A 72089-nucleotide genomic window follows, 5' to 3' on the forward strand; every position below is an offset into this window, starting at 1 on the left:
AAAAACAGTGAAAGCTAAAACGAGAGCAAAGGGGTGCCGCCAGCTGGTAGCTAAAGTAACTGACCGTTAGAGTCTGTGTGACTCTATGGTACTGGTCGCTAAGCACCGTGCTGGCGGCCCAACAGACGGTGGTAAGTCTGTGAGGGAGATGATCTGACCGTTTCTATTTGACGGTTCCTAGTCTCAGACCTGTTCTATTTTCAATTTGAAATAAATTTTAAACGTTCTCAGTGTTTCCCGGACGTACAAGGATGTCCGTTCCTACACAGAAGTGAAACTCTCTTGTCTCTTCAAAGAGATGCAGAATGAACTAGACGTGTATTGGAGTCAAGGGAAGGGAGGAGAGAAGCTGACATCAGAGAAAAGTGGAAATTTCATCGTTCTTACCACCTTTGATGCATATCAAAAACGCCAGGTAACGTGTTACATAGGTAACGTGCTACATAGGTAACGTGTTACATAGGTAACGTGTTACATAGGTAACGTGTTACATAGGTAACGTGTTACATAGGTAACGTGTTACATAGGTAACGTGTTACCTAGGTAACGTGTTACATAGGTAACGTGTTACATAGGTAACGTGTTACATAGGTAACGTGTTACATAGGTAACGTGTTACATAGGTAACGTGTTACTATGGTTACCTTCTCGGGATCCTGTGTTATATCCATATCAAACCAGGCACTTTCTTTTCCTTTTATCATGATCATCTTTTCTGTTTCGTTTAGTACGATTCGTGGTCTTTTACTAAATTTGCATGTTTGAAATAATCACGGGTTATTGAGGATTTATGTTCAATGCCCATGATTAGATTGAGATAAAATGGATTTACTAGATTTTGATATTTTCAGAGATCGACCCTGACTATTCCAAAAGAGTTCAACGAGTTTAGCGCGGACTACTTTTGTTCTGTTTATGATATAGACTCTTACAGGTAGGTATTTTTTATTTTACAGGTCTTTTAATCCACCTCTCCCACCTCACTCTCACTCTCACTCTCACTCTCACTCTCACTCTCACTCTCACTCTCACTCTCACTCTCACTCTCACTCTCACTCTCACTCTCACTCTCACTCTCACTCTCACTCTCACTCTCACTCTCACTCTCACTCTCACTCTCACTCTCACTCTCACTCTCACTCTCACTCTCACTCTCACTCTCACTCTCACTCTCACTCTCACTCTCACTCTCACTCTCACTCTCACTCTCACTCTCACTCTCACTCTCACTCTCACTCTCACTCTCACTCTCACTCTCACTCTCACTCTCACTCTCACTCTCACTCTCACTCTCACTCTCACTCTCACTCTCACTCTCACTCTCACTCTCACTCTCACTCTCACTCTCACTCTCACTCTCACTCTCACTCTCACTCTCACTCTCACTCTCACTCTCACTCTCACTCTCACTCTCACTCTTACTTTAAAATCTCCACCTCTCCCACCTCAGGGACACGAAAGTCTCACTGGGTGTATTCCACGTGACCACGACCCCCCAAACAGTCCAAGCTGGAGTTACAGTGACCCTCTCTTGTTCCCTGTCTTCTCTCAGTTACCCTGTCAGAGTACAGTGGAGGAACCCAAATGGTATGGTCTTCGATGAGCTGGCTCAGGGAAACTATGTGGTAATTATAATGTATAATTATACAAATCACGTGTCTAACTATGCATTAATGCATTTTTTTCAGAGCTAAGTTCCCAGTTGTTAGATTAATCTCTTGGTGATAAACTTCAACCTGACAACATTTCACACAGGTGGATGATGATGAACGGGACGAGACCTCCAACACCCAGACCCCAACTCTGGTGATACCCGGCAGTTATAACTCCGGGAGTATCACCTTCACTTGTGTCATCACCCCGGACCCTTGTGTCATTGGGTATACCCAACACGAGAACTATGAACAACCTGGATCAGGAGCAGCAGATGATAGTGCAGCAAATAATGGTGGGGCAGATAGTGGTGCAGAAGATAACGGTGGGGCAGATAGTGGTGCAGAAGATAACGGTGGGGCAGATAGTGGTGCAGAAGATGATGATGGAGCAGATAGTGGTGCAGAAAATAACGGTGGGGCAGATAGTGGTGCAGAAGATAACGGTGGGGCAGATAGTGGTGCAGAAGATAACGGTGGGGCAGATAGTGGTGCAGCAAATAACGGTGGGGCAGATAGTGGTGCAGAAGATAACGGTGGGGCAGATAGTGGTGCAGAAGATGATGATGGAGCAGATGGTGGTGCAGAAGATAACGGTGGGGCAGATAGTGGTGCAGAAGATGATGATGGAGCAGATAGTGGTGCAGAAAATAACGGTGGGGCAGATAGTGGTGCAGAAGATAACGGTGGGGCAGATAGTGGTGCAGAAGATGATGATGGAGCAGATAGTGGTGCAGAAGATAACGGTGGGGCAGATAGTGGTGCAGAAGATGATGGTGGAGTAGATAGTGATGCAGAAGATGATGATGGAGCAGATAATGGTGCAGCAGACCCTGTCAAAGTATGCAACGTAACTGTCGCAGCCGACGGGACCCCCCGAGAAATTGTCCCCGGTGTAGTGGATGTCGTCCTACACGAACTGCTGAACACCGGGACCCAGTGCAGCATTGAAACATTCCGGTCCCTCCGTAAGGAGTCCTTCGACACCCACGAAGGAAACATTCCTAATCCGTGTTTCTCAATCATGGAAGTGGGATCAGGCTCCAAATATTCTGTGTACAGTGGACAGAAGTACGTGTCTCCGGGTAATAATCTGGAGATACACCCTCTGCCGATATTCAAGGCTGCATTTGGTGAAAACACTGTCTACAGGTAACGTTGGCAACTGAAAAAACTGTTCAGCTGTTTCATAGTCTATAATATCACACTTTCAAGACCGTCTGACAACATCACGTTATCAGCAAACTTTCACTTTCACTTTCACCATCCTCTCATCACATGATATAAGTTTATTAATTTCAGGTGCACAGAAACAGGCTGGAACAAGAACCCTCCTGGTTGTGGTTCTGGACAAATGAAAAGGAGTGTCCCCGTCGGAGCATGCACCACTCAAAAGCTGTTCCACCCTGAATATTACAAGGTTTGCTTTGTAACGGCTGTTCCACCCTGAATATTACAAGGTTTGCTTTGTAACGGCTGTTCCACCCTGAATATTACAAGGTTTGCTTTGTAACGGCTGTTCCACCCTGAATATTACAAGGTTTGCTTTGTAACGGCTGTTCCACCCTGAATATTACAAGGTTTGCTTTGTAACGGCTGTTCCACCCTGAATATTACAAGGTTTGCTTTGTAACGGCTGTTCCACCCTGAATATTACAAGGTTTGCTTTGTAACGGCTGTTCCACCCTGAATATTACAAGTTTTACTTTGTGACGGCTGTTCCACCCTGAATATTACAAGGTTTGCTTTGTAACGGCTGTTCCACCCTGAATATTACAAGGTTTGCTTTGTAATGGCTGTTCCACCCTGAATATTACAAGGTTTGCTTTGTAACAGCTGTTCCACCCTGAATATTACAAGGTTTGCTTTGTAACGGCTGTTCCACCCTGAATATTACAAGGTTTGCTTTGTAACGGCTGTTCCACCCTGAATATTACAAGGTTTGCTTTGTAACGGCTGTTCCACCCTGAATATTACAAGGTTTGCTTTGTAACGGCTGTTCCACCCTGAATATTACAAGGTTTACTTTGTAACGGCTGTTCCACCCTGAATATTACAAGGTTTGCTTTGTAACGGCTGTTCCACCCTGAATATTACAAGGTTTGCTTTGTAACGGCTGTTCCACCCTGAATATTACAAGGTTTGCTTTGTAACGGCTGTTCCACCCTGAATATTACAAGTTTTTCTTTGTGACGGCTGTTCCACCTTGAATATTACAAGGTTTGCTTTGTAACGGCTGTTCCACCCTGAATATTACAAGGTTTGCTTTGTAACGGCTGTTCCACCTTGAATATTACAAGGTTTGCTTTGTAACGGCTGTTCCACCCTGAATATTACAAGGTTTGCTTTGTAACGGCTGTTCCACCCTGAATATTACAAGGTTTGCTTTGTAACGGCTGTTCCACCCTGAATATTACAAGGTTTGCTTTGTAACGGCTGTTCCACCCTGAATATTACAAGGTTTGCTTTGTAACGGCTGTTCCACCCTGAATATTACAAGGTTTGCTTTGTAACGGCTGTTCCACCCTGAATATTACAAGGTTTACTTTGTAACGGCTGTTCCACCCTGAATATTACAAGGTTTGCTTTGTAACGGCTGTTCCACCCTGAATATTACAAGGTTTGCTTTGTAACGGCTGTTCCACCCTGAATATTACAAGGTTTGCTTTGTAACGGCTGTTCCACCCTGAATATTACAAGGTTTGCTTTGTAACGGCTGTTCCACCCTGAATATTACAAGGTTTACTTTGTAACGGCTGTTCCACCCTGAATATTACAAGGTTTGCTTTGTAACGGCTGTTCCACCCTGAATATTACAAGGTTTACTTTGTAACGGCTGTTCCACCCTGAATATTACAAGGTTTGCTTTGTAACGGCTGTTCCACCCTGAATATTACAAGGTTTGCTTTGTAACGGCTGTTCCACCCTGAATATTACAAGGTTTGCTTTGTAACGGCTGTTCCACCCTGAATATTACAAGGTTTACTTTGTAACGGCTGTTCCACCCTGAATATTACAAGGTTTGCTTTGTAACGGCTGTTCCACCCTGAATATTACTAGGTTTGCTTTGTAACGGCTGTTCCACCCTGAATATTACAAGGTTTGCTTTGTAACGGCTGTTCCACCCTGAATATTACAAGGTTTGCTTTGTAACGGCTGTTCCACCCTGAATATTACAAGGTTTTCTTTGTAACGGCTGTAAGTCTTAATGCAGATGAAGCTTGTGAGTGAATAGTGACAGTTACCAATGTTTCAAAACTTACCGAGTGGTTCCTTTTGAACGTAGGTATAGAATCACATTAAAGACAAACTTGAGCCTAAAATTCGACGTTAACAAGAAAACTATCGCTTACCTCTTCGCTTACAAAGTCCTTAACTCTTCTCTTACCTGTTGTTCAGGTTGTTTCAGGGTTTGAGGTTCCAGATCCCGATTACTCCCACTCCTCCCACCCTGACGTGTACTTTACACACGTGGAGAAGGACACTGTGGTCGAGTACTCCATCCGGAACTCTGACTGCTACAAGGTTACCGGCCGTTTTTCTGTTAAAAAATATTCTGTTAAAAACTATTTTATACTATAGTATTATCATTATTTTCTCAAAGGTATGTTTTATCAAAGGTATGTTTCACCTTCGAAAATTTACTATGTGAAGATTGATTTGAAAATGATAGGAAAAAAGTAGATTTTAGAAGATAATTTGGTTAAGTGTAAAAAAAGTGTAAAAAAGTGTAAAAAAGTGTAAAATAGTGTAAAATAGTGTGAAAAAAAGATAATTGTACAATTTTTTGTAACATGAAAGTTGTACTGGTTTTCGATAAGGTTCTATATATTCGTTAATTATCAACTTTAAATGTTCAGTTCGAGTTCTCTGAAGACCATATAAAAAAGCACGGTGACGCTAATGGAACTGTTACTAGAACCACCTTCATTACAACATGTGTTGACGGGGTGTTCACTCCAGCCATTATACCTGCTAAAAAAGGTATGTACCTGTGCTTTATGTGCGTCCTAACAAAATGATTAGGTCGAATATTTCTGCTTATTGATAAGGAATGCATCGATAGTACTCAAAACATGTTCACAACACCTGACTGCATTATAGTCGTATATAATAATTAGTTTTAAACTAATTTCACGACTACAATTAAATAATAAATACATCTATTGATGGCGTTACAGAAGGAATTGATTTAATGTAGTTGGCGGAGTCCTAACTCTCCTCACGTCCGTGAATGGAGTTTTCTTTGTATCATATAACCAAATTATCACCCACAGTTTGTTGCAAGTTTCCCACGATTAAGCTGGATGGTGAACCGGAAGCAACTTTCTGTGTACAGGCAGTGGGGGAGACCTCAAAGCTTCATGGCCCGTCTGAGGGGTTGGATATGTTAACCAGACAGAAATACTTCAAAAATGGTAAATTTATATTTTCAATTGATAATAAAGTTATTATTGATGAAATAGCTTGAACTCTTGAATAACTTGGGTTGATGATTTCATATATTAAGACGCTATGACACTACCGGACCACGATGTATGGGGACTTGCCACCCCATGGCAACATATTATCACGATTCATAATCCACTGCTGGGGTAGATTTCACTTTTTTCTATATTCATTCGAGATTTTTTTGATACCACCCAGTAAAAAATCTGTTCGCTAAAATTTGAAATGTAATAGTATAAGCAGTAAAACTACAATTTAAAGGAAATAATGAAACATGATCACACGAGAGAAAATTGCTTTAAATAAAAATAAATCCATCGATCAGGTAAAACTGAACTATTGTCTGTTAATAGTCTTCTAGTTCTTGATTCAGATTTTTTTGTAACGTTGCTAAACAAACTTAACACTAACAAAACTAAAAACAAAGTGAGAGAAGAAAAAGTAAAGACTGAATTTCCTGCAGAGATAGTTGCTATGGTAACTGCAGACCATTTCCTGTAACTATAGTTACCAAGTTGCTGGATTTCTTCCATTACGACATGACGTATCAATAAGATCTTGCTGCTTTTGGTCTGAAAAAGTGAGGTTTTACTTCGGGAGTAAAGAGTGAACTAGGAGTGCACTTGGGGTAAACTAAGGGTGCACTAGGGGTCAAAAAAAGTCAGACGATTGTCAAAAGTCAAATAAAAATCGAATAAGATTCGGCACTCACGATGTACTCTAAAGTAACCTAAAGTAAGAACTCTGAGTACTCTGAGTAGTACTCGGAGTTCTGCTTGAAGTGCCACGTCTTCTGGAGCTGCCACAAGCAGTTCCGCCGCCCATAGTAGGGGTGGCTAAAAGGGGTTAAGGAAATAATTATTATAAATATTATAATCCCCAATTACTCCTAGTTTGTACTGGAATACAAAAAATACATAAAAAATTGAGGTTAAATGAAGCTCCCACAGAAAAATGTTTCACCATTGTGAAAAACTGCCAAATATTTTAGAGTTTGAAGATATCATGATCCAGATAATTACAGTGTGTCACGATGATCTTTTTAAGCCTTGCCTAGTGTGTCATGTTATAAACCTGTTTTCTTCTTCATAATCATAAAATCATTATTATTATTAAAAAATCTAAATACTTGGTGAAGGTGTATTAGAAGTTGAATAAGGAGGTGTAGTGGTAGGACAGGGTTTTTTATTGCATTTCTTAGTCTTCACTGCCTTCTTTTTACAATCCTTGCCGCCCCATGCGGGTGCGGGTTTGTCACATACTCTAGTGCTGGATCTGATTCCACCACCACATTCCTTCGAACATGCCGACCACTTACCCCACTTTCCGTACTTGCCGTTTACTGAGGTTAAATGAGGTTAAACGAGGTTGAATAATGTTAAATGAGGTTAAATGATGTTGACTGAGGTTAAATGAGGTTAAATGATGTTGACTGAGGTTAAATGAGGTTGAATGATGTTGAATGAGGTTAAATGAGGTTGAATGAGATTAAATGAGGTTGAGCGAGGTTACCACAACTCTGTACTTGTTGCTTTACTTGTAATATCAAAGTTTTAATAATCTAATTAATCAATCAACATTAATCAATCACATTGTCCCATTCGGCAAAAAATTATTTAATCTACTATTCACCCCATTTTGATTTTATATGAGGTTATATTTGAGCTAGAGTTAGGTAAATGCAAATGTTTAAAATGGTTATCCCTAAATAGGGCTTAATATGCATAATGTGAACAAAGAAACCCCGACTTACTGCAACCCCCGATTTACCGCGGCTGTTTCCTTCCCCCAAACTCTACGGTAAATTGGAGGTTTTCTTACTTACAGATTACACTCACCGGGACATTTGTAGTCGCACCCCGCTAGTGCCTTTTCAATTTTAGAACACAGCGTATCTGGTTCACCCTCCCCCTCACCACTGCAGCCTTCTAGTTCTGAGACAAAACCTGAAGCTCATATCAGTCCTTTAATTCATTCTTTTACAACTTTTATGAACGTACGTTAAGATATTTATTCGTTTTGTAACTTACAAAAAGGAATGAGAAATTGTAACGCATGTTTACGAATTCTGTAAAAGGAGAATCAATGAAGTGATGAGCGATTACATGGAACTTCAAGTAGAGATTGAAAATGAGGTTACAATCAGGTTAAAATGAGGTTTAAAATAAAATTAGTTCATGATCACCTGCTTTTAAGCACTTTTTATGCTTCCTGACGAGCTTGTTGAATTTTCCACCACTGCATTGTACCTTTGCAGTGCTCACAAAACTGAACAGCGTCACAACAATCACCGCAGTAAAAAGGATAAATTTACCCATGTTTTTCACGGAAAGTCAAAAACTAAAAGAAATAAATGAAACTTGAACTCTCCTCAATAAAATAAGATTCAACTATTAATAGGCTTTACTTATAATTCGTGCAATAAACCTCCTGTGATTGAGTGCGCTGCTCATTTTTCTGTGAGACGTGCGACAATTATTGCATCAACCGCGCTTTCAGTATATATTATCGTTAGCCTCGGATTTTGCAGTGCATTAATAATATATATTATTATTAATACCTAAATCACATACGCAATATTACATTTCCAGATTAAACAAGGAATTAATAACAATTATAGTTGTGGACACAACAAGAAAATTGAGAATAATCTTGTGCGAGGGTAGGGACCCAGATGTCGTTTCTAACCCAAATAAACTTTAAGGAGGCTTCTCATCAGTAGCCGCACCTCCTTACTCGGTTTCTGAACTGGAATTCTATGGGCTTCCAGACGGCCAGACCGAGTATTACCATCCCATCCTTCTAGAGTTCATCACAAGTAGCACCCACCTTGAAGATCTTTGACACCCAGACACACCCCATTGGCGAACAAACTTTGGATATAATCTTACATGCTCCCGAAGGAATCCCTGGTTTATGGTCTTTCTCATCGTCACCAGCACTTTCACTAGGTCACCAGCTCTTTCACTGAAGTCATCAGCCCTTTCACTGAAGTCATCAGATGTGACTCTGATCAACGGTATAGTTGTGGACACAACAAGAAAATTGAGAATAATCTTGTGCGAGGGTAGGGACCCAGATGTCGTTTCTAACCCAAATAAACTTTAAGGAGGCTTCTCATCAGTAGCCGCACCTCCTTACTCGGTTTCTGAACTGGAATTCTATGGGCTTCCAGACGGCCAGACCGAGTATTACCATCCCATCCTTCTAGAGTTCATCACAAGTAGCACCCACCTTGAAGATCTTTGACACCCAGACACACCCCATTGGCGAACAAACTTTGGATATAATCTTACATGCTCCCGAAGGAATCCCTGGTTTATGGTCTTTCTCATCGTCACCAGCACTTTCACTAGGTCACCAGCTCTTTCACTGAAGTCATCAGCCCTTTCACTGAAGTCATCAGATGTGACTCTGATCAACGGTATAGTTGTGGACACAACAAGAAAATTGAGAATAATCTTGTGCGAGGGTAGGGACCCAGATGTCGTTTCTAACCCAAATAAACTTTAAGGAGGCTTCTCATCAGTAGCCGCACCTCCTTACTCGGTTTCTGAACTGGAATTCTATGGGCTTCCAGACGGCCAGACCGAGTATTACCATCCCATCCTTCGAGAGATGATCAATTATGATCATCTCACAATTCACACGTGAAGTTTAGATAACCTCTTGAAACGGTGTCTCTTGGAGCATCGCTTCTACTGGCGTAGCTTGAACAACATACCCAATTCTGCAAATAACTAATCTCAAAGTCTAGACTCAACTATGCATATGAGGTAGAATGTTCCAGAACGTCTACAACTCAGTCGGAGAAACGCCCATTCTCTCGTCTTTGGCCGTTAAGTGGCTCTTGAGTGGCTGTTCTTAAGCCGTTAAGTGGCTCTTGAGTGGCTGTTCTATGGCTGTTAAGTGGCTATTGAGTGGTTGTTCTATGGCCGTTAAGTGGCTATTGAGTGGCTGTTCTTTAGCCGTTGAGTTGCCGTTGAATTGCCGTTGAGTGGCCGTTTCTTTTTTCTGCAGATTACTAATCTCCAAGTCCACACCGTCCAGTAAAAAAGGGCAAACAAATTATTGAAACGGATAACATGCAAACAACAAAGAGAGACAACACAATTAAACTTTAATTTCAGGGAGACACGTGCACTTTGATAAGCGGTGTCCGTGTTTCTCAGTCACGTGGGATAATGTCACGTGTCACGAGGGGAAGATTCTATCCACCACTTGGGACATCCCGGTGGAGTTCCGGCCACAAGATCCGGACAGACTCGTTAATATTACTGGACGTGAGCAGTTGGTGCTGGAGAGTGAGTTTAAGTTGGAGAAGTGTAAGTGTTTTCACAATTAAAGTTAAACCGCCGTATGGCGGTCGTGCGATGCCGCAAGCGCGAGAGGGCTCTGGTTAGAGCAAAGTTTACATGCCATGTAGAGTTTTTATATATGACATTCACAGCAGGCTGCTTAGGAAAAAGTTGAACACAAGGAAATATTTCGTTCCTTGAAGATTAAGTTCACAATTGAGTCAACCTGATTATCTATAACTTGTCTACTGATTATCTATAACTTGTCTACTGATTATCTATAACTTGTCTACAGTTTGCTGCAAGATTCCCCAGAACCAAGCGGATGAAGGATTCCCTATAAACGACGTCTCCTCTGTACGGTATCTGTACCGCGGCAAAACCGTCACCTACACGTGTACTGGACACTGCTACAGGTGACCTCTACCCACGATATCAGACCAACCGCACTCTTCGTCGGCATCATTTGAAACTTAATATCCCAACTATTACAACTTTAGTGTTAACAAAGATTTTATCAGCTGATCAGCTACGGGTTCTTAACTTCTGACAAAGTCCACCTCCACATTTAACTATAACACTGAGTTATTAAAAATACGTTTGTTAACCATAAAAACGCGCTCTCAGGATAAAACAGAAGTTAAGAAAAGCCACCTGCTCGGTGGAGACTCCAGTGTTGGAGTCCCCGAAATGTGAACCTGACCCGACCTGTTGTACAGAGCTAGAGGAGAGGAACCCTTTCGTTAAAGAGTTGGGAAATATCACTTGGCCAAAAACTGCCAATGGTTTGTTGACTTTATGCCACTGATATGACAAGCGTAGAGCGATTTTGATTCAACAGTTCGTGAGGATCGTAAATGTTCAAGGTCGCTTTCTCCTCATATAGTGATTTTATTATTCTTTCGTGAACCCCAACAATCCAAAACGTGATAAAACACGTTTTCGATGTAAACACAAGGAAACATTTTATCCGGCAGGTAAGAAGCACGAATTGAAAGTCGGTGACATGACGATTACACGGCGGTGTTACTACTCCGAGTGGGACCTCATTAGGTACAAGGATGTCGTAACTAATGACCTGGCTTTACAGTGGAAAATAAACGTGAGTTGAATTGAGCAGACGATTCAGAAGAAATGATTGCTGAAAATGTAACAAACTTTAAAAGGAAATATATTCATATATGAACTCCTGTAATTTTTAGTTCCGGTAAGCCGTAAGATCATACTAACGATACCTTTTTCGATCTCAGGGAACTGATGAAATTTGTGGCAACAAGCTACCTGGAAGTGACTTCACTTACTCTTCTAAACCTGAAACAGATGAAACACAAGGAAATGAAGACGATAACGGAAACGAAGCAGATGGAGATGCAGCAGATGGAGATGTAGCAGATGACGATGCATCAAATGACGATGCATTAAATGACGATGCAGGAAATGACGATGCAGCGGATGACGATGCAGGAAATGACGATGCATTAAATGACGATGCATCAAATGACGATGCAGCAGATGACAATGCAGCAGACGATGCAGGAAATGACGATGCAGCAAATGACGATGCAGGAAATGACGATGCAGGAAATGACGATGCATCAAATGACGATGCAGCAGATGACGATGCAGGAAATGACAATGTAGCAGATGACGATGTAGGAACTGACGATGCAGGGAATGACGATGTAGCAGATGACGATGCAGCAAATGACGATGCAGGAAATGACGATGCAGCAGATGACGATGCAGGAAATGACGATGCATTAAATGACGATGCATCAAATGACGATGCAGCAGATGACAATGCAGCAGACGATGCAGGAAATGACGATGCAGCAGATGACGATGCAGGAAATGACGATGCAGGAAATGACGATGCATCAAATGACGATGCAGCAGATGACGATGCAGGAAATGACGATGCATCAAATGAAGTTGCATCAGATGACGATGCAGCAGATGACGATACAGCAGATGACGATACAGCAGATGACGATACAGTAGATGACGATACATCAAACGGAGATGCAGGAAATGGAGATGCAGTAAATGGAGATGTAGTAAATGATGTAGTAAATGGAGATGCAGTAAATGATGCAGCAAATGGAGGGATTCAAGATGATGTGAATGGAAATGAAGCGAGTGGAAATGGTGGGATTGGGAAAAGGAAAAGGAGCGTTTCAAAAAGAGACTCTGCAGATAACTCAGAAAACACTGACAACTCGGGATCAGTTGATTCAAAGGAAGACGCTGAGGACACCGAGGACACTGAAGACACTGAGGACACCGAGAACACGATGTGTATTCCTGCTGAAAATACCACGAACGCTTTACTGGTTAGATCTTGTTCTGAAGAAACACTTTACTCAATTTTGCATTTCTTACTTATTGTCTGTCCGAGTTCCGTTTACTTTGAAAGTAACTTAGCAACTGATCATATAAAAGTTATTGATATTAACAACACTGAACACCTCTTCGTCCCTACTAATTATTAGGGCCTAAAAGATGAGAGTTGTGTTACTTTAGAGAATATGTTGAGCGTTAACTTGTCAAAGGAATACACACTAGCTGCTCTGGACAGGCTTCACGAATACAGCTTCAACATCACCGAGAAAACGGTGGGTACTTTTCTTTTCATTTAGAAAATAGCTTAATATTTTTAAGGTGGATAGATCTTGTTGAATTATACTATTTGTTTCTGATTTAATTGGATGAGCTTATGGATTATGATTAATTGGTTGGTTATATAATTATGGACATAGATACAAAAAAAAGATAATTTTCAAGATTCTTGTTCAATTTGATTAAAAGGTAAATTAACTATTAACCAAACTAGTTTTAAGAGATTTACGTTTTTACTAAACTTTCGTAATGAAATAAAACTTAATTTCAGGAGAAACGTACTTGTTACAACGCATTACGTTACGTGCTTTTAGATCCTTGGAACTTTGGTTACGCAGGCAACCTTGATAGTAACTATAGAAACAGGTAAGTCTTCATTTGACTACCTTATCGGACCTTATTTGGACGGACATTACTTGAACGCTGGAGGCCCTAGCGTTTACCTTAATGTCCGTTCAAATAAAGTCCGTTCAATTAATGTCCGTCCAAGTTAAAGTCCGTTGAATTTTTTTCAACAATTTTTCCATTTCGAACTTTTTGTCCAGAATATGACAATTTTTTAATTTCAGTCAATTTCAATAGCTATCATTAAACTAAACTATATCGTTGAATCAATAAAAACAAAGTATTATAAAATTTTAACAATCTGAATTGTAAATATCAGTATCACATTATTGCATGATCACTATCTTGAAGTTGATCTTCGGCTTCTTCTACATCCACATTTTCTCTTACAACTGGTTGTCTGTCCAACTCGTAGTCGTACCGGGCAATGAACGATCCCAACTGCTCTAATAGAGAGATACTTGAATGCCTAAAGTACAGCTTAAGCTTTATCTCTAGCCCCCACTTGGTATAGGCGACCTTCGGTGGCTTATGTCAGCTACGATACCTTCTACCATACCACCCATCTCGATAAAGTAGAAGACATACCGGGATATCTCCCTGCACGAAACTCCATTTGATGAAGATGATATGTGATATTAGATAATGATCATGATGTACACATATTTTAACATATATACTGATTAAAGACTGCTTTTCTTGCTATTACTGTATGTAAATGGATTTAAAAATCATTTGCTAAAATTTTTAAAAAGTTAAAAAAAAGATGAAAAAAATTTGGATTTTTGATGGTTTTGATTGCCTTCTAGCGTTCATATTAATGTCCGTTCATAATTATGTCCGTTCAAATAATGTCCGTCCAAATAAGGTCCGATAAGGTATATGAAACAATGAATAGTCCTTCCTGACATTTGCTGGCTTGTCACCAGCTTACCAGTTTTCCAGCAAGGCCAAGTTAAGTATTTAAAATGAAGGCCTCTTAAAGTCAACTTGTTCCAACTCTTGGCGCAAATTTCAGATCCTTATTAATAGACATCCAATATAGATAACATTACCTTACATGGTAGTGTAACTATGGTAACATTACCTTACATGGTAGTGTTACTATGGTAACATTACCTTATATTATGGTAGTGTTACTATGGTAACATTACCTTATATTATGGTAGTGTTACTATGGTAAAATATCACTATAAATGAATAAATCACCTCCCTCCACACTCCAGATTGATTGTGTCCACTGCCAACATTATCAACACGTGGGTCTCGCTGGTCAGTGAGAATTTCAAGCGAGCCTTCTCTTATGCGGCTATAAAAGTGAAAAAGGAAGCTGCTGCCATGTCATCTTCTGTTCATCTATACGATGGCTGGATGATCGATGTAAGACCTTATATTTCTTCCCTTTTGAAAATAAATTTCAATTTAAAAGTAGGCACTAAGCGTCGGTAGAACTAGAAAATAAATTAATCCTCGAAAAGTTGATTTTTAAATTATCCATTCATCACTGGTTTTTGTTAATGCTAACTAATTCAACGACAAGTGCAGCTTTTTCTGGAGATTAATGTTCTCCTTTTTCTTTATTCTTGCTGATTAGATAATATGAGAATTTAATGTTTTCCCTTGCTCCTTAATCTTGATACTTTCAGATTAGAGCTAACAACTACGTACAGACCAGCTTCATGTGGACAATGCAGAACCTTCTCTTCCCCTCCACTACGCAGAGTGACATCATCAGGTACGTATTTGATTATTTATACGTATTTTATAAAGTAATTTTGTATCTTACGCTCTTGTTTTTAGGTCTGAATACTGGTGGGGATGTAAACAGTGAGCCATATTATAAGCCAAAATACCACATTTCAGTCCGCTAGCTTGGGTCGATCTGCCGCACAACTCCACCATACCAGGAGAGACACAGTACATCACAGTCAACTTCACTTCATCTGAACCGGTAATTGCTGTTTCACTAATAAGTTAAAAAGCTCAATCTCCGTTTCTATTCTAATTTGTATCCATTAAAGCATTAACCGTGCTATTCGTTCTAAAAGAATTTTTAAAAACATTATCAAACTTACATGTCAATCTCTTAAATTGTCTGGATCGAATTTTTTTACATTTAGCAAAAAAATGTGTTTGATTTTTTCAATATTTAGTTGAACAAAATGCGCCATTATGCATGCGGAGTCTTCCACTTAGGAAAGTGGAAAAACGGTAAGATGCTGCAGCCAAGAAAGATGCAAAACTAAAATCATTTTAAAAAGATACTAAAATAAAAGGAAACAACCTTAAACGGAGAATAAAAACTTGCTAAAACACTCCTAAACTCTCTCAGTACCGCTAACATTCCGCTTTAAAATGAATAACTTTATAAATAAATAGCTCAAAAAATGCTATCAAGTAGACAAATTAACTTCTTTGTCAGATAGGCTATACTCAATACTTCAATAGCACTAGTAATGCCAAACTGATGAAAGTTTATCCCAGCTTTTTAACCGTTATTAGACAAAATGGATGTTTTTATTGAATGATACAATTTCTTGGATATTCGACTTATATCGCAGAGCTGTTAACAAATTAACAAATTAACAAATTAAACAAGGCTCCCAACAGTGTTGAATAAATTTCTAACAGTATCATTTATTGCACAGAAAAGTTGAATGAGGCAGAGTCACCAGATTGGTCTAGGGGATCGTGTGACCACGTGACTGTAGAACATGACTACCAGAGCGTTATCTGTCAGTGTTCCTCCTGGAAGATGTTCTTAGCTGTTACTCAGGTATATTTAATGTTTTACTCAGGTTTATTTAATTGTTTACTTAGGTATATTTAAACGTTTACTCAGGTCTATTTAATTGTTTACTCAGGTCTATTTAATTGTTTACTCAGGTTTATTTTGAAGTAGAATCATAACTCGATTGTTTTGTGAGTTGTTGTTGAGTTGATGTCCAATTTTTGGTCTTCTTAACTATTACCATTCATAGAGGAAAGAACTAAATCCGCTAGAACTCACATTATTTGTTATTCAGCAGTAATATTAAAGTCACTATTGTGACGGTACATTAGAACTCGACAGAAACAAAGTGTGAAGGTCCTGAACGGAACCGCTCGGTTTCAGTTCCTTGTTTAACACTGCCGTACAGCAAGGACATCCACCGGGTTATATATGACATGAGTAATATGCTTCAGACGAGAAACTACACGAGCGGATTGTGGGGAAACTTTACAGTTGGTACAGCAGCAACCTCCATGCTGTTACACGCTTACGATATTCTGGACATTGGAGCTATGATACCTCTAGCAGTGGTCTTTATACTTCTCGTCAAAGCTAGGTATACTAGGGCTTGCTTTATCAAACACAAGGGTTTTTGTTGTGTGTCCACTCAAAACGCTAGGAACCTTGAACATTTTTAACCTGTTTCGATTTGAGCATTGATCAAAACCTTCTGGCTGACGGGAGGACATTTTACTGGTACATATTAAATATTTATTGGCCTAAAATGTAAATAAAAATAAAAATCAAGCACCTCTCAAATCATATTTTTATTTTAAAATTCATAAGTTTATAACACTTCCATATAAGGTAATGTTACCATAGTAACACTTTACATTTACTCAGTACCCGGAGACAGCCTCTGATGCAGTGCAGGATGCAGATATGTGTGGGTATGGTTGGCAGTCATCTCCTCTCCCTTCTCACCACTTACATGTTACCAGCTAACATCAGCTGTGTTTACATGGTCTATCTCAGTTAGTGTCACTATAAAATTTAAAATCTATTTTTATATTTTGATCATTTTTCGTTTATCAAAGCTCTATTTGGGATTAGAACTGTCAGTACGTCAATCGTGTCTTGTGCCATTTTTAGTGACCTTGTAAGATGGTCATTCAAGAAAAATTCAGTCATAACAGTGAAATTTTGATCGCGGAAACCTGAAATTTAAAAATTTCCTACCGATAGGACATATTCAAAACTTTCATTGCATCAAAGTTTTCTCCGGATATGCTGCTTCCAGCACCTTGATGGTGACTTGTGTCACTCTTACCGACCTCACTGATTGGTCAATGGTCAAAATTCAGTCAAAACCGGAAATGTCAGTCAAGGAGTCGGCAGAAAAGCTTCTCTTCAAAAATCTTCTAAAGCCTTTGATGTTTTATAACTTCATTTCTTCTTTGCAATCGTATATAATTATAATAGTCACCCTGTGGCCTGTATCATATTTATTGCTTGTTTAATTTGTTTTTTTTTGTGTTTAATTTATGATTATTTGTATCTGAGATTCTGTGATTAAATTTATTTTGTTGATCGTAATGTTGTGATATTGCGTAATTTATTGTAAACATAATATATGTTTTAGAATTATGTAATGTAACGTGATGGAAATATTTTAAACGGGCATATCCTGTCCAAACCCAGGATGAACTACATGAAGAATTCGTTGTAACTTTGTTTGAAAAGCATCAATATGCCTGGCCTTTGTTAGTATCGGTTATATATGCTCTGGTTGTTGGTCCTTATAGGTCATCAGCAAGAACACAAGTCTTGATAATATTAATTTAAATTATACCTGAGCACTGATTATCACATAGTTGAAATAACATGTCATTACCTTTGGAGGATCGCAATCCTGATCGTAGTTTAATTTCAGTGGAGATATTTGTACTTGCAACCCTGCTGTGGTTCTCTGTCGAGTTCTTCTGTTTGAGGAACGTGATTCTGGGAATGAAACATCCTGACTTGAAACCCTCCAAAAATTATAGTTACAAGGTTTGTAATATGCATTTTCTGTTCTGTCCTTTTCATTTGCATAGTTTCATGGTCGCTTAACACCAAGATCTCCATAAAAATTGGGAAATTCAAATGAATTATTACGGGACTTTTATTATCCAATAACTCAAAGTTATTGCATCATAACTATCTGATTATCTACTTAATTATGACTAAAATAATATCTCAGATGATACCCGTAGTCTACATAGCTGCTTTCCTAGTCCCGAGTGCATTCATCCTGTACTATAAGCTGACCTCCTCCGCGGTAAAGTTTGTCCAGCCCTTTGACGCCCAAACGTAAGTAAAACTGACAACCACCTTGAGTTTGAGTTTGATTAATACAGTTTTAAATTATGATTTGATTTATGGAGCATTTGAATGGAGATATCTTGGCTAAGTTAGATGTATACACTTTGATCGGTGTGCACGGGTGATGTTGTATTCTTCACATCTAATCAAGTGATATGACTATTTAGTTAATTATGTATTTATCTATTTACATTTAACATAATTATCTTATTATTAGGTGCTGGTTCAACCAGGATCTAGAGATCTTCCTCTTCACGACCCCTGTCTTTGCGTTTATTCTCTTGGGTATCTGCATGTACTTTGTACCTGTGGTAACCTGTTTCATCTCAGACAAAAAATGTGGAGTGAGTGTTCATATTTAGTTTTGAAACCTTACGCCAGTTATAGTTTTAATTGCCGTTTTATCTAAAGTAAAAAAAAAGGCCAGTTAAAAAACAAAATAGTGGCGGCAATTCGGTATTAATGTACTAATAGTATACTAATTAATGTACTAATAGTATACTAATTCAGGGAATGTACTAACACTCCACATTTCAGATTGACGTGATTAGTTCCGGAATAATGTTCCTGAATGTAGTGATTTCCTGGACCCTCAACTCTTTCAGAGCTCATCCATACATCCAGTACACATCTCGAGCTCTTCTAGCAGTCCAGGTGAAATATCATTTTATACATTATAATATTCCTTATCGGACTTTATTTTAACGAACATTAATTAGAGGCTAGACGCTAGACTTAGAGGCCCTACCGTAACGGTACGGACAATGACATCTTAATGTCCGTTTAAATAAAGTTCGATATATATTCAATTTACATATATATTATATACTATATAAGTATGAAGTATGTAGTTATATTTAGTTAAAATTATTAATTGAACTTAATGTTTTTTAGGGCATTTTCAATTTTCCACGTATTATTTTGCCTAATAGATGTGGATACTGGTGGGGAGGTGAAACACATTTGTTTACTTTAATAGTAAGCACATGTTCAGCGGGTTGAGGAGGTGAAACACATTTGTTTACATTTTTAGGGTAAGCACATGTTCAGCGGGTTGAAGAGATGATACACATTTTGTATTATAGAAGGCTTGTAACACTTGTAACGCTTTCTTGTTACCCCCCTTTGAAGGCCCCGAATTATTTTCTGAACGAAAGCTCAAAAATAACCGAGAAATCGACCTTCTTATTAACTCATTTTGATGACTGTTTCTGACCTAAAATTGCACGAAAAATCGATTTAGCTAGGTTTCAGAACCTATAAACACTTCCTTATCCCTCAAAATTGATGTTTTATAGTTGATACGAGCAACAAGCAACATATGTTTTGATCCTTCGGTTCTACTCATGACCTAGGCAGTTAAGCTGAACCCGACAGATCGAGGCAATCCTCACCTTAACTGATCAAACTGGTACTAACACAATTTTCAGATATAAATGTTCTTTGCGATACGTTTATTGCAGCTTTGCAACTTGAGTGAAGACCAGAGTACGAAAACACACAGCAGGTAAGCAACTCACTTTTGGTGACTGTTCCTCACGAACATTCTGATCCTGCAACATATGAACAGCTAGGGAGATCGTCTCCTTAACAAATCGGACAGGTACTATCACAATTTCCAGAGCACAGCATGATAACAAAGTCAAAAGAAACACAACGAAGGTAGGTTACCAACACCACAATATAACAATTATACTAACAACTGAATTAAATTTATTCTGACGACGGGCAGCCCTGATGTGCTCCGTCATCCTCAACGAGCGACCACTTGTAATAGAGGTGTTATGTCATGAGACACCGATCCGTCCAATCACAAACAGGACGAGTCAGCAGATCGATATCGTGTGTTTACTTTCCTTAAATCTTTATTTGACCTTCTGTTCACATTGTTATCTCTACCACATCTCGGCTCGGCAAGGTCCGCGTGCAATATCTGCACCGCGGTAAACACGCCATGATTACGTCATGAACTTGAAATAGTGTGATTGTTGTACTTATATAACCGTGCCCATTGCCCACGTACAATACAAACTGTTGGGGGGGGGGGGGGTTTTAAGATAAACAACCGATCTTGATAGTGTGTTGGTCGCTCCTCCAACTGACTGTGATGCTAACTGTTCAATCAGGAACGGAACATTAACATTGTTTAGTTATAGCATGTTTCGGTTTAGTTGTCCAATTGCGTATTATTAAAAACATTTACTCTAATATGAGGTCGCGATTGTGAACTGAGTGAGATCCAAATGATGAACTGTGCTTTAAGTTTACACCAACTGGAAGCAAAGGAATAATGCATATATCCATGAGTGCTGCTTTGCTTTATTTTGACAGTAAGTGTTTAAAAACAGAATCTAGGACACGACTTCACTGACAAGAACTGTATGTTCCAGGAGGAGGCAGTATACAGGAGGACGAGCATGGTTATACCTGACAGAGTTGAAGTACTAGTTCACCATGGTGCAGTTTTCGACTTCTCACATTTTCAAAAAAGAGTTAGAAATAGATGCAGCTGTTCTAGGGACTGCTTCAAAACTTTTTTCCTAGTATATTGCAACGAAGCTAAATGCAGGTAAATTCAGGTATCGAGATCACAGATAACATCGATATGGAGGTCCTGGCTGGATATCATGGTCAACAAATTCAAGACCCTGGTTGGCGACGATCTACCGTCACTAGCGAAGTGCCAGAAAGCCATGCCCGCATGCTTCGCTTCCCACCCCAACACTAGGATTGTGATTGACTGTACCGAGGTATGATTTGAGTCCATTACCAGAACCGAATGAGCAGCTACAACTTTAGAGCTCAGACAAAATTATGAAAGTCACAGCAACATATTGCATAAGTTGACGCAATATTTCGCTTTGAACGTGACCAGTGAATTGGTGTTCTCTACAGCAGTACAATTACGGCGCGGCGGGGTGCGAATTGTGATGTTCAAAATTATGTTATTGCAGCTGTAGCAATTGAAAATTCCTACAATCCACAGGACCCAATTGAAGCTCCGTCCAACATTGAGTCGGGCGCCAGATGTTACAGCCATTATAAGTGTAAGTTCAGTCGATCATACCTTTCAATAATACTGAACCTGCAACGTAAATTACAGATCTTCTGCTTTCGTACCTCATACAATTTCCCTTGCATAATCGTTCTGTTCCATCTCCAGCTACGCACACAGCCAAGTTACTGATCGGAATTGCGCCCAGTGGGGTAATCACGTATGTCAGCCGCTGCTACCCTGGTGGCACAACCGATAAGGAAATTGTAGTGGATAGTGCCATACTGCAGAAGCTGACTGTTGGTGACAACGTGATGGCTGACAAGGGGTTCCTCATTCACGACATTTTGCCCGAAGGTTAGTTCCAACCGTGCTACACTCGAAATATGAGATTTTTCTGAACGGGCCCCTATAACACTAACAGTTGAAACCAACTTAAATCGTAGTATTTATATTTTTGTATGCGGATTGCGAATCACCCAAATGATGCTCCTCTGGCAAGATAACGTGCTATGACCTATGGTTTCTAATTTCTCGTTAAGGTTTCAGCATATTACGTGTTGAAACGTCACGTAACAGTTGAGTGTATAGTGATGAATCAACGTCCGGTTAGTTAAGAATAAGCGGCATAAAAAGCGAATTAAATTCAGGAGTTACACTAAACATCCCAGCGGGGATGTGGGGCAAGACTCAGTTCACGCCGGAAGAAGTAGCAGCCAGCAGAAAAGTCAGCATCGCCCGCATCCACGTGGAACGCTCAATTGGCTATCTGAAGCGGTACAAGATTTTGGGAAACAAAGTTGTGGCGAAGATGTTGCCTTATCTGAGCGACATCGCATTCGTGTGTGCCCAACTTGTTAATTTGAACCCTGTTTTTTTGAGGGAAGTGGACAGTGATTTTTTTTAAATGACCAGGTCTGCTTAAATAACTAAAAAATTATGTTAATATTCTGTTCATGACTGGACGATAAGTTCCTACAATCCCCCCCCCCCCCCCCCCCAACAGTTTGTATTGTACGTGGGCAATGGGCACGGTTATATAAGTACAACAATCACACTATTTCAAGTTCATGACGTAATCATGGCGTGTTTACCGCGGTGCAGATATTGCACGTGGACCTTGCCGAGCCGAGATGTGGTAGAGATAACAATGTGAACAGAGGGTCAAATAAAGATAAGGAAAGTAAACACACGATATCGATCTGCTGACTCGTCCTGTTTGTGATTGGACGGATCGGTGTCACATGACATAACACCTCTATTACAAGTGGTCGCTCGTTGAGGATGACGGAGCACATCAGGGCTGCCCGTCGTCAGAATAAATTTAATTCAGTTGTTAGTATAATTGTTATATTGTGGTGTTGGTAACCTACCTTCGTTGTGTTTCTTTTGACTTTGTTATGCTCTGGAAATTGTGAAAATTACGCTCTGGAAATTGTGATAGTACCTGCTCTGGAAATTGTGATAGTACCTGTTCGATTTGTTAAGGAGACGATCTCCCTATTCATATCTTTGTTATATATGGTAATTTATTATGTAACTTATTTATGTATATTATTCCTTAGTCTCGTATGACCATAGTTGGTACTACAATAAGTGGGTTTCACTTCTAAGCTACCGTATACTAAATTGTTACAGGATCAGAATGTTCGTGAGGAACAGTCACCAAAAGTGAGTTGCTTACCTGCTGTGTGTTTTCGTACTCTGGTCTTCACTCAAGTTGCAAAGCTGCAATAAACGTATCGCAAAGAACATTTATATCTGAAAATTGTGTTAGTACCAGTTTGATCAGTTAAGGTGAGGATTGCCTCGATCTGTCGGGTTCAGCTTAACTGCCTAGGTCATGAGTAGAACCGAAGGATCAAAACATATGTTGCTTGTTGCTCGTATCAACTATAAAACATCAATTTTGAGGGATAAGGAAGTGTTTATAGGTTCTGAAACCTAGCTAAATCGATTTTTCGTGCAATTTTAGGTCAGAAACAGTCATCAAAATGAGTTAATAAGAAGGTCGATTTCTCGGTTATTTTTGAGCTTTCGTTCAGAAAATAATTCGGGGCCTTCAAAGGGGGGTAACAAGAAAGCGTTACAAGTGTTACAAGCCTTCTATAATACAAAATGTGTATCATCTCTTCAACCCGCTGAACATGTGCTTACCCTAAAAATGTAAACAAATGTGTTTCACCTCCTCAACCCGCTGAACATGTGCTTACTATTAAAGTAAACAAATGTGTTTCACCTCCCCACCAGTATCCACATCTATAATAAGCGTATATTCACATAATACCACCATGATACACTGTTACACAGGGGATTCTGGGACTACTGTGCTACATCTGGCTTACCCCAGACGTCAAAACATCACTTTTCCCTGGGTGCTTCCCAACCGACGATGGAGATGAAGACAACCAAAAGCTCGTTGGTCATGGTTAAACCATCCGATTTCTCAACGATTTAACAATTGAGATTTAGAGATTTGGAGACTTTCCCGAAACTTATTTTGAAGTTGTGAACTTGAATGTGTAATACAGAAATTGATCAAAGTATATATGGTGCAGGTGATCTAATGAATGACTATGAACCTCAACCATATATGCAATGTACATTGTACACGTTTGCATTTAGTGGAAGCTAGCTGTAATTTTGAACTATCTTTCGTTTTTTAGGACTTTTTAAAAATGCGCTGTTATGTAAAACTTTTGAAAGTACTCGAAAATTATCAGAAAAAAAGCTGATGTATATTTGCTTCGAATTAGAACAGTTTATTTTATTTATTTGTGACACTAAACCCGCACATGATTACAGATTATATAGGGCCGCTCATAATTTCGCATGACTACTTTGTCCAATCGCATGCATGCCAATCCAAAGTATGCATACAATTTTCGTTGTAAATGTTTTTCATGTCTGAATGCATTTTTACTTACAGTCGACTGGTTTTCAGAAAAATATATAAAAACTTGATTTCAGCTCGAAAAGGTTTATTAATGTTACGGATGTTTGTCGTAAATTGCAGCAGTGTTAATATTGTTTACAAATTTCGGATTTCGTTTATATTATTATTACTGTTTGATTGAGTTAAAAACGCCTTAAAGTAAAATATTCAAGTTATGACTAATTGACCTTTATTCAAATAGTGTAAAATTCATGATCATGGAAAATTGGGCGTCGATGAATATTGATGCGAACGATTTTTGTAAAAATGCTGGACGCTATCAAGTGAACTTTAGCGCTAGATATCGAATTATTGGTTTTAAAAACCCATCTTCAACATCGGATAAGTGTTCTTTCTGTTTATCATGCCAGAAATATGTGATCTACCGCAATTACGGCTGTGCTCAATTTACATCATGATAACTTTGAAATCTGTTGTCACAATATTACGTTTTATTTGTTGGTTATGCTGTATAACCTATGCACATCTGTGTTTACTCCATAAGTCCATAGTCCATGCTAACAGCCAAAAAGAACAGGGGCATGAGTTGGAGTATTATACTTATGACATTTTTAAGGTGTAGCTCACTAGCTCAGGCTATAACAAAGACTCTATTGCTCGAATCCTATTTTCTGCGAGTGTATATATGATCTGTGTGCTTATAGTTATAAACGTCTGTTACCTCCGAGTCCGCATGACTTTATCCTCAGTTCCAAATCGTGGCTAACTATTATACTGATACATGATACCACGGTAACATGGTCTAAAATACAAAACAATGAAACAAAACTCATTTTATTATAAAAGATGTTTTAGTTTTATGAAATTAATTTGAACAGGAGCTTATACGAATGTTTTTTAAACAACTCCAGAAATTGAAACGAAACTCCTTTTATTGTAAAACTCTATCACGCGACTATCCCACAAACTGTCACACCCTCCAATCTCCTCAACCTCCTCCACCGCCTCCTTCAGCGCCTCATACTCCGGATTATCGAGAATATTCTCCAGAAAATCCAACTTAGACCCGAAATTGCACGTGTTCAAAAGCAGCTGACAAGAGTTAACATTGCAGGTAGAATTAAACCCTGTGACCAGATGAGCGGGTGTAGCCCCACTAATCACCTTCTGAGGGGGGGTCACCTCTCCTGCCAACCTGAAGTTGGTCCCCTCCTTCAGATCATACCTCTCATAGAGAAGCTCCGACATTCCCCGTACGTTTCTTTTACGGATTGTTGGGACTAGCGAGGCGTTTATGTTGATCACCTGGGAGGTGGTCTCCGGACTTAGGGCGCTTGCTAAATCCAGGATGTCCGTTGGGACGATCCGTTTCCCGCTCATTCCTTGGTTCATGGGGCAGTGCGGGGAGCAAGTTGGTCCGTCATGCCTCCTGATTTTTCCGGGAAGTTTGGAGGTAGGCAGGTAGATAAGATCTCTTGCATCTGCCAGCATCACTTTTATAGAACCTGGTCGGGTTACCCCCAGCTTATCAGTGAGTTCTAGAAACTTTTTGGCGGTTTCCACCACTTCCCTGTCGTAGTCGATGAGGTTTATCAGGGCTCCAGTTTCAATGTGAAGGATCACACCTGTTAATGGGAATCCTGCTCCCACAAAAGTGAAGATCTTATCCTTGATGTTCCGGTGCCCAAAGAGTTCCGGGAAACCCGATATAAACTGCTGGATTTCAGCTGATTTAGAGCAAAGCTGGTGTGCTGCTTTTAAGATTGGGTTACAATTCATGATGTCAGAAAAGGAGTGGAAGCTGTTTATATTAGCCGGGTTCTGTTGGATAGCTGGCGTGGAGAGTAACTGGAGCTCACCTTTAACCAACTCTCTGTAGTTTATAAAGTAGGGAAAAGGCAGCTCAGGGTACCGTTCAGGGTGTTTCAGTTTTAGAGAGCGGGGAAGGAAAACCACCAGCGACTCCAATAACTCAGTGCGAGTAACAGGACCATCTCCTTTCTTTTTTTCTGCAGTGCTCAGCACCATACTACGATGTAGATCCTGGTGCTCGTCAGCTATTCTCAGTGCTATTTTCAGTGCTTCTTGTTCCATCGCCTCTTCTGCGTAAATAGCGACACTCCGCAAAGTAGCATGCTCATCCCCTTTTGAAAGTAATGCTGCCATGACACCCTTCATCTTCTGCGGTGAGTAAAATAATTCAACAAGTCCTACCGATCTGTTGAGACTAGTGTTTATTAGTTGGCAAGGAGCCAAGGCGTATTTAGATGACCTGAAAACTGCTCGGTCTTCATCCCAAAACACAGGTTCCGTTCCATTTTTTCCGTCTTCTAGCCAGTTTTGATAAGAGCAGAAATGTTCCCACCTATAGCGAAGTGAGTTGGAGATCGTCACCACTTCCTCGACAATACTTTCAACTGATTTGTCTTGGGCTGGTATTCTTTCCCGGTCTAAAATGAAGGCTGCTACCTCTTTTGGATCCTCTGAAGACTTGATGGTGGGGAGTTTCATAGTCCCTGTCCTTGGAAAATACTTTTAGCGATATGAAACTTATATTACTAATACTATAATTTACTTCTTCACAAGATTAATTACTGTGTAAGTGCTTAACCAATTATGGGCTATGAAGAAATTTATCTTTAAATTACATATATTACCAAATTTCATGCGTACCTGACATAGTTCCTCAACACACGAAACTAAAACAAATCTCACAATAAATCAAAACAACGGAACAATAAGCTCGTAAACGATCAGCTTAAACAACAAACAGTTTTGTATAAACAATATTGATAATTAACACACACCAATCAATTAAACTGTTATGCGATAACAAAGTATTTAATGAGAATAAAAAATAGCCTGTGTCTATGATTGTCTACTGGTACCAAAGCGCGGTATTCCCATTTAGATCATTACCACCACCGTCCTCCACAACTCACAGTGTTGTCCCCGACAAACCCCCCTCATCCCAGAGGTAGGCAAAGCATCTTAATGCTATCCTCTAGTGGGCTTTCTATGCCCAGCCTCTCTAAAAAAAAAATAAAAAAAAAAAATGATTGTCTACTTGTGTCAGCAAAGTGCCGGACCACGTGATCATTTTCCTACTGTTTCATTGGGGTGTGTATAACTGGCCGGTTACAAGATATTCATCTGACCAAAGCGGTAATCTATTTTTGTTGCGAAAGGAGGGGTTATAAGTAAAAAAACGGGTTTCAAAGCTGAATTTGGTGACTTAATGGACAGAATTCAAACTACTAATATCTCAATTATTTTACGATTCAAAAAATCGACTCTCCATCTCTTCTGTCATTGGGTGTGATTGGGTGTGATTGGGTGTGATTGGGTGTGATTGGGTGTGATTGGGTGTGATTGGGTGTGATTGTATGATTATGTTACTATGTTATTGGGCTCTTACTAATTCTATCGCCCAAAAATTATCACGTTGATAAAACAGTCTTTTCCTTACAATTTGGTTCAGAAAGGTGATAAGTGAATGTACTTTAATTCGTATACGTGATCAAGAATTGCAATTACAATGTCTCAATGTTCCACAATATAATATCCAAATAAGTTCAGAATTGCGATTACTAAACTACTGTACTAAAACCAAAAAGGGTAACCTTTCATCCAACAGGCCCACTCTTAAGTATCCCCAGATAGTATAAACAATCTCCCACTCGTTTTAGCAATCTCTAAACATTTCCCAAACTATCCTCCTTGTAACCAAAACAGAGGTGTTAAAATAAACCTTCTGATAATAAAAACAGATGTTAAAATGAACTCTCTGAAATCAATGAATAGTGCTAAAACTGCTAAAACGAGTATATAACAACGTGTTTTGGGTTATTACGGTTTTGCAGCCGAACAAAACGGTTTTACATAATCACTAATCCTAACCAAAACCCCGAAGCTATCCATAATTCTAACCACAACCCTAACCCGAGCCCTATCTAAACAATAGAATTCGTGTTTTTATACCAGCCTGTCACGTGACCAAAATAGTTTTTTTTTCCATAACTCTCCAGAAAGGCATTTTAGATTACGTTCATACCCTTAGGGTCTTTTCACAAAAATATTGGGCAAACGATTTAGTGGAAGCGATGTTACTGCTTTCTTGGACAGCTGGAAGATTATCAAAAAAAAACGTTGAGAAACGAGACTGTAAAATATTTAAATGATTTAAATTTTACAGTGGTACTGTAATTGTAAAATTGTCATATCCTGATAATGGGACCAATCCTAAAGATCTGTGCTTTGTTCTGCAAAATAATTAATCCACATAATTATATTACTGCAGGAAACAAATTTTCGCATAAAATTTCCGTGCTTATTTGAGATAATGGCAATTCGTGACATCAACTCCATTGAAGGCACGATGAAATAATTAGCATTTTTTGAAGTCTACAAATATGTCCTTATATGAACTGTTATCAAGTTATTGAATCGTGTCATACATTGAAATGGCCGGCACAATGTGTACCAGTGTACCTGCTGTGCCGCTGGCACAGGAACAAATTTGAAATTCTTTTTACTCCCCCCTTCATCAGTATCCTTCCTCACTCACTCTAGCATTCAGATCAGGCTTGTCCGCCGTGGCTAAATGGATCGGCGGCGGCGTTTCACTAAAATTACACCGGCGGCGGCGGCGTACGCCGGCGTGAGCCGTGAAATCAAGGCCAACTAAATTGAGGTCTATGAAATATGAATATGATCAGGTACTTAATTTGGGTAATTTAGACTTAACTTCAACAAATGATGTTGGTATATTGTTATGTTATTATCTGCTATCAAATAAAAGTTGAGACAAATTGATACAATTATTTTATTTAAGGTAAAATACATAAACAATAAATTATTGCTGAAATCAATAGATCTCTCAATCTTTTTTGTTGGAAACAAAATCATAGTTTTTAGAACAAAACAGTGTATATTTGAAATTTTTAACATTCGTCCTAGATCGCTGACTAGAAAGAATTAAACCTGCAGCCGACCAGGTTCTTTCAATTTTCGCACTACTGGCAGGTATACAATGCACTTATACTTACTATGTTTGAGAGTATTGGGAAAGTTTTTTGCCTATCGGCCCAAAATCTTTAAAAAATCTGTAAAATTTCTTCTTCAGTCAAACTTATGAGTAGGTAGTTACTGTTAGCTAAAGGTGTGTATCATGTGTGTGTTGCCCCTAGCCGCTAATCGCTATAAGTAACACTGATATCTTCAAATGAAGACAGAATTATTTTGAAGTCAGAAAATGCACGCCGTACGCCGATGTACGCCGGGGTGTATCGGCGGCGTTCGGCGTGGCAAAATCACCCGGCGGCGGCGGCGTTCGGCGGCGGCGGACAAGCCTGATTCAGATCAATAAAATATGATAAAGTATATATATGTATAACTAGACTCATGTTAATGTGTAATAAAATATAAAATACAAAATAGTCTACTGCTTGATCAAAGCTTAACAATTAACTAATATGAAAGAGTAATTATCGTAAATAAAACTATTCCGACGCCACCAAAGAAACAGCTCTCGCCAGCGGTAACACAAACAGAATCGAACAAAATTTCGACATTAAATGATTAAAGTTTTATAAACCATAACTGCGAGTGGGATAATCACACGCGCGACTATAAAACTGTAAAATCTGCACGTACTGGTTGCACATTACAATCTACAGAAAGTCAACAACTGTGAAATTATGCCAATCTCTGAGGAAGGGTAGTGTAAAGTTTTTTAAAATCAAACAAATACACTGGATGCCTGACTATTATATTAATTAAAATAATCTAGGTTAGGTGTCACTCTGTTTTTACTACTGACAATCCAATAACCAGAAGCGTCTAAGAACTTAAGATTAAAATTATCTCGGTATTTTATTTTAAAAATAGTACCCACTCAGGATCTTAGAAAGAACTTTTGTGGAGGATTTAACCCCAGCTGCAATGAACCTGAAATCCAAGGCCGGTTTATATCGGTAAAATGTGCATAAATATGCATAAATGGTACCGAAAGATCACTTACCCTCCTTCCTTTCTCGCATCTAGAACATTGGAAAATAAAACGCTGGATAAAATTTAATTAACCTTCTGAGGGATGAATCTAATTTTTACATAATTGGATATTAGGTAAAGGTGGTTTCATTCATTTATTTCAGAGGTAGTTTTTGCCAAGACTTTTAAAAAATTAAGATAAATTTCAGCTTCAGATTAGATAAAAACATCAGATAAAGATATTCTGGGCCAAATTATAATATAAACCTTAGGAGACATCCTATAATAGAGCCTAATAGAGCATAATAGAGCCTAATAGAGCCTAGAATAAATCTTTCCTTGTTCTTACTTAATTCTTAAATTGAAAATTTTTTAAATGGCTTCAGCCAATCAGCCTCGTTACAAATAAAATTTTGGCCAGCACCATAATCACAAATTATTTGCACGGTTCTTTTCAACGAAACACTAGAACTTGTAAGATTAGCCAACGCAGTTTTGGCTTTTGCCTTAATAATTGCCTAATTATATTCTACGTGGTGTAGTCTCGACCCTAAGTTCTTGATGTTATTTTCTGAAATTGCCTTTTTATGTTGTAGAAACTATTTTACTTTGATATCTTCAGTAGTTTCCTTAACAGGACAGCTATCAGTTATTCCCTAAGTATAGTCTAGAATTGAAAATGTGGGTGTGGGTGTCTTGACAAGACACATGCCTTTCTCATTCACTGAACATGGTTTAATCTGTCTAGTTACTGGGATCAGTATGTAATAAGAAGGATCCCTAAATTATTTACAAACATGTTTTTTTTAAAGAAGAACTTTGACTGTTGGATATAACATCTGTGTAAAACAGAACCGTAATGCATTGCTACACATGAGAGTTAATCACCAGCAGCATGGTTAGCTCAATTCTAATTTTTTATTTTTTCATACTAATTTGGAGGCCATTAAAGTATTTGACCCAGTCAATTTAATTCAGTTGTATATCTTTTACGATTTTGCGGAAAGTCGCGTTAAAGTTGATGCCGTTGTGTCAGTAAAATGATACGGATAAAGTATAAACACATAATATATACAGTATGTACAGTGTTCGATTTGCAAGAAAAACTATGTGGGTAGGACTATTAATAGCTTGCATAAAAGGATGGACGGACACAGGTCCAAATTTTATGAAATCGTTGATGGTAGAGCATTTGATATTACTAGTGATGAGTATAGCCTAGGAGTTCACTTGATTGACCACGGTTTAGGAGTACATACAGATTTTAATGAAACTTTTAGAACTTTTATTTTAGAGAATTGCAGTCCCAGTACACTTGAAATAAAAGAAAATAACTACATACATTTGCTTAATTCTCTTAGACCTTTTGGCCTTAATACTGTCAATCCCTTTGGATTACCTATATTCCATAAACCTTAATATGATCTTTTTACCTTTTTCGGATTCTTAATTTTGTAACGGTTTGAGTTTCACTAACCTTTTAACATTTTTTAGGTTCAATGTCACTGGAGATGACTACAATCGAAATATATTTGGCAAGAATCTGAATGTTTTCAGTGTTGAAAGTTTAGTTTCTTAAATCCTGGAGTAGTCATTCGTGTCCCTGATATTTGGGTTAATTCTAACTCTCCTAATATATACATATTATAAATCGTCTCGCTTTATATATAGTAAGATTCAAAAAATCAGCATTCGATTTAACTTTTTGTAAAATTGCCTGATAGCTGTGCCATGGAATGAGGGGTAAAGTGTAAATCTTATCAAGATACCGGGAAAGCGCCTTTCAGACGGATCTAAGGTTAATGTAACTTGCGCGCTTGCCGTTCTTTTCAAAAGGACAATCTATCAACTAAATTTGGAATCCTCTAGTAGTATAGTTTTCGCTGAAGTATAAGATTTTTTAAGCTCTAGCAAATAGCATTTTGATATGATTTTCAGCCACATGAAAATCATAAAGCCCTCAGCTGCCCTTAAATAAATTTTTTGAAAATTCATTTCGAATTTCGGAGAGAAAAATGAATCTGCAAAATTATTAAAATGAACGAGATATGAAACCGAAAGTTATTGTGAACCTTGCATATATATCATAAATATATATATTATATACGATCAATGGATATATGAGTCATATATTATGTTGAGGAATAGTTATGAAGTTATGATTTTATTAAGAGGGTGGATGATCTAATGGGAGTGTATATGAAACACCCGTTGTTAATACATGTGAACTAGATTATATTACATTCGTTGTTAAAACCTTTATTTTTTATAGTTGCAAATAGATTTGTTTTCCGTTTGTATAGTCGAAAACTTATTTTGGAAGGCCGCCAAAAAATTGTGCGGAAATAGAAATTTTGAGCCACCTACATGTGTGCACTTAGTAATTCATTTTTTGTTTGAAAATTGAATATGATTAGCTGAATTATGTCTAGCCGCGGCTCCACTTGAAATTCGACGCTTCCATTTTTAAATATTTAACAAGTTAATTTGGGATCGCAAACTTAACTGGGCTGGTGTGTAATTTTAAAAATTAAATTCGACAAATTTTTATCTCCAATTTACAAACGTAGATTTGAAATATAATGTGCAATCAGCCCGCTAAGTACTATATACCAGCTACCGCCTACCTTTCACCCGGTACCGTATGCTTTGTAAAAATTAAAGAAACGATTCCGATTCATGGTCATGAAGACCTCCCTGCAGGTATGTCAGGAGATTCATCAGAAACGGAAAATATCCTCCAAAATATCTTGTCAGATCAGAGTCAGGGTCTTGTACCGAGTATAGAACTACAGCTTCAGTCTAGAGGACTTCAACATCTAGATCTAAACGTAAGTTTTTATTCGCAGTTTTTGTAAATCAACAGTTTTTTTTCTCAAAATTTCAAATTTCAAATAGATTTAGAGGACAACGATTTTTAATATTTTGATTACGATTACCGATCATGCTGAAAATTACTATTGTTATCATAAGTTCCACAAAACAACTTGAATTTCTAACTTATACTCCCAAATTTCAGGGGAAACCTTTTCCTATAGCAATAACAGCTGTCCCCACTCCACTGAAAATAGAAGAGTACACTGCCCTGGAAGATATCCAGCCACATTTCAACATTGTCCTGGATAGGCTCTCTAGAGATTTTGACACTATGATGTTCTATCTGACTCCCGTCGCTGAATACGATTCGTTCGTTAAAGGTGCTTTTCTTGATTGTTAGGCTACATATTTTGGTGGAATCATTTTTATCCTCCATTTGAGTAAATTGTTAATTCGTATTCTCGCTGTTCGCTACAAATATGAAATATATTTTTACTGTTATAGTGGAGTGGTCACTTCAAGGTTTATTTATGTCTAGAATATAGATGTAGATTCTGGTGTGAAGGTGAGGCATATTACTTGACATTTGACAGCGATTCTACAAGAGTACAAGGTTTGATTAGTCAATAGTTAAGGCTGATTGGTTAATTGCTGTCACGTGACAACAACTATTCTTCTGTCCTTCACCTCCAGATTGTTAAAGTATTAAACCATCCTAGGACTGCTAGACATCTACAGTTCCTTGCCAGACTCCCACAGTGATAAGATAACTCTGGCTCTGAACAGACACGACTTTATGTACGAGGTGGGCGATATCCAGCCGGGGAAATCTCCTACTTTCAAACTGGTTAGTTATTGAATATTATTAAATAAGTAAAAGTTCTAAACAAGGGATGATTAAAAAACAACGCCCAAGTCTAATCTTTCCCTACAACAAATAACTAAATATCAAAACTTCATTGTGCCACTCTTATTACAAGCTAAATTACAGAGATATTACAGTTACTGAATATAAAATTTTTATTTGGGCCTCATTTGGTCTCATTTAATTACTTTATTCCAGTTTAGTAGTGATTGATGGAAATTTTATCCTTATCAGTAACCAGGTACTGGTAGTGAAAAAAGGTAATTTCAGATTGGGCGGCTTTTTCCGGGTTTCGCGGTAAAGTTTTATAGATAGTTACTATACTATTTAGTATCTTACTATACAGGATGAGGTTATATTCCTGTGTCAAACTTTACTTTATAGAGGGGAATACTAGGTACATCCCATAAATACATAGATATAGAAAACTGCGTTTCTTAGTGTATTTAGTGTATGCTAGTCAAGCTCTAGTCACGAAGCACGAACGGCAGGGCGTACCGAAAGGTAGAAATGAAACGAGTATATTAAAAAGGATAATTAATAAAATGGAAAAGTAATACAAAGTGAACGTCAACAGATAAAACTTCCAAGTGTTCGCTCCAAACGATTGCCGTGAATATAGATCACACTACGTGTCTAGTCACAGAGAATAGTACTCAGTTAAACTGGCTATTGACAATCGGATCCCTTAAAATGATTAAGGGGCAACTAAGAAGTGAGCTCTTCACATCCGGCTCTCCGGGTATACTCTCAAAACTTCGTCACGCCACACTGCGTGACGGCACAACGCATTTGCTTGCACCACGTGACACGCCGTCTCGCCAATGAGCACTCCACTAGCAGTCACGCTGTGGTCGCGAGGACCAACCACAGGCCTGGCTGTAAGTCAGGTGCAAAGTGAGCGGACGGCTCGTTTCAGACAGTTAGTCTGACAGTAGTTCTGCCAGCCAACCGACTTACACTCAAAATGTGTAACTCCCAAATACGAACATATAAAAACATTGGTTATTATATACCCGGAAACACATACTAAATTATACGTCCCGTAAACGTTATACTAAAACTAAGATATCCTAAAAGATATCTCTAAATACCATATTACAACATCTCTACCCAAAAATTTTTTTCGAATATTTTAAAACAATAAAATAATCGCCCTTTTCAAAATTTAAATTTCAATGCTTCCACGCATCAAAAGTCCAAAACTTAAAAATAAGTCAAGTCTCAAAATAAAATACACGGCCCTAACCCTGTGCATTAAATTTAAATCCTCAAAATTCTAAAGTTAAAACTGAACTTGACTTCCACAAATCTTCTAAAACTTTCAAATACTTCCCTTTTGCACCAAGTTGTAGAGTCTTTGGTGTTGAGTCTTCATCATTAGATAGAGATGTATCGGAATCTCTAAACGTCCTTGACAAGCAAACAAAGAAGTCAAAATAAATTCGAAAGTTTCTACGTTTCCGCCACTAAAGCAGCCCTGAGCGAGTCGTGTTGAGAGTAATGATCCTATTATCCCTATCAGTAATGTTCTGAAAGATAACACGTGTTATGCCTAAGTAAGGTACAATACCACTGCTAAGTACTAAGTGGAAAGCTAGCTATGTGAGTAAGACTATACTGTACTGAAACTAGATTCCAAAGTAAGTGTACTTCCCTATCCGGGCATCTCCTCGTCTTCTACTGGTTGAAGAGTTTTATAAGATCCGTAACTAGTCTAACGTTGTATCCTAGACGATCAGGTTGTCTCCGTTCCTCAGGTCTCCTAGTGTTATATCTGCGCTCCTCCCTCGGAGGGCTCTGTCTTCTTAGATCCACAGGAGAAAGCGATCCTGTTGTGTCAATGTCGTGCCCCACTGTATCATATGACATAGAACTGCTATGACCCATCGTTCCTTCACCAACAACCGGACTCGATGATCTTCTAGCGGCCGATCTCTCTCTAGCTGGAGTGAAGAATTCTGCAGAATTATCAACTGTTTCTACACTATCGCCTGAGGGAATGTTATGTGTGAGAGGTGTTACCGTACGAAAACTAGGATTTGTAGAATTCAGATCTAGTTGAGCAGGTCTATTAACAGCCCTAGGAGTTGAACTAAAACTAGGTTGTTTATAAATGCTATCTGCACCATCCTCCTCCATACGAAACTTCTTCGGATGAATCTCTCTTCTCCTTGCTACAACTGGTGCTCTTCTCAGTTGAAAATCTGTCTCCTCTTCACTATCACTATCGGAATAGACTACATCTCGCCTTGATGAGTCCGTCTTTAACTCAGCTTCACTGCTAACAACTTTAGGCAATGTAAAGCTAGTCTCTAGTTTCTCAGAAAACTTGTTCCTGACATATCTCTTTAACTTTCCAATGTTAAACACCTTCTTCTCTCCATCAGGCAAATCTAAACAGTACAAGTGATCATTTATCTTCTTAGAGATCTTATACGGGCCAACCCAACGAGGACCGAACTTGTGCTTTGGACAATTTATCAAAACAAAAGCTTCCTCACCTTCCTCAAAGAATGGTCCCTTAACGTGCTTATCGTGATATCTCTGTGCATAGCAAAAATCACGCTCAGCTTGGACCCTCACCTTCCTGGTGATAAACTTGAGATTCTTGTACAGCTCGTACGCTTCAACATCAAACTCATTCTCCTTCATAGGCTCTAGCTCGAAATCCTTGCGATTCTCAGCTAGCAGGCTTAAAGGTGTGTTTAACTCACGACCAAACACCAATCTGTTGCTAGAATAACCTGTGTGCCGATTCCGCAATGAGTTAAGTACAAAGACTACTCTAGATAACCAAAGATCCCAGTCCTGGTATCGTCCTGGTGGTAAGCTGGTTCTCAGTGCAGTATTCAACCGACGGTTTGCTCTCTCAACTCTTCCAGTACTACGAGAAACGTACGGTTGGCCATGAATGTACTTGCAATCTAGTGCTTGAGCTATGGTCTCGAAATACTTAGCTCTAAAACCCGGATGATTATCAGCCATCATGAATCTAGGCTGGCCAAAACGATCAATCCAAAACCTACGAATCAATGACACGCTCTCCTTAGCTGTCTGGGTCTTAGTAGGAATAGCTACCACATAATTTGACCAACAATCGGTTATAGTCAAAATATACTTGTAACCTCTAGGTGTAGCACCAACCTTCTCAGGAACTATATGATCGAAACAAATTGCTGAGTTAAAGGAGTGGAACAATATGTGCTTGAGAGGTGCCTTATTGTATGCCTGAGGTGGCTTACTTGCTGCACACCTGCAACATGCTGCGATCCATAATTTGAAACATTCGCCCATTTTCGGCCAGTAGAAATGTCGTTTACAGACCTCAAGACAATTTTCTACTCCAGCATGTGCAGTCTCCTGGTTATGCACCATGTCCAGGACAGATTCATGCAAGGATTCGGGGACTATGATCAACTCTCTACTTCCCTCCGGATCCCTCACTTCAGTCCAACGTCTCCTAAGTATCCCGTCCTTGATACTTATAAGATCAAACTGTTTCCAATAACTCAACAGTTCCTGAGGCAGTTTACTAGTCTGAATGGCAACAGGTTTCTCACCCTTGGTAACCCAACTGTAGACCTGGTTTAAAATATCATCATCCTTCTGAGCTTGTTTAATCTGCTCATTGGTAGGATTAAGAAATTTGACCCTTCTCTCTAGTGAGCTTACATCACTAGTAACCGCTGAAACATTTTCCACTGCTTCCACTACTGATGCTTCCTCTGTAGGAATAGGATCAGCCTGGGTAAGATTACAATTGCAATGACGGCTATCAACTTCAGGCGTAATTTGAACAATGCTTACAATACTAGGGTCTTCACTATTTTCATCAAACAAGAACCCCGGAATCATACTGTCCTCAACACTCACCTCATTGCAAGATTCCTCAATCAGATTACTGCAATCATCATCAACCACAGTCTCGCTGCTAACCGATACTTGCATCCTCTTAAACAGTATCGGGTGTTTACATCTATAATGCTCACGTCTCACCCGGTTTACTCCCTCTAACGCAGCATCAAGACTAAAAGTGGAACTATGACCAATGCTCGCAACATTTTCTCGAGATTTACCATAAACCTGATACTTATAACGACTAAGTCCATCACACATCTGGTTACTCTTCCCCGAGATATGCTTCATAGTAAAAGTATAGTTAGCAAGCTCCTGAAGCTTCCTGATAACAGAAGATGACATCTTTGAAAATATTGTCGTAATATTCAAGAGTGGCAGACAATCTGTGATAACAGTGAAGTTTTTAACGCCACGTAAGTAAACCGAGAAATGTTTCAGAGTCTGATATAAAGTCTCAAATTCAATCTGAGTTTGCGGCCATATCCGCTTGTGGTCCGGAACCTTACGAGAAAAGTATGCAATCACCCTCCTCTTTCCTTTGATCCACTGAGTCAAAGTGCCACCAAATGCGTGTTTAGAACCATCTAGAGTCACCTCATAACTATTTTCCGGGTCGCTAACCTCCGGAAAAGCTAGGACAGGACTTGATATCAACATGTCACGTAACCTCTGAAATGCACTCTGGCAATCTTCAGTCCACTCAAACACCTTATTTTTCCGAAGTAAAGCATAAAGGGGACGTGCTATCTCGGAGTATCCCTTGCAGAACTTCTTGGAATAGTTTAACATGCCCAAAACTGACTGCAATTCCGCTCTATTACAGGGAGGTTCTAACTTCTTAATATGCTCTATGCGAGAGTCGTTCATCCTGACTCCTTCCTTAGTTAGAGTAATACCGACATATTCAACCTCCTCACGTAAAAATCTGCACTTACGAGGTGTTAGTTTCAGATTACCCAACTTAAGACGAGCAAAGAGTACTGACAGTATCTGAATGTGAGATTTTACATCACGCGTGAATATCAGTAAATCATCTATGAAGAATGCTAACGCATCTGATATACCCAGACCGTTTATCAACCGCATGACCATTCTAGTAAACGTAGCTGAACTAGATTTCAGGCCCATGACCATTCTAGCAAACTGATACCTCTTCTGATTGTGCATGAACGCCGTGACATGCCTGGATTCCTTGGTATACGGAACCTGGTGAAAAGATTTACTCAAATCCACTGTCGAATACAGATTCTTATCGCCCACTTTGTCTAAAATGTGGTTCAAGTTAGGCAGCTCCATCAAATCATCCTGAAGCTCTAAATTTACCATTCTCAGATCCGCAACTAATCTAGAGCGATCTCCTGATGGCACCAGGAAAAGGGGAGAATTAAAATTAGAGTGGTCAGGGCATTCCTCAACCACACCAGATCTAAGCAAACCTCTAATCTGTCTATCCATTTCCGGCTGCTGCTTAAACGGAATCCTTCTCGATGGAACCCACCTAGGTTTATAGTTATCCTTGAGCTGGAGATGTGCCTCAAAGAAATTACAACAACCTAAATCAAGCTCTCCACTCGAGAAAATGGTTCTATACTCCCACACAGTCTCTCGAAGATCATTCTTGTCTTCCTCGCTTATCTTCAACTCGTCTAACTTCAACTGTTTGAAAAGACTCTCTCTATCCCATTCCTTAACTAGCGGCTCCTCATCAGCTAGCTTGCTCACCTCTGGCACTGAACAATCAGATGATATCGCATTAACCGTTTCACAGGTTATTCTCATCACTCGCTCACCAAACTCTACTGGCTTCATCTTGCCCAGCCAGGTTCTCTTACTTATCTTCACAGGCTTATCTGTAGGATTCATGACTCTAACAGGGACCATGTTGTCCTCAGACCGTATGAGAGAGTGCGCTGTGAATATGCCAGTACCTACAACCGTGTTAATATGAGGTTCTAGCTGGCCATAAACGTCATCACGTTGACTTTTAGGTCGCAACAATTTGCCTTGTATATGAGTGCCCGAGAGAGGTGGTATGATTACTGTTTCATTGCATACTACCTTCATGCAGCGTTTAGTGGGTTTAGGTGGTGTTCTAAAACATGATGAACCCTTATTAGTATACAGCAATCTATCTCTGGCATTAATATTAATCCCCTGATCAAACATCAAATCCATGCCTATCAGAACCTCTGCCTCATGAAATTCAGAAACAACAAAGGTGTGCTCAAAAGATTTTCCGGCAATTATCACTGGAAGCTTAATCTGACCGAAAGTCTTTATGCTATTTCCCGAAAAGGACTTGAGCTTGAGATTACACGACACAACCTTCTCAAACTTATCTATAAATCTGACAAATGATTCAGCAATTATAGAAATAGATGATCCCGTATCCACAAAGAAATTTGCTGATCTACCAGCACAATTTCCTCCAACCAAAATGCAGTTTCCCTTACTGCCACCAATCTCGTTACAATCCTCATAGAAGTTTAAAGGCGCCTGGTTGTTAGGTCTATACGCTCTGTTCCCAATCTGTTGGCCATAACCACTCTGATATAAAGACCCTCTGTCTTGATATCTACTTCTATTACCAGCAAATTTGCTCGGACAGTTTCTCTGAAAATGCCCTCTATTACCACACTCCCAACAACCTTCTAACTGAGAGCGAACGTTACGTGATCCCCGATTATTAGAATTAACCACTTTGCGAGTTGGCTGATAACGTGACCGAACAGACGTGTTTCTACGATCATCATTTCTCATACCACCCCTAAAACTATTGCTAACCAGATTAGGAGTCCATGATCGGCCTGTGCGCTGGTTAACTTCCGAATGGGAAGGAGGACATTCAGGACTGTAACTCTCCTGTCTAGTGCCCGTCATAAAGTGGTCACGTGTTTGTCCAGGTGCTGTAACCCTAGCTCTCTGGCCATCTAATTCAGGATTACTAATGGCGAAAATGGTATCCTGGACCTGAGTGAAACCCCCTGGTTCACCACTCACAGCTAACGTGATACGCTCAGTGTGAATTGCTAGTTTTACTGCCTCTCTATAGGAATGTAACTGGGACTCATAAAGCTTAGTCCTTACAGCTACGTCACGAGCTCCTACAACAAGAACATGCAAGCAACTCTCGTCCCTCTTCGACTCGCAGTCGTATCCGGCTTTAAAAGCAAGCTCATCTATACGTGAAATAAACTGCTGTAGGTTCTCATTTGCTAACTGACGCAATGACATGAGCTCAGTTCTATAGGCCCAAGATTGAGTAGCTGGAAATATCTCCTCTGAGTATCGCTTAATAAGAAGATCAATATTACATCTCTCATCCGGCCTAAGAGAGATTTTCTGCAGTATTTCCCAGGTGGATTCACAACGAATGTACGACAACATATACGTGCTAATATCAGAACCACCGCTATGTCCACACAGAATCAAATGCTCCTTGAACCGCCTGGCAAATATGATGAAATTAGATCCAGTTTCAAAGTAAGGAGGCTTGGGAGGCTTGGCACCCGTCAAATGTGGACCAGCGACTGAACTATTCAATGGGGTTATCATACTGTTGTCAAAATCATCCCCGATGTTCACGTTTCTAAACTTAGTAACTGTGCTAAGTGGTTCTGGCCGTACATTATCAATCTTATTCTGCAGGCATTCTAAAGCTGAATTCAACTCCTTCTCTAAATCGGAAATGTCATGGCTATCTGTACCTAAACCATCTATCTCCTCCATAGTCTTATTTATGTTTGACTCGATAATTGACGTCGCCCACTCCATTTCAGCTGCATAACTATCACACATGCTAAAACGTGAATCTAAATGTAAAAGTGCACTTACAAATAGAGTAGATAAGTACTGGAACAGGCGTACTCTTCACGTTGCTGGAAAATCTTCTAGTCAAGACTTTACTAGATTCTTTACTGGAACTGTAACTTCTACGTCTATCACTCCTGAGTAGATAAGTACGAAAAGTAAGGTTGCTAAACTTACGCAAAACTCACTAACAACCTAGGTAATACTGTACTGAATCTACAAACGGCTGTAAACTGGGTGCTCGTTAAAACGATAGAACTGGAATATACAGGTACCACAAAATGCGTAGCAACACTTACCAATTCTAGTAGGAAGTACTGAAGATCTAAGTCAACCTCCACGTAATTCTTCTGAACTGCGACGTAACCCCGAACTTAGCTTAGCAAATGACAACGTTAGGATCTAATCGAAACTATACTGAATATAGGTGATAATAGAAGGATCACGAGCAAAATAGCAACACTAAAAGTGGCCTCCAGATATAGAAAACTGCGTTTCTTAGTGTATTTAGTGTATGCTAGTCAAGCTCTAGTCACGAAGCACGAACGGCAGGGCGTACCGAAAGGTAGAAATGAAACGAGTATATTAAAAAGGATAATTAATAAAATGGAAAAGTAATACAAAGTGAACGTCAACAGATAAAACTTCCAAGTGTACGCTCCAAACGATTGCCGTGAATATAGATCACACTACGTGTCTAGTCACAGAGAATAGTACTCAGTTAAACTGGCTATTGACAATCGGATCCCTTAAAATGATTAAGGGGCAACTAAGAAGTGAGCTCTTCACATCCGGCTCTCCGGGTATACTCTCAAAACTTCGTCACGCCACACTGCGTGACGGCACAACGCATTTGCTTGCACCACGTGACACGCCGTCTCGCCAATGAGCACTCCACTAGCAGTCACGCTGTGGTCGCGAGGACCAACCACAGGCCTGGCTGTAAGTCAGGTGCAAAGTGAGCGGACGGCTCGTTTCAGACAGTTAGTCTGACAGTAGTTCTGCCAGCCAACCGACTTACACTCAAAATGTGTAACTCCCAAATACGAACATATAAAAACATTGGTTATTATATACCCGGAAATACATACTAAATTATACGTCCCTTAAACGTTATTCTAAAACTAAGATATCCTAAAAGATATCTCTAAATACCATATTACAACATAGATTAAAACTAAATATGTAAATCATAACCCCCACATATGACATAATGATGTGTACTGTGTAGTGCAACAGCACCTGTTGCAAGGTTTCAGCTCTTTCCAGTAACTATACACTTTATCAATTCTTAATACCTACTATTTATTCACATTAGCACGCATTTTGAGTAGTTATATTTTCATCTTTGTTGTTATCGTCTGCTATTCAAATACCCTTTGCAATGATGTATGACATGCCACAATTAGTTCATCATAGCTAAGAATCACAAATCCGGGTGCTTAGGAATAGCAGGATTATATTCATTGTTCTGACGTGTCAAACCCCCCAGGACATCCGCCCCAGGACCCCCCCCCCCCCCCCCTAGTACTCTAGTAATACGATATGTGTAATGTCAGACACAGCTACTGTGAACACGAATCAATAATTTCCGTTAAACTCGTTATCGCGGCTAACTCATGATAGTGATACTAGTGTTGCGGGACTCACAAGACCAGGCAATAATTTCGTACTACGGCCTGCTTTATTCTGAATTTTGCAGTTTGTTATTGCAGTTTGAATCGTGTGTAAGTGTCCATTGTCTGTCAACAGGTGCTCTGAGCTGCTCTAACCATTATGAGCCGTTCTGAGCCGATCTGATCCGTTCTGATCCGTTCTTTCAAAGCTTCTTTTGTAATGTGTCTTTCCTTGCAATAGCCACGGCGAAGTTATTGACTACCAATATTCTGTATTATATATTTTTAGTACCTTTTTAGTTTTTTGTTGATATGAGCGACGTTTTACTTTTATACAACTCATATTTTGAATATACATATTTTTCAAAATTTCATTCTTCATCAGATAATGTCTTCACAGTCAGCATTAGGACTTCGCAAGAAAATCGAACACACAATTGGCAAGCAGATCTTTCAAAAATATTGTCAAAAGAGAACAAAACATTCAGGACCAACGATTGTGCCCCCGATTCCCAACAACAAATTCATCGATAAACTCCCTGAAGGTGTAGTGTTGGAAGGGGCGAACCTTGCAGAAAAGAAGCATCTTGAAGCGTATGAAGCAGAGGTTAAAGTGTATCGCTATTTGGAGGAGGTCAATACGAATAATCTAGTTATCCATCAACTAGATTATACACATGAACAGTATTCTGCTTTTATTCCAGAACATCGTTGTAACAAGACAAAATGCAAGAAAGGCTCAGAGGATCATTTCTGTCACAAAACATTAAGGGAACATGAAGGAGAATGCGATTTTATCGTTATAGGAGATAAATTCGTGGCGGTGATTGAAGTTAAAGGGCTTTCACTCCAAAAGACAGGAGAAGACATGATTAAGTTAGATGGATGTTGTGACAGCACGGTAATGCAAAGGAAAAGGATGAGGGACCTCATCAGATCAATAAACCCCTTAGTGACGGTGTTCGAGTTTACAATGTTTCCGAATATTTCCATGGAAGAGGTGGAAGAGCAATATCTCTCTGATGAGACAATCCTGTTCAGAGAGGATTTAGAAAACTTGGTACTGATTATTTACTGCTGTGAAGCGTTCTTATTCTCACCTGTCACAACGTTGAGTATGAAGACTGCCAGAGAAATGTTATGTTGCAGTCTTTTAGGATTGTGGTGCGTGAACCAAGACAATAAATGGGATTTAGATGAATGTAGCCTCTCCAAATGTGTAAAAGATGTAGATAATAAACTCAAGAGTTCACTTGTAATAAGGAAATTGGTTGAAGAAGCAGAACTTAGCCAGGGCTTAAAAAAGAAAAAAGGAAAAAAGAAGAAGAACTATCCTCAAAATCCCAGGATGGTTCAAGCTCCGGATCTCTTCATAAAATATCTCAAAATAAATTGCCTGACGCAATGCCAGCTGGATGTATTCAGTAGTGATGAGAGATTCCTTTGGGTGGACGGTCCTGCTGGATCAGGCAAGTACTTTTTTATTACTTTTTAAAATTAATCTGTAACCTAAGATATTTTTTACAAAGAGGGTAATAGAAATCATCAAAACGTTGGAACCCCTTGAAAATTAACAATAACGCGGTTCATTGAAAATGGTTTTAAATGTCCTATCGATTAAAAATGATTTACTGACAATATAATAATAATAATATTTAATCTTCACTATCTAATTAGGCAAGACGGTTGTGATGTTAAGTAAGATAATCGACCTTGCTCTGACCACACCACCAGAGGTGAGGATACTTCTGATGTTTACAGGCCATGCTAACAACCCAGCTCCACGTGATGCAATGTTCTTACTGAACAATATCAGACAGGATATAACATGTGTGATGACAAAATGTGGTTGTGAGACATGCTTTGAAGTAATTCATCGCGATGAGGGTGATAAATTGAACAGAACACGCACATTATTATCACAGCAACTATCTGATAACACCAATAAAATCGTATTACTGAATATTGGCACTGGTTTAGCTAAAAGTATAGACAGCTTGATTTCGAGGTTTGATCACGTGTTTGTCGACGATCATCAGTCGCCCGATGAACTTGTCATGATGGAGTATTGTAAATCTATATCATTAGCACATGCAAATTTTATATCTGAGGGACTGCTTCCTATCGTGAAGAACAAAGACACCAACCAAACTAGCATTTGGATATTCTTTGATAAAGCACAATCTTTTTCTGCTAATCATATGCATTTCATGGACGATCATCATCCATTTATAGCTCTTAGGGACGAATTTATAAGCTATTTTGTAAAGTCAGAATTAACAGTTAATCTCAGGAACACATACGAAATATCTACTGTATTATCATTAATCAGAAAAAAACATTTTACTGGGGAATCAGTCTACAGTTTGCCTGGACAAGAGAGAGGACACTATCTTCGGGGACCTAAGCCTACCATTTACGTACTGCAAGACCTTAAAACCACTTCCTGGATTAATATTTTGTTCAGAGAGCTGGAGAATTTAAAAGGATGTGGCAGTTTTCTCAAAAACAAGGATATCGCAGTTCTACACTCTGTGAATATTGATCAAATACGACAAGTTGAGTCTATTATTTGCGATGTAGTGAGGAAGTGGAATACTGCTGCAGATGACAAGATTACAGTGCATACTACAGCTAACTCTGCGTCAGCAGAGTGGCCAGCTGTTATCTGTATTAATTGTACCTTCTGGACATATTATGATGAAAGTCAGGGTGGGAAAAATCACGAAGAGACAACTTATAGTACCTCTATGTCATCACTTTACTCTGCAATCTCGAGAGCCAGAGTATCCTCAACAGTCATCTTCAATAATTACAAACCAAAAACCTGTAAATATACAGATAAACTCTTAAAAGAACTAAAACAGCGTCGTGATGTGTGTAGAATAATTGAGGTTTGACTTTTGATCAGTTTCAATACGGTATAGGTAACAATAACATTGCCAGTATTCAGCCCAAAATGACAAAGATTAGGATAATAAAACAGCTTGTTTTTAGAATATCGAACCCTTGACTCATGATTTGTGATGTGATATGTTGGTTTCTTTTACGATAGTGTAAACGCGATAGCAGCATTATTATTAAGAATCTGTACGCCATTTCTTTATTTAGTTCTGTACTCCACATTCCACCTCACAGAACTTTATCCGGTTAACCTTTTATTTTGTGTAGCTTGCGTTTGCTGTGACTTGACTTTGAGTGTAAAGCGCAACAAATTTGGATGTGTTCGTCTGCTACAGGGACTAAAGGATTTCGCGGTAATTTTGACCAAAAGATTTCGCGGTATATTAAACTATACACAAAATTTTTCCTGGTCTGCTATGCTTGCTATAATATTTGGTGCTGTAATAGTTGCAAATCTGGCTTATGTTATAAGTAGTGTCTCAATATTGAGATTTAGAACTTAATAGCTTGGTGCTTGTCCAACTGGAATGAAGACATGCATTTCATACCTACCCGATCCATTTTTATTAGGACCGTGTTGTCGTTGATATGACATGTTGATATATCAACTGTAGAACAAAACAGGGAGTTGCTAGGTGTTACGTTGGGAGCTATAAATATACATAATTTACATGCCTTTCTGTGTGACTTCAATCTTATTTCAGGTGGAGCTATTAAGGCCAACGTATGCCCACTGACTTTTGGCCCACCCTGTATGAAAAATGAAAATGAATAATTATCCTTACACTCCCTTTCCTAGTTGGTCAGTTGGTCAGTTTTGCTCCGAAAAGTTCGCGAACTGGGGTCTTCGCCTAAAGTTCGGCATTTTTTTTTCAGATTCGAATAACAATAAAAATTATAAATTATTGGGCTCGAAAAAGGCTAAAATTAAAGTTTAACTCAGTTTAGTTTTACGTGTACTTAAGGTTGTATCCGTGGCATGAAGTATGTTGTGAAATGTTTAATATGGGCTTCTTGGAGTATTTTTTTCGCTTAGACCTCAAAAGCTCAAACGAACTTTTGATTAGTTCGCGAACTGCAGTTTGGGTGCGGAAGGCCCGGCAGTATCCAAATAGCCCGACCCCTGTTCGCGAACAACTGTTCGTGAACAGGTGTTCGTGAACAACTGTTCGTGAACAGGTGTTCGTGGACAACTGTTCGTGAACAGGTGTTCGTGATACCAGATCATATGACTGCATAATAACAGTAGACAGTCTTCCTCGCGATGATGTGAACCCCTTGATACTGAATCAAGCAGGGTTCACATCATCGCTGGAACGTTTGGTTCACATTATCTTTTACTTGAACAGTGACAAATTTAAATTTAATCTAAATTTATCACAGATCATAGTAACAGACTGAAGTGTAGCACAGTTCCAGGGGTGTAGGAATGATTTTTTTCATGGGGGGGCCAAATTCAAAATATTTTTTGGCGCTTCGCGCCACACCCTAAATTTTTTGGCGCTTCGCGCCAAACCCTGAATTTCGAGGATTTTTCACGTTTGCCGCGACAAATCGCGATTTTTCAGATTCTGGCCTCACGACAAATCGCCATTTTTTTCAGTTCTCCGCGTCAAATTGCGCATTTTCCTTTAAATCTACGGACCAAATTCTCGTTTTCTATAATTAGTATATGAAACCAATCAGTATCGCATCCACAACCTTTCGAATGTAGGCACGGACTTCAAAAAACCGAAAACAGAAAAATATATTTTCGGCTCAGAATGATCAAGGTAGCATAAAACATGAACTAAAGTAATTTCCAGAAAAACTTTGAAAAATTTTGACTTAGAAAATTTTCGGGCCGAGTCACTCTCGATACGTACCTCTGAAAGCAGAGCTCCCGCTTCCGAGCTCGTATTGCGAAGGGGAGGCCTGCCTTCCGAGATCGCATTACAAAGGCCAAAGGGGAACCCTCGAGTCCAAAATCATATATCGAACTTCGAAAACCGAAAAAAATATTTTTGGCTCATAATGATCAGGGTAGCATGAAACATGAACAAAAGTAGTTTTCAGAAAAACTTTGAAAAATTTTGACTTAGAAAATTTTCGGTCCGAGTCATTCTCGATACGTACCTCTGAAAGCAGAGCTCCCGCTTCTGAGCTCGTAATGCGAAGGGGATGCCTGCCTTCCGAGATCGCATCACAAAGGGGAACCCTCGAGTCCAAAATCATACATCGAACTTCGAAAACCAAAAAAAATATTTTTGGCTCATAATGATCAGGGTAGCATGAAACATAAACAAAAGTAGTTTTCAGAAAAACTTTGAAAAATTTTGACTTAGAAAATTTTTGACTAAATAAATTTTCGGGGAAAAAATTTTTTTTCCCAAAAATTTTTAGAAACCTAAATTAAAAAGTTGGCCCTTTTTGGCCCCTTGCCCAGATTTCATGAGGGGGCGATGGCCCCCCCTGCCCTTCCGCTTCCTACACCCCTGCACAGTTCACCAACCATACTATAAGTTATATCTTGATGCAAGATAGTTATAACTTATAATAACTTATAAGGTATCTTGATGCAAGCAAACTACTTTGGAACTATTATTTAGAACAGCTTTCTTTAACTTGAACATTTACAAATTTTATTTTAATTTAAATTTATCACAGATCATAGTAACAGACTGAAGTGTAGCACAGTTTAACTACACTTAAACTTCGAGACTTAAATATATCTTGAGTAGCTTTATATACAAGTAAGCAGACAAGGAGGAAGGTTGAGACCAAATATGATGAGTCCAGCTGTCCTTATAGTTATAGTACATAGCTGTCCTATTACATAGCTGCTCCACTTCCAGTTTACTAACATTCAGTTCTCTTTAAGTTTAAGTTCTCTGTTTAAGAATTACATAATTGTATCAATTCCGTCCCAACTCAGAGGAAGAAAAAAGAAAAGACAATCGGACGGATTGCATGATCTTGATTAATTTTTGTTTGCTACTTTCCTATTAAAGTCTTAAGTCGTGCATTATAAAAAGTATTGCTTTCATAAAATTATAACGTGGTAGGCACCAAAGTTATTTTAATAAAAGACGTAGGTAATTCAGCAAAACTGAACACGTACCTCCGATCATATTTTGTGATTTGTATTTCGTATGAGCTCTGAAAATTGGTTAAAATCTAATTAACAAAATATGGGTTCCACATATTTTCATAATCTAATATCCGAGCAAGGTACATGTCTTATGAATTCTTGAATGATGTTCCAAATCTTTTCCTAGATTGAAAAACACATACCTTCCCTGTGACGCAAGGCAAATTTCCGTCGATTCATAATTATTGGCTTGTCGCGGCGCCGCGATTTTTGGCCAAAATAATCGCGATTTTCTTTTGTCCTTACTAAGGACAAAAGGAAATCGCGATTATTTTGGCCAATAATCGCGGCGCCAATTGTATAATACAATAATGTATTACCAGTTATAGGAATATTACCACATTTAGGAAACTAATTCAATATAGTGGTAAATTATAGGCTGCAAATCACACCAGGAACATTTGTTCCGTGTTCGTCCCTCACTACATCGGATATTTTTGACCTCTATAAATCTCCTATTCAAAAAGGTGTACAGATGCCTACCCTGCAGACTGTGTGACCATATTAGGGCATCACGTGATCACATCCGACTGATATGCACTAACATGTGCTCGCATATTTCCTATCAGTATATTTTGTCTTTCAATCAACTGTAAGGAACCCACTGGTTGTTTGACAAGCAAATTTTTAATACCATTATTTATCATTTCCTCAAGTTTTACGTTCTCTACTTGATACTGCTTTCAATTACATAGTTTTATCATTTCACTGATAAAAGTATGTCCATCCTGCTTCATCGTTAGAAAATTGTATCGTTTCGAAGCAGTGATCGGTATTACAAAGGTTAAGATTTATAATGTGCAATGTATTTCGTCCACAAAAAGGTCGAATACCGCAGTGATCGATATCAGTTCGAAAGAGCAGATAAAAGAAAATGTTTTTACTACACTGATGAAAGTATGTCCATCCTATAATATTTTTATTTGGTTGTTTCATGGTTACTTGGTTAATCTCACCATTATGCTCACATTGTTTTATAAAACCCGAAATGTTTTTCTATTTTCTTGCTCCGACCTCGCTACTTTAAGAGAATTTATTTTTGGATACACCACATTGGATATTTTTGACCTCTATAAATATTGTATTTTTAAAATTATAAAACTTTTAAAGAACAGTTACCGTTTGGAAAATGTATACTTAACTCACAACTATTATTATATTTATATCAAATAAAAGTTCTAAACAAGGGATAGTTAAAAAACAACACCCAAGTCTAATCTTTCCCTAAAAAACTAATTATCAAAACGTCACTGTAATTTCTGCCAATATTTCTTATCATAAGCTAAATTACGGGGATAATTCAAATCAAAAGTATTACTCATAAACACATAATTACTCTTTGTTTAAAACAATACTCTCAGTCATTAAATATAGACAGTTAACTTTAGCGAAGGCTTCAGCGTCTTCAATTTTGACCATTTAAAAGTTTAAAGACTTCACCGTTTTTAATATAATCAATAATAATAGATGTGGATACTGGCGGGGAGGTGATAATTGCAAGCGAACTTGCAGATGTCAAAGATCGGATAAATAGTTGTCTCTCGGAAATCAAGCATTGGATGGTTGGAAACTTTATGAAACTCAATGAGTCGAAGACAGAACTACTTGTCCTAGGCAAATCAAAAGTTCTTAAAGACTGCAAAATGGAGGTGACGATTCAGTTCGGAAACTCAACTATCACTCCAACTGAATGTAAAGGTGACAGCTGGAAGAGTCTTGGGGTAAAGTTTGATAAGTCTCTTACCATGGAAAGACAAATTAATAGTGTCAAACAGAAATGCAGCTGGACAATGATGAATCTAAGGACGATTGGGCGCTATCTGGATGAAGGAGTGAAACTCATGATGGTAACACAGCTTGTAATATCAAAGCTAGACTACTGTAATTCTCTCTACATGAACCTACCAAAGACACGACTAAACAAGCTAAGATCAACCCTCAATGGTGCCATACGGTTCATCTACAACATCAAAGACCGATCAGAAGACCTACTTCCCTACTACAAGAGAGCACATATCCTTCCTCTTGACCAAAGGATTTTCTTTAAAGTCTTCCTGTTAACATTAAATCATATAAATTTATTTTGAACTTAGTAACAATTTCAAGGAACTAATAGAAATTTAAGATTTCAGTTCTATTCTAATATTCACGTATATTAAACACAATTATATTGTTATGTATCATATGATTTTGTAAACATTGGCCGGCGTACCAAAAACTGGTCCCCCAAACAAACAAACTTATAAAGCTGTGCATGGGATTGCACCGGCCTACATACAGAATCTTGTAGTGATTGAAAACCCATCGAAAATAGCTAGTACAAGATAAAAAGTAGAAGGAGATTGTTACAGACTAAAAAGGAGATTGTTACAGACTAAAAACTACAAATAGTAAAATTGATCAACGTCGATTCACCAACTACGCACCAACTGCGTGGAACTCACTTCCCTGGGAGATACGATCACTACGCAACGTAGACAGTTTCAAAGGTAGCCTTAAACATTATTTATATGACCGTATGTGATTAGTGCTGTTTTTTCTTTGTTCTTATGATTTGTTGGAGGGTGTATCTTTATTTATTAGTGCAAAGTGTATTATTATATTAATAAACCTTCCTATGATTCCTTTAGGCTATAAGTATATTATGTTACTTTTGAAGTGTTTTTCTGGTGGTTTATTGTTAATCGTAGTGTGGTATATATCAATAAATCTTCCTATGATTACTATATGATATATTTAAAGTTTTTATTTTTCCTAAATAGATTTGTTTTTGAGATGATTTAGTTGTTTGCTGCTGGATATTTTCACCTCACCTTTTAGAACCGCTCTGACGGACATGGTTAGTACCTGGTACTTGTGTCAGTTGCTAACCATATGGGCGGTATACATATACTATATCATTTCATTTCATTTCATTTCATGGTGAGTACGTCATGATCGACAAGCTGATGAGGTGATACATATTTTGTATTATAGAAGGCGTGTAACACTTGTAACAAAAGATATATTATATCCGTCTGCTGACTCTTCCTGTTTGTGATTGGACGGATCAGCGTCACGTGACATAACACCTTTATTACAATTGGTCAGGATCACGGTCAGAATCAACGTACCGATCAGAATAAATATAATTCAGTTTTTATTATGATTGTTATACGTCATTGTGTTGGTTACCTACCTTTATTGTATAGAACCTGTTCGAGTTGTTAACAAGACGATCTCCTTGTTCTTTCGTTGCAGAATCAACATGTTCTTTGTTTGAGTAACACAACAATTTTGAGGAATAAGGAAGCGTTATTGGGCTGTAAAACCAACTTAAGGGGGGGGGGGGGGGGGGGGGGGACCGGTGACCGAAATTTTTAGGGGGTCCCGGACCCCAACAGCCAAACGGTGCCCGCGGGGCAGCCACGCCCATATTTGGTCCAAATTAGGCCCAATTTAGCCAAATACCCTGAACATGCCCAAAACCATGTTTTGGGATGCTCTACTTGTAGCTACTAGTCTCCTGAACACACATATTAAGTTTTATCAAAATTGGATAAAAATTGACCGAGTTATGGGATAAAAACCATATGCCCATATTTGGGCATACGCACCAAATTTCATCGATTTTGGCCCATAAATTGATCAAATATCAATATTTTTGAATGAAACCAACTTTATATGGAAGTTAAGCCTATACTACACATTCTCAATGATTATCAGCTCAATATCTACCTAACTGTGGATTCTGTGTTCAAATAATCGCAAAAAATGAACAAATTTGCCTAAATTGGGCCTAATTTGGACCAAATATGGGCGTGGCTGCCCCGCGGGCACTGTTTGGCTGTTGGGGTCCGGGACCCCCTCAAAAGTTCGGTCACCGGTCCTAGTTTGTTGGTCAACTGCTATCTCGAAACCAAGTTTCACAAAAAAATCGATTTCTCTTGCAACGTTGAAGTTGTACAGGTGAGGAACAGTCACCAAAATGAGTTGCTTACCTGCTGTGTTTTGTCGTGCTCTGCTCTTCGCTCAAGTTCGATCAGTTAAGGTGAGGATTGCCTCGATCTTTCGGTTTCAGCCCTAGGTCAAGAGCTGTAGAACCAAAGGATCAAAATATATGTTGCTTGTTGCTCGCATTCTAAACTATAAAACATCGGTTTTGGGGGATAAGGAAGTGTTTATAGGTTCTAAAACATAGCTATATCGATTTTTCGTGAAATTTTAGGTCAGAAACGGTCATCAAAATGAGTTAATAAGAAGGTCGATTTCTCGGTTATTTTTGAGCTTTCGTTCAGAAAATAATTTGGAGCCCTCAAAGGGGGGGGGGGGGGGGGGGGGGGGTGTAACAAGGAGGCGTTACACGTGTTACAAGCCTTCTATAATACAAAATATGTATCACCTCCTCAGCCTGCCGAACATGTACTCACCATAAAAATGTAAACAAACAATTATCACCTCCTCAGCTTGCCGAATATGTACTCACTATTAATTTAAACAAACTATTATCACCTCCCCGCCAGTATCCATATCTATTAATCAATTCAATATTATTAAAACAAGTATTCACTCGTTTTCCTTCCATTCAACTGCCAGCATTATAAACTTTCAGTTCACAGCTGCGCAATCACGCCACTGCAACAAGGTATTTGATAATAGCTTTGGCACGTATATTTGCTTGAGGGCGAGAATAAAATCAAATAAATTATTCCCTTTGAACAACACTTAGCAACATATACTCAGATATGACAGTGAAGTACGGAAGTTTAAACGATGAAGAACCAGAAAATATAAGCACGGAAAAAAGCCTTGATGAGCTAACCCAAGAACTGGGCCTAGGAAAGGCTCACTGTTTTGTTTGGAGCAGCCTCGCCTCCATTATGATGATACAAAATATGGTTTACTTGCTAACAACTGTTCTAATGCCTTATCTGAGCTGTGAATGGGAATTGAGCGGCCCTTTTGAAACTGCTATTGCTTCCTCACTTTCTATTACTTTTTGTCTAGGTGGCATTTTCCTTGGCAATCTCGCTGACAACTATGGACGCAAAAACATTATCGTTATCACTTCGGCAACCCACCTTCTGTGCGGTGTCCTGGCAGCTTTCTCGCCCAACCCAATGGTCTTTCTACTTGTTCGTACACTGCAAGGGATCTGCAACGGTGTGGGTGGCCACGTTTGTTATGTGCTTGCTGTAGAGATTGTCGGTTTTGAGTACAAGGAACTTGCAGTTTTTTTCATGGTATTGAGTTCCCAACTTGGTGGCTTATATCTGTCGTTGATGGCACACTTTCTTCTCAACGAAATAGGCTGGCGTTATTGGTGTGCAGCTCTAATGGTTCCATTGCTACCAGGACTGCATGGATTGTTAGTTGTCCCAGAATCCCCGCGATATCTGTTTGTAAAAGGAAAAACAGAAGAAGGTCTTCTTAGTTTAAAGACCCTGTACAGATGGAACTGCAGATCTTTTCCTGAGTCGTATTCTGGGAAGAATGCAGTGAAGCTCGAAAAAAGAGCGGAAATTTGTGCATTGTTCCGCCACGGCTATGCTAAAACTACAATTTTCGTTACTGCTATGTTTACTCTGAACTCCTTCATTTACTTATCATTTGCAGCTTATTTGCCATTAGATTCTTACAAAAGTCGTGAATCTACTACAAAAGTCGTCGTTGGATTGCCTAAATGTAGTAATAGTCTAAACCAAGAAGCCTTGGTTGGCACGTTAGTAGCATTGTCAGGTGATGTACTCGGAAGCATATTGGCAGGACTTGCTGGAAGAAAAATAGGGAGAATATTAATGTTGAAGAGTCTTGGATTTCTAACCATGTTGACTGCAATCTCGATTTACTTTGACCTGAACTCAATCTTGAAAAACATACTCAACATGATGGTTCGATTGGGTGTTACCGGATTCAGACAAACACTTTTCTACATCGCTGTGGAGGCTTACCCTACAGTTCTGAGAAGTACCTCTTCAGGATTCACCAGCTGTTTTGGAGAGGTTGGGGCGATTTTTGGTAGTTTTACGACGTACAGTATTTACCCTGTTAGTCCCGTGGCGGTTGTTTCTCTGATGGTTTGCTCTGCGGTGGTGCAGTTTGTTTTGGCGATGCTTTGGAATACGGAGACTAAGGACAATGCTTTAACAGACATCAAGGAAGAAGAGTCTGAATGTGGTTTGGAAAATTAAAGCATGGACTTTTAAGTAACAAAATAGTAGAACTATCTAAGTAATTATTTGTGAAAAACTATAGTAATGTTTTGAGTGATAGTTTGAGTGTTCATTTTGGAAGCATGGATTATGAACATACATTTTAATAACAAAAGTTTTATTCAGAACTTGTAGTTTCTGTTTTTTTGGTCAATAGAAAAAGAAGCAAAATATCTATTACCCTGCGCATTTGCGACAAATATTTTGCTAATCAGTCATGCCCAGTAAATCGAAGTTGCTTTCCAAAAACAAATAAAAGAAGTTTTTTAAAAAAGCAAAAAGATTAATTTTAAAATAAATTTAAAAATGTAAAATATTTTCAGGTGGAATTCAACTTGGTGGCAGCAAGTCTGGGAGGATTGTCAGAAGGAGTGTGTGATTACCACAGCACACTGCTCAACCAGTATAACATGGACATTTCAAGATATCATCACAAAGTCAATATCATACAAGGTGAGCTGCAAAGTTGGGATTCAGAACCAGGTTATGAAAATTAGAACGCATCATGAGATTAAAGTTTACATTATAATATCGTAGTTATCATTTATTCCCAGTTACAATGTCTTTTAGGGTACAGCGATGGGCTCCGTTTGGGATACGAATTGTACAGAGAAAAGTACAGCTGCAGCGGAAACTGTGTGGTTGTCATGATCAATCAAACTGACGATACTGATCACCAATTCAACTACTTTGACCAGCAAGTAAATAACTATTAACTAAATATATGATACAGCAGAAGTAAAATTTAACTTTTTTAAATATCCTTACCTTTTACTTTAAAAAACCATGAATTCATTGATTAATATTAATTATATACCTATTAATTTATAGACCCAACAAGTATAACACTAACACTATTTCAGTTGATATTAAACGCATTAGAACGAGCAGCAGTACCCACAAAACGCTACTCCGCTCGGTACTTAGCAGCTCACGGTACTACAAAGAACGGTCAGTCTAACGATATTTCGGTCAAACAAAATTGCAATTTTATGCCATTTATTACAAAACGAATTAGGGCATGATGGCATGATAATTTAATTGCATTGACCTCAGCCCTTATGTATTCGAAATATGTGATGCTAATGAAGAATGAAGATGGGATAATAATCCCGGGTTCTTCCAAGAATTCAGACTTATCAACCTCGTCAGGTATTATTAAATCTAACCTTAAAAAGCACTTGCTATCCCTCCAAAATCGAGATGACCCCAATACATGGTAACTAATTTATATTATATCTCAAATTCTACATCCGGTACGGCTCTGCACACATGATATCTCTCTGCCATGAAGCATGGCTAACCTTTTAAACTATGATTTAAAAACTAAACCTAAACTAAAACTCAACTGGGCTCTTCTGTGTCACCAAACTAAACCAATAAGTAATTTTAGATTGTTATATTTTTCTATATTTGTATAATAAGTGTATTGACGAATAGTGGATGGTTAAGGGGGTTTCAAGCACAGGTCACTCTCAAATCCTAAAGATAAGCAGTGGCCTTCGGCACTTGAAACCTCTTCAAACCTCCCCTGATTTATTTATTATTGATATTGTTTGATTGTGCCGTAAAAATAAATATTTGTTTTACTAAATATTTGTTTTATTAATTCAATATTTAAGGGACTTAAAGCCTTACTCGTAACTATGGTTGTCACTCTTTACTTAATTTAGGTCGGTATATGGTGGAGGGGAAAGAAGTCGCGATGGTTTACTTCAGAACTTTGTACGATCCCAGACATTTTAAGTCTGATGACATATGGAGGCTGAGGCGTGATCTGGAGCTTAGTGCTGCTATAACAGTTAAGCCTGAACAAATGTTTGTGTACTTTTATTTGATATTCAAAATCTTTTCGTTTAGAGCATACGAGTTTACATAAGTATTAATATTAATATAATCTTTTTTAGAACCAAACATCTTTTTTATAACCAAACCAATAATGGCTTTAATATATAATATATATGTTCATCGTGACGTCACGCGCTTAGCAACACAAAACAACGTGACGTCACACGCTTAGCAACACATAACAACGCGCAACCTTAAGGTTCCGTGTGTGCGCCACCAACTGGTAAACACGAAGCTATTCCAAATGGTACTTACTCAGAGAAGTGTGTTAGACCGCTACACTCCATCCTCTGCTGTTACTGATAAGATACTGGAGCTGTTTTGCGAGACACTACACCTTAATCCGGACGTGGAAGGGGACAAGAACGCTCAACTAGGTTTTTATTTATTCATTAACATGTCAGTTAGTTAGCAAGTCCCAGGGCTTATAAGGGGCTCCAAGTATGTTAATCAGTCTTCACTTCTATCAACGAGCAACAAACCTTTTAAACATGATAGGCATAATGTTGATAGGTGAAAATTATCAAATTATTTGTTATATAGTAATGTTAAAAGTATTTAAACATGATAGGCATAGATCACCCGGACGGGTACGTTATGAAGCCCCAGCGAGAAGGAGGAGGACACAACATCTGGGAGGAGGAGATGAGAGAGAAGTTGTTATCTTTATCAGGTGAGAGTAATGGTAAATACTTTACATCTGGGAGGAGGAGATGAGAGAGAAGTTGTTATCTTTATCAGGTGAGAGTAATGGTAAATACTTTACTTTTACCATAGTAGTGAGGAGTATTTATAGTATCCCAATGAAAAAAACACAGTTTTCCATAATCTCTGTGACTTCACCTGATTTATCCGAACTCAGTAATAGATGGAGATAAGGCAAAGAGAATTAACTTTAACTTAAATTCACAGAGATTCTGAAATAGAGATTATTAGTTACATATTAAAACATATATTATAATAATCAGAATTATTAAATCAGGGGATCCTGCACGAGCTCAGTACATTCTTATGAAGAGGATAACAGCCCCGAGGAGGAAGAATAAAATAGTTAGAAGGGGGGTGATGTCAGAAAGGTTCAATACTGTGTCCGAGGTTTGTGTCATGGAATTCATGAATAAAATGGAAAAAATGAAACAAGTTATAATCAAAAAACATTTTTGCACGTGCAAATACGTTTCTTGTATTAAAAGAAGCTATATATGATTAGGTTAATTCAACGACCTTGTATATCAAAAGCGTTGCAGCTTTTTAACAGTTCCCCCGTTTCAGTTTGGATGTTTCTCGGTTTACTGTACTGATGGGGCAGGAATTGTAAAACAAAATAAAACTGTTGGACCCCTCATCAGGACGAAGGTAGCCGGAGAAAACGAGGGTGGTGTCGGTGTAGGGATTGCTGCCATAGATTCCCCTTATTTTGTCTAGATTTACCTTGAATCTTGATGTTGATTATGCATGGGGCATTGACCAATGACCATAATTATAAACTGATAAAAGCATTATCTTATTAAATTTATTTATCATTTATCGATTTTTCATCATTCCTGAAAACATAACTTTAAAAAAACATTTCAAGATTTCAGAATTTTAAGATTTTAAGATTTCAAGATGTTAAACTATGATCTATATGAACAGTTGTATTAATTGTATTAATTCACGGTTCCTAACAAAAATCTATTAAATAAAAATAAATTACATATTTGAAGTTGTGATGCTGGCCTAATACTATTTACACACTTTATTATATCATTATATATTAATAAAATTAAAAACTTCATGTACACTTTGGATCATACTACTAAATTGATCTTTAATTATCAAACATAGAATTTCAGGAAGGGTCTCATTAAATTATGGCACAGTTTTTATTTTTTAAGCCGGCCCACTTTTCGCATTAAATATTTATTTTATTAGATTCAGTTTTTGTTGTCTTTTCTCAAGCGACGAAATGAAGAAGATAAGCTACAGATAACAGGAATGCATTTAGAGTGGCTGATAATGCAGCCGCTTTCTTGCTATCTTCTTTTTCTTCCTCCTCGTTTTTGTTTTCCTCGTCTCCATTCGTACCCCCTGTTTAAATAAATATGTAAGGACAAACATATTATATTATCGAAATTCACGTATTTTAATGCAAAAAGCACACAAAAATTGCCATTCAAAATGACTTATTTGCAAAATTTTCATATGTATCGTTGAATTGAGCGATAGAGGATCACATCGTATTCACCTGTTGACTCCAAATCGACAGTTGGATCATATACCATCTTCTTTTCAAATTTGTCTACTGTGATTGTTATCTGAAATGGAAATGTCTTTGTGCTATAATACTATCGCACTCATCTGTGCCTATTTGAAAAATAATTTGAATAGCTTTATACAAGTAAGCAGACAAGGTGAAGTTCAAGTAGGAATTTCCTCCTTGTCTGCTTAATTGTATAAAGCTATTCAAGATATATCTGTAGTCTCGTAGTTTAAGTGTAGTTAAACTGTGCTACACTTCAGTCTGTTACTATGATCTGTGATGAATTTAAATTAAATTAAAATTTGTAAATGTTCAAGTTAAACTTTAAAGAAATCTGTTCTAAATGATAATTCCAAAGTAGTTTGCTTGCATCAAGATACCTTATAACTATCTTGCATCAAGATATAACTTATATCATGGTAGTTAAAGTTAAACTGTGCTACACTTCAGTCTGTTACTATGATCTGCGATAAATTTAAATTAAATTTAAATTTGTCACTGTTCAAGTAAAAGATAGAGTGAACCAAACTCCTGGAGGAATGTTGAGACCAAATGTGATGAGTACAGCTGTCCTTACATAGCTGCTCCACTTCCAGTTCACTTACATTCAGTTCTCTTTAAGTTTAAGTTCTTTGTTTAAGAATTTCATAATTGTATCAATTCCGTCCCAACTCGATCAGAGGAAGAAAAAAGAAAAGACAGTCGGACGGACAGAATTTCAACCAATAAGTAGGGGGTGCACGATAAAAATAAACTTGCTCGGATTTTCATAATTTTTGTACCATTGTTTTCTAGAGACTGTGAGAATTTTCACAGTACCAAATTTGTCATGCCTTTTCGGAATGATCAGTGAGTTTCGCCTAGATGCTATATTTGATGGTGCGCGGCTTTTAGAGCATAATTAGGTGTAAAAGTCGCGGAGGAACTGAAAATGTATCCAAATAATACGACAAAAATCAACGAATTTGATAAATTTTGATCAAATTACGCGACTTTTACAGCTACTTTTGCTTCTAAAGCCGCGCACCATTAAATATGGCACCTAGGCGACACTCACTGATTTTTCCAAATAGGTATAACAAATTTTGTATTGTGAAAATTCTCACAGTCTCTAGAAATAGGCAGTGCGCCCGGCCATGCAAGACGCGCGCGCTGACCATTGAATGTTTTTTTAGCTCGTATTTCGTATTACAAAGGTTATAAGATCTACAATGTGCCATGTATTTCGTCCACAAAAAGGTCGAATACCGCGGTGATCGATATCAGTTCGAAAGAGCAGATAAAAGAAAATGGTTTTACTACACTTAAAAGTATGTCCATCCTATAACATTTTTATTTGGTTGTCTGGTTACTTGGCTAATCTCACCATTATGCTCACATTGTTTTATGAAACCCGAAATGTTTTTAATTTTCTTGCCTGGACCTCGCTACTTTAAGAGAATTCATTATTTTGGATACACCACATTAGATATTTTTGACCTCTATAAATATTGTATTTTTAAAATTGTAAAACTTTTAAAGAACAGTTACCGTTTTGAAAATGTATACTTAACTCACAACTATTATTATATTTATATCAAATAAAAGTTCTAAACAAGAGATAGTTAAAAAACAACAACCAAGTCTAATCTTTTCCTAAAACAAAGGCTGCCAGACCTTGGGTCAGAAGTGATATGACCACCATATAGGTCATGAAGTAATTAACATACAAGATTGAAGCTTGTGGCGTATAATAAGTGATGTGATCCAAGAATTGAATATAATTGACCTACAAATGAGCTAGATCTGGGGTAGAGTTCATATGACAACTCTGTAAGTTCATTAAAGCTTTCTCAAAATCAATCAGAACAGTACCAGTGTCAGTTGGACAATTGTTGTGGACATTGTTGTGTTCTGCACGAGGGTCTGAAGGTTCCTGTTGGTGGCGAAGGCTATGATCCCACATCTCGGTCAGTCTTCCCATCAAAGAGGATAAATTGTTCGTCTCTTCTCGTAGATGTGCAGCTGGGAGGAAGAACGAATATAAGAGAGGTCTTCGACTCGGTGTGTTGGACATATCCGGAGGCAGAAGCTCTGGCTCGTCGGACGACTTTTCCAAGTGATTCCATATTTGGTAGCGTCTGATTTACTTCTGTTGAAGCATCAGCAAGGACTTCTTCTGGCAGCGCCAAGCAGAAGAAAGAACGGTGTCATCAGATTTCTTCCTGGTGTAGATATATCCGTCAAAATTAAGCACTTGTTGACATCCTCTGAAACCATTGAGGAACTTGGAGAAGGTAGACATGACTGTTGATAGAATGTGATACCTTCTATCTTCCAGTATATATACCTAGGAACACTCGATCGGCTAACTCCCCTTGCATGCCTTTGGTAAGTACGTCTCACATTCCTTGATACGAGAACCCCCCTTTAGCAAGAGCTCCCGTCCCTTATGTGATATACGAGTCGAGCAGTCAGATCACGTTTACTTCTTAATGTACAGCTATGATTTACAGAATTGAGACGTAATGTGAACTCTACCCCAGATCTAGCCCATTTCTGTGTCAATTATATTCAATCCAGGGATCACATCACTAATTATACACCACTAATTGGTGACGTGATCTGACCCCTCTTGGGGGCCGGATCAGTTTTTCTGACCCAAAGTCTCCCAGTGAAAACAAATAACTAATTATCAAAACGTCACTGTAATTTCTGCTTATATTTCTTATCATAAGCTAAATTACGGGGATAATTCACATCAAAAATATTACTCATAAACCCACAATTACTCTTTGTTTAAAACAATACTCTCAGTCATTAAATATAGACAGTTAACTTTAGCGAAGACTTCAGCGTCTTCAATTTTGACCATTTAAAGACTTCACTGTTTTTAATATAATCAATAATAATTAATCAATTCAATATTATTAAAACAAGTATTCACTCGTTTTCCTTCCATTCGACTGCCAGCATTATAAACTTTCAGTTCACAGCTGCGCAATCACGCCACTGCAACAAGGTATTTGATAATAGCTTTGGCACGTATATTTGCTTGAGGGCGAGAATAAAATCAAATAAATTATTCCCTTTGAACAACACTTAGCAACATATACTCAGATATGACAGTGAAGTACGGAAGTTTAAACGATGAAGAACCAGAAAATATAAGCACGGAAAAAAGCCTTGATGAGCTAACCCAAGAACTGGGCCTAGGAAAGGCTCACTGTTTTGTTTGGAGCAGCCTCGCCTCCATTATGATGATACAAAATATGGTTTACTTGCTAACAACTGTTCTAATGCCTTATCTGAGCTGTGAATGGGAATTGAGCGGCCCTTTTGAAACTGCTATTGCTTCCTCACTTTCTATTACTTTTTGTCTAGGTGGCATTTTCCTTGGCAATCTCGCTGACAACTATGGACGCAAAAACATTATCGTTATCACTTCGGCAACCCACCTTCTGTGCGGTGTCCTGGCAGCTTTCTCGCCCAACCCAATGGTCTTTCTACTTGTTCGTACACTGCAAGGGATCTGCAACGGGGTGAGTGGCCACGTTTGTTATGTGCTTGCTGTAGAGATTGTCGGTTTTGAGTACAAGGAACTTGCAGTTTTTTTCATGGTATTGAGTTCCCAACTTGGTGGCTTATATCTGTCGTTGATGGCATACTTTCTTCTCAACGAAATAGGCTGGCGTTATTGGTGTGCAGCTCTAATGGTTCCATTGCTACCAGGACTGCTTGGATTGTTAGTTGTCCCAGAATCCCCGCGATATCTGTTTGTAAAAGGAAGAATAGAAGAAGGTCTTCTTAGTTTAAAGACCCTGTACAGATGGAACTGCAGATCTTTTCCTGAGTCGTATTCTGGGAAGAATGCAGTGAAGCTCGAGAAAAAAGCGGAAATTTGTGCATTGTTCCGTCACGGCTATGCTAAAACTACAATTTTCGTTACTGCTATGTTTACCCTGAACTTCTTCATTTACTTATCATTTGCAGCTTATTTGCCATTAGATTCTTACAAAAGTCGTGAATCTACGACAAAAGTCGTCGTTGGATTGCCTAAATGTAGTAATAGTCTAAACCAAGAAGCCTTGGTTGGCACGTTAGTATCATTGTCAGGTGATGTACTCGGAAGCATATTGGCAGGACTTGCTGGAAGAAAAATAGGGAGAATATTAATGTTGAAGAGTCTTGGATTTCTAACCATGTTGACTGCAATCTCGATTTACTTTGACCTGAACTCAATCTTGAAAAACATACTCAACATGATGGTTCGATTGGGTGTTACCGGATTCAGACAAACACTTTTCTACATCGCTGTGGAGGCTTACCCTACAGTTCTGAGAAGTACCTCTTCAGGATTCACCAGCTGTTTTGGAGAGGTTGGGTCGATTTTTGGTAGTTTTATGACGTACAGTATTTACCCTGTTAGTCCCTTGGCGGTTGTTTCTCTGATGGTTGGCTCTGCGGTGGTGCAGTTTGTTTTGGCGATGCTTTGGAATACGGAGACTAAGGACAATGCTTCATCAGACATCAAGGAAGAAAAGTCTGAGTGTGGTTTGGAAAATTAAAGCATGGACTTTTAAGTGACAAAATAGTAGAACTATCTAAGTAAATATTTGTGAAAAACTATAGTAATGTTTTGAGTGATAGTTTGAGTGTTCATTTCGGAAGCATGGATTATGAACATACATTTTAATGACAAAAGTTTTATTCAGAACTTATAGTTTTTGTTTTCTTGGTCGCAATAAAAAAGAAACAAAATATCTATTACCCTGCGCATTTGCGACAAATATTTTGCTAATCTGTCATGCCCAGTACATCGAAGTTGCTTTCCAAAAACAAATAAAAGAAGTTTTTTAAAAAAGCAAAAAGATTAATTTTAAAATAAATTTAAAAATATAAAATATTTTCAGGTGGAATTCAACTTGGTGGCAGCAAGTCTTGGAGGTTTGTCAGAAGGAGTGTGTGATTACCACAGCACACTGCTCAACCAGTATAACATGGACATTTCAAGATATCATCACAAAGTCAATATCATACAAGGTGAGCTGCAAAGTTGGGATTCAGAACCAGGTTATGAAAATTAGAACGCATCATGAGATTAAAGTTTACATTATAATATCGTAGTTATCATTTATTCCCAGTTACAATGTCTTTTAGGGTACAGCGATGGGCTCCGTTTGGGATACGAATTGTACAGAGAAAAGTACAGCTGCAGCGGAAACTGTGTGGTTGTCATGATCAATCAAACTGACGATACTACTTTGACCAGCAAGTAAATAACTATTAACTAAATATATGATACAGCAGAAGTAAAATTTAACTTTTTTAAATATCCTTACCTTTTACTTTAAAAAACCATGAATTCATTGATTAATATTAATTATATACCTATTAATTTATAGACCCAACAAGTATAACACTAACACTATTTCAGTTGATATTAAACGCATTAGAACGAGCAGCAGTACCCACAAAACGCTACTCCGCTCGGTACTTAGCAGCTCACGGTACTACTAAGAACGGTCAGTCTAACGATATTTCGGTCAAACAAAATTGCAATTTTATGCCATTTATTACAAAACGAATTAGGGCATGATAATTTAATTGGAATGACCTCAGCCCCTATATGTATTCGAAATATGTGATGCTAATGAAGATGGGATAATAATCCCGGGTTCTTCTAAGAATTAAGACTTATCAGCCTCGTCAGGTATTATTAAATCTAACCTTAAAAAGCACTTGCTATCCCTCCAAAATCGAGATGACCCCAATACATGGTAACTAATCTATATTATATCTCAAATTCTACATCCGGTACGGCTCTGCACACATGATATCTCTCTGCCATGAAACATGGCTAACCTTTTAAACTATAATTTAAAAACTAAACCTAAACTAAAACTCAACTGGGCTCTCCTGTGTCACCAAACTAAACCAATAAGTAATTTTAGATTATTATATTTTTTTATATTTGTATAATAAGTGTATTGACGTAGTGGATGGTTGAGGGCCGAGGGGGTTTCAAGCACAGGTCACTCTCAAATCCTAAAGATAAGCAGTGGCCTTCGGCACTTGAAACCTCTTCAAACCTCCCCTGATTTATTTATTATTGATATTGTTTGATTGTGCCGTAAGAATAAATATTTGTTTTATTAAATATTTGTTTTATTAGTTCGATATTTAAGGGACTTAAAGCCTTACTCGTAACTATGGTTGTCACTCTTTAATTAATTTAGATCGGTATATGGTGGAGGGGAAAGAAGTCGCAATGGTTTACTTCAGAACTTTGTACGATCCCAGACATTTTAAGTCTGATGACATATGGAGGCTGAGGCGTGATCTAGAGCTTAGTGCAGCTATAACAGTTAAGCCTGAACAAATGTTTGTGTACTTTTATTTGATATTCAAAATCTTTTCGTTTAGAGCATACGAGATTACATAAGTATTAATATTAATATAATCTTTTTTAGAACCAAACATCTTTTTTAGAACCAAACCAATAATGACTTTAATATATAATATATATGGTCACGCGCTTAGCAACACAAAACAACGTGACGTCACACGCTTAGCAACACATAACAACGCGCAACCTTAAGGTTCCGTGTGTGCGCCACCAACTGGTAAACACGAAGCTATTCCAAATGGTACTTACTCAGAGAAGTGTGTTAGACCGCTACACTCCGTCCTCTGCTGTTACTGATAAGATACTGGAGCTGTTTTGCGAGACACTACACCTTAATATGAACGTGGAAGGGGACAAGAACGCTCAACTAGGTTTTTATTTATTCATTAACTAACATGTCAGTTAGTTAGCAAGTCCCAGGGCTTATAAGGGGCTCCAAGTATGTTAATCAGTCTTCACTTCTATCAACGAGCAATAAACCTTTTTAACATGATAGGCATAGATCACCCGGACGGGTACGTTATGAAGCCCCAGCGAGAAGGAGGAGGACACAACATCTGGGAGGAGGAGATGAGAGAGAAGTTGCTATCTTTATCAGGTGAGAGTAATGGTAAATACTTTACTTTTACTATAGTAGTGAGGAGTATTTATAGTATCCCAATGAAAAAAACACAGTTTTCCATAATCTCTGTGACTTCACCTGATTTATCCGAACTCAGTAATAGATGGAGATAAGGCAAAGAGAATTAACTTTAACTTACATTCACAGAGATTCTGAAATAAAGATTATTAGTTACATATTAAAACATATATTATAATAATCAGAATTATTAAATCAGGGGATCCTGCACGAGCTCAGTACATTCTTATGAAGAGGATAACAGCCCCGAGGAGGAAGAATAAAATAGTGAGAAGGGGGGTGATGTCAGAAAGGTTCAATACTGTGTCCGAGGTTTGTGTCATGGAATCCATGAATAAAATGGGAAAAATGAAACAAGTTATTATCAAAAAACATTTTTGCACGTGCAAATACGTTTTTTGTATTAAAAGAAGCTACCTTATCGGACCTTATTTGGACGGACATTACTTGAACGGACATAATTACGAACGGACATTAATATGAACGCTAGAAGGCGATCAAAACCATCAAAAATCCGAATTTTTTTCATCTTTTTTAAAGGTTTTTTTAATTTTAGCAAATGATTTTTAAATCCATTTTTCATGCAGTAAGGAAGAAAAATACCTTGTTTTTATTGATTCAACGACATAGTTTAGTCTAATGATAGCTATTGAAATTGACTGACATTAAAAAGTCGTCATATGCTGGACAAAAAGTTCTAAATGGAAAAAATTTTTGAAAAAATTTCAACGGACTTTAACTTGGACGGACATTAATTGAACGGACTTTATTTGAACGGACATTAAGGTGAACGCTAGGGCCTCCAGCGTTCAAGTAATGTCCGTCCAAATAAGGTCCGATAAGGTATATATGATTAGGTTAATTCAACGACCTTGTATATCAAAAGCGTTGGAGCTTTTTAACAGTTCCCCCGTTTCAGTTTGGATGTTTCTCGGTTTACTGTACTGATGGGGCAGGAATTGTAAAACAAAATAAAACTGTTGGACCCCTCATCAGGACGAAGGTAGCCGGAGAAAACGAGGGTGGTGTTGGTGTAGGGATTGCTGCCATAGATTCCCCTTACTTTGTGTAGATTTACCTTGAATCTTGATGTTGATTATGCATGGGGCTTTGACCAATGACCATAATAATAAACTGATAAAAGCATTATCTTATTAAATTCATTTATCATTTATCGATTTTTCATCATTCCTGAAAACATAACTTAAAAAATATTTTAAGATTTCAGAATTTTAAGATTTTAATATTTTAAGATGTTAAACTATGATCTATATGAACAGTTGTATTAATTGTATTAATCGGTTCCTAACAAAAATCTATTAAATAAAAATAAATTACATATTTGAAGCGAAGTTGTGATGCTGGCCTAATACTACAGGGTGGGCCAAAAGTCAGTGTGCAAACGTTGGGTCTTATACCTCCGCCGTGTTTTATTTTTGAGAGCTGTTGCTTTGCAGATGGCATACTGTACTTACTGGTTCGAGGATTCCGTCGTCAAAATTTGAAAATTCGAATATTTTAGACCACGCCCATTCAATATTAAAACACCTATATTGTTATTTCTGAACATGCTGAACGCCTAATTTTTTCAGAGACGGTAGATTATTACATGTTGCATATGATCTGAAAACATGAGGCAAAACGGATTAGAAATGACGAAGTTATCAAGCATTTTGTGTATCTCGTTAACAAAATTGACTGGGTGATTATGTGACACCGTGACACGACACCTTAATTGGGCACCCTTAACAATTCCCATAATGTTTAACGGGGTAGTTAACGGGGTCACCTTATTACGTGATTAGGTAAACCAATCACAGCTGATCACACGTAATGAATAAACTCGTTATGCTTCATATCTCGGTCATCTGAGAAGCTACAGTTCTAATTCTTTCAGGACAAACGTAATTCGAATGGCCAAACACAATTCAATAACATTTAGCTTGATCCGAATTCGGATTTTAATATCCAAACTATCAAATAAATGTGAAAATGAACCTCCATTTGAAAAAAATGAACGCGAATATTTTTCGAGTTGACAAATTCCTCGAACCAGTGGTGGTACTAAGTCATACCAGAAGGAAGTATTTCAATTGGGCACTCAGTGACTGAGCTATTAAGGCCAACGTTTGCAAACTGACTTTTGGCCCACCCTGTATTTACACACTTTATTATATTATTATATATTAACAAAATTAAAAACTTCATGTACACTTTGGGTCATACTACTAAATTGCTCTTTAATTATCAAACATAGAATTTCAGGAAGGATCTAATTAAATTATGGCACAGTTTTTATTTTTTAAGCCGGCCCACTGTTTCAGTTTTCATTAAATATTCATTTTTTTAGATTCAGATTTTTTTGTCTTTTCTCAAGGAACGAAGTGAAGAAGATAAGCTACAGATAACAGGAATGCATTTAGAGTGGCTGATAATGCAGCCGCTTTCTTGCTATCTTCTTTTTCTTCCTCCTCGTTTTTGTTTTCCTCGTCTCCATTCGTACCCCCTGTTTAAATAAATATGTAAGGACAAACATATTATATTATCGAAATTAACGTATTTTAATGCAAAAAGCACAAAAAAATTGCCATTTAAAATGATTTATTTGCAAAATTTCCATATGTATTATAGTTGAATTGAGCGATAGAGGATCACATTGTATTTACCTGTTCACTCCAAATCGACAGTTGGATCATATACCATCTTCTTTTCAAATTTGTCTACTGTGATTGTTATCTGAAATGGAAATGTCTTTGTGCTAATTTAATATTATCGCACTGTTCTGTGCCTATTTGAAAAATAATTTGAATAGCTTTATACAAGTAAGCAGACAAGGTGAAGGAGGAATTTCCTCCTTGTCTGCTTAATTGTACACTTCAGTCTGTTACTATGATCTGTGATAAATTTGTAAATGTTCAAGTGAAACTTTAAAGAAATCTGTTCTAAATGATAATTCCAAAGTAGTTTGCTTGCATCAAGATACCTTATAACTATCTTGGATCAAGATATAACTTGTATTATGGTAGTTAAACTGTGCTACACTTGAGTCTGTTACTATGATCTGTGATAAATTTAAATTACATTTAAATTTGTCACTGTTCAAGTAAAAGATAATGTGAACCAAACTCCTGGAGGAATGTTGAGACCAAATATGATGAGTACAGTTGTCCTTACATAGCTGCTCCACTTCCAGTTCACTTACATTCAGTTCTCTTTAAGTTTAAGTTCTTTGTTTAAGAATTTCATAATTGTATCAATTCCGTCCCAACTCGATCAGAGGAAGAAAAAAGAAAAGACAATCGGACGGACAGAATTTCAACCAATAAGTAGGGGGTGCACGATAAAAATAAACTTGCTCGGATTTTCATAATTTTTGTACCATTGTTTTCTAGAGACTGTGAGAATTTTCACAGTACCAAATTTGTCATGCCTTTTTGGAATGATCAGTGAGTTTCGCCTAAATGCTATATTTGATGGTGCGCGGCTTTTGGAGCATAATTAGGTGTAAAAGTCGCGAAGGAACTAAAGATGTATCCGAATAATACGACAAAAATCAACGAATTTGATAAATTTTGATCAAATTACGCGACTTTTACAGCTACTTTTGCTCCTAAAGCCGCGCACCATCAAATATGGCACCTAGGCGACACTCACTGATTTTTCCAAATAGGTATAACAAATTTTGTATTGTGAAAATTCTCACAGTCTCTAGAAATACAAAATAGGCAGTGCGCCCGGCCATGTAAGACGCGCGCGCTGACCATTGAATGTTTTTTAGCTCGTATTTCGTATTACAAAGGTTATAAGATCTACAATGTGCAATGTATTTTGTCCACAAAAAGGTCGAATACCGCGGTGATCGATATCAGTTCGAAAGAGCAAATAAAAGAAAATGGTTTTACTACACTGATAAAAGTATGTCCATCCTATAACATTTTTATTTGGTTACTTGGCTAATCTCACCATTATGCTCACATTGTTTTATGAAACCCGAAATGTTTTTAATTTTCTTGCCTGGACCTCGCTACTTTAAGAGAATTCATTTTTGGATACACCACATTGGATATTTTTGACCTCTATAAATATTGTATTTTTAAAATTGTAAAACTTTTAAAGAACAGTTACCGTTTTGAAAATGTATACTTAATTCACAACTATTATTATATTTATATCAAATAAAAGTTCTAAACAAGGGATAGTTAAAAAACAACAACCAAGTCTAATCTTTTCCTAAAACAAAGGCTGCCAGACCTTGGGTCAGAAGTGATATGACCACCATATAGGTCATGATGATGAAGTAATTAACATACAAGATTGAAGCTTGTGGCGTATAATTAGTGATGTGATCCATGGATTGAATATAATTGACCTACAAATGAGCTAGATCTGGGGTAGAGTTCATTTGACAACTCTGTAAGTTCATTAAAGCTTTCTCAAAATCAATCAGAACAGTACCAGTGTCAGTTGGACAATTGTTGTGGACATTGTTGTGTTCTGCACGAGGGTCTGAAGGTTCCTGTTGGTGGCGAAGGCTATGATCCCACATCTCGGTCAGTCTTCCCATCAAAGAGGATAAATTGTTCGTCTCTTCTCGTAGATGTGCAGCTGGGAGGAAGAACGAATTCAAGAGAGGTCTTCGACTCGGTGTGTTGGGCATATCCGGAGGCAAAAGCTCTGGCTCGTCGGACGACTTTTCCAAGTGATTCCATATTTGGTAGCGTCTGATTTACTTCTGTTGAAGCATCAGCAAGGACTTCTTCTGGCAGCGCCAAGCAGAGGAAAGAACGGTGTCATCAGATTTCTTCCTGGTGTAGATATATCCGTCAGAATTAAGCACTTGTTGACATCCTCTGAAACCATTGAGGAACTTGGAGAAGGTAGACATGACTGTTGATAGAATGCGATACCTTCTATCTTCCAGTATATATACCTAGGAACACTCGATCGGCTAACTCCCCTTACATGCCTTTGGTAAGTACGTCTCACATTCCTTGATGCTATATTTGATGGTGCGCGGCTTTTGGAGCATAATTAGGTGTAAAAGTCGCGAAGGAACTGAAGATGTATCCGAATAATATGACAAAAATCAACGAATTTGATAAATTTTGATCAAATTACGCGACTTTTACATTTACTTTTGCTCCTAAAGCCGCGCACCATCAAATATGGCACCTAGGCGACACTCACTGATTTTTCCAAATAGGTATAACAAATTTTGTATTGTGAAAATTCTCACAGTCTCTAGAAATAGGAAGTGCGCCCGGCCATGTAAGACGCGCGCGCTGACCATTGAATGTTTTTTAGCTCGTATTTCGTATTACAAAGGTTATAAGATCTACAATGTGCAATGTATTTCGTCCACAAAAAGGTCGAATACCGCGGTGATCGATATCAGTTCGAAAGAGCAGATATATAATAATAAGAGAAAATGGTTTTACTACACTGATAAAAGTAT

General features: G+C 38.1%; 4 protein-coding genes and 1 long non-coding RNA gene across 5 annotated transcripts; 3 read left to right on the plus strand and 2 right to left on the minus strand.

Annotated features, from left to right (window-relative positions):
• The first annotated feature begins 295 nt into the window (after positions 1-295).
• On the plus strand, positions 296-24609 carry LOC134824406 (uncharacterized). The gene is made up of 27 exons (XM_063836308.1): positions 296-415; positions 852-934; positions 1451-1625; positions 1756-2804; positions 2955-3072; positions 5052-5177; positions 5513-5636; positions 5930-6070; positions 10232-10426; positions 10695-10815; positions 11027-11184; positions 11377-11501; positions 11650-12732; positions 12892-13014; positions 13290-13384; positions 14590-14743; positions 15010-15098; positions 15227-15314; positions 15517-15574; positions 16012-16139; positions 16550-16692; positions 16980-17110; positions 18010-18128; positions 18319-18428; positions 18658-18784; positions 18978-19094; positions 23746-24609. Exons 1-27 carry the CDS (start codon positions 299-301, stop codon positions 23866-23868), a joined length of 5220 nt encoding a protein of 1739 aa, XP_063692378.1. The 5' UTR covers positions 296-298; the 3' UTR covers positions 23869-24609.
• Positions 6322-8529, minus strand: LOC134824474 (thrombospondin-2-like). The gene is made up of 5 exons (XM_063836379.1): positions 8287-8529; positions 7940-8047; positions 7231-7443; positions 6814-6937; positions 6322-6673 (listed from the first exon to the last, which is right to left on the minus strand). The coding sequence occupies exons 1-4, from the start codon at positions 8417-8419 to the stop codon at positions 6822-6824; spliced, it is 570 nt and encodes a 189-aa protein (XP_063692449.1). The 5' UTR covers positions 8420-8529; the 3' UTR covers positions 6322-6673; positions 6814-6821.
• Positions 24610-33463: 8854 nt separating the features above from the next.
• Positions 33464-58933, plus strand: LOC134823871 (glutathione synthetase-like). The gene is made up of 10 exons (XM_063835468.1): positions 33464-33519; positions 33859-33986; positions 55840-55969; positions 56087-56217; positions 56380-56467; positions 57190-57317; positions 57564-57741; positions 57936-58037; positions 58347-58459; positions 58637-58933. Exons 1-10 carry the CDS (start codon positions 33471-33473, stop codon positions 58787-58789), a joined length of 1200 nt encoding a protein of 399 aa, XP_063691538.1. The 5' UTR covers positions 33464-33470; the 3' UTR covers positions 58790-58933.
• On the minus strand, positions 34531-42122 carry LOC134823828 (uncharacterized). The gene is made up of 3 exons (XR_010161327.1): positions 41975-42122; positions 41700-41812; positions 34531-35998 (listed from the first exon to the last, which is right to left on the minus strand). It is a non-coding gene; the product is annotated as an uncharacterized LOC134823828 (long non-coding RNA).
• Positions 58934-65924: 6991 nt separating the features above from the next.
• LOC134823835 (glutathione synthetase-like) lies at positions 65925-67807 on the plus strand. The gene is made up of 5 exons (XM_063835434.1): positions 65925-65952; positions 66188-66365; positions 66491-66592; positions 66834-66946; positions 67554-67807. Exons 2-5 carry the CDS (start codon positions 66233-66235, stop codon positions 67704-67706), a joined length of 501 nt encoding a protein of 166 aa, XP_063691504.1. The 5' UTR covers positions 65925-65952; positions 66188-66232; the 3' UTR covers positions 67707-67807.
• The last annotated feature ends 4282 nt before the right edge of the window (positions 67808-72089 follow it).

The sequence above is a fragment of the Bolinopsis microptera genome, chromosome 12 (assembly GCF_026151205.1).
Source record: "Bolinopsis microptera isolate Bmic1 chromosome 12, MBARI_Bmic_1.0, whole genome shotgun sequence".
NCBI classification, from domain to species: domain Eukaryota; kingdom Metazoa; phylum Ctenophora; class Tentaculata; order Lobata; family Bolinopsidae; genus Bolinopsis; species Bolinopsis microptera.

What these genes read in the sequence shown, in the direction of transcription:
- LOC134823871 (XM_063835468.1), top strand. Translation starts at nt 33,471, where the DNA reads ATGATGTTCTATCTGACTCCCGTCGCTGAATACGATTCGTTCGTTAAA. An exon ending in TCAACTACTTTGACCAGCAA is followed by an intron (nt 56,218 to 56,379) that starts GTAAATAACTAT and finishes ACACTATTTCAG; the next exon opens with TTGATATTAAACGCATTAGA. An exon ending in GAAGTTGTTATCTTTATCAG is followed by an intron (nt 58,038 to 58,346) that starts GTGAGAGTAATG and finishes TTATTAAATCAG; the next exon opens with GGGATCCTGCACGAGCTCAG.
- LOC134824406 (XM_063836308.1), top strand. Translation starts at nt 299, where the DNA reads ATGCAGAATGAACTAGACGTGTATTGGAGTCAAGGGAAGGGAGGAGAG. An exon ending in TGTACTGGACACTGCTACAG is followed by an intron (nt 10,816 to 11,026) that starts GTGACCTCTACC and finishes ACGCGCTCTCAG; the next exon opens with GATAAAACAGAAGTTAAGAA. An exon ending in ATACTTCTCGTCAAAGCTAG is followed by an intron (nt 16,693 to 16,979) that starts GTATACTAGGGC and finishes ACATTTACTCAG; the next exon opens with TACCCGGAGACAGCCTCTGA.
- LOC134824474 (XM_063836379.1), bottom strand. Translation starts at nt 8,419, where the DNA reads ATGGGTAAATTTATCCTTTTTACTGCGGTGATTGTTGTGACGCTGTTC. An exon ending in TAAAAAGTGCTTAAAAGCAG is followed by an intron (nt 8,048 to 8,286) that starts GTGATCATGAAC and finishes TATGAGCTTCAG; the next exon opens with GTTTTGTCTCAGAACTAGAA. An exon ending in TTCTAATACACCTTCACCAA is followed by an intron (nt 6,938 to 7,230) that starts GTATTTAGATTT and finishes AACCCCTTTTAG; the next exon opens with CCACCCCTACTATGGGCGGC.
- LOC134823835 (XM_063835434.1), top strand. Translation starts at nt 66,233, where the DNA reads ATGGTACTTACTCAGAGAAGTGTGTTAGACCGCTACACTCCGTCCTCT. An exon ending in GGACAAGAACGCTCAACTAG is followed by an intron (nt 66,366 to 66,490) that starts GTTTTTATTTAT and finishes TTAACATGATAG; the next exon opens with GCATAGATCACCCGGACGGG. An exon ending in GGTTCAATACTGTGTCCGAG is followed by an intron (nt 66,947 to 67,553) that starts GTTTGTGTCATG and finishes CCCCCGTTTCAG; the next exon opens with TTTGGATGTTTCTCGGTTTA.